Source organism: Lactuca virosa, chromosome 9, assembly GCF_052849685.1.
Source record: "Lactuca virosa cultivar CGN04683 chromosome 9, Lactuca_virosa_CGN04683_v6, whole genome shotgun sequence".
In the NCBI taxonomy this organism is placed as follows: Eukaryota; Viridiplantae; Streptophyta; class Magnoliopsida; order Asterales; family Asteraceae; genus Lactuca; species Lactuca virosa.
Genome location: NC_136434.1, coordinates 212,841,696 through 212,912,932, shown reverse-complemented (window position 1 = coordinate 212,912,932; position 71,237 = coordinate 212,841,696). Strand labels below are relative to the sequence as shown.

The window sequence follows — 71,237 nt, the reverse complement described above, 5'->3', positions numbered from 1 at the left end:
ATTTCGGACACGTGGCACGCATGCAGCGAAGGTGACGTGGCCGAAGTATGACTATGCGAATTTTCTCGATTTTTGTGCAAAAACTTCTAAAATCCATAACTTTCGCATACGAGCTCCGTTTTTTACGTTCTTTATATGCACGCGTAGGTAAAATTACGCTCTACAACTTTCGTTTAGACTTCGTCGGCTAATTTTGACTTTAATTTTTATATTATTATTTTTAACAGACCGGGACAGGAAATCCGTTAAAAATTCATAACTTCTTCATCCGACGTCCGTTTTCGTCTGTCTTTTTACCGTTGTACTACTATTGACGAGACCTTCGATTCTCGTTTAGGTTGTATCGGCTAAAAATCGCTCGATCTAAAATTCGAGTTTTTAGCTATCTACTGCTAAGCTGAAACTTAGAAAAAATCATAACTTCCTCATACGAAGTCAGATTTGGGCATTCTTTTTATACATACTCTCGGTTTAACGAACACTATGACTTTCGTTTAGATCACTAAGGCTAAAAAGTAGTTTATCAAAAACTCACTTTTTACGTCATTCGGCACCGTGTCGGTTTTGTCGCGAAACTTCGACAGATCATAACTTCTTCGTTATAACTCGGATTTTGGTATTCTTTATATATCAGTAATCCTTGTCACGACCACTACAACTTTCTTAATAGATATCGGCTTTATCTAATATTTATTTTTGACGCTCATTTTTATTCTTAATTAATTAAATCCTAGTAATTAAGCATAAAACACATAATTCCTTTTCATTTCTTCAAAATGAGTTACAAAGGTTAACCTAGACTATTATGTCAATATTAATGCCTAGCCTTGAAACACGGGCGTTACATTAACCTTTTGTCTCGGTGGTGAATACCGGGAATGTAGCATGGCGGAGTTAGGATAAAGAATAGGTATATGTAATGCCTGGTTCCTGGTACGCACTTAACCTTCTTATTCGTTTAATTTTGAAGGGCTACTCGACGAGTTGGTATCCCTAACTCATCGAGTAGAAGGCATATTAGACGCGAGTTTTTAATGAGCTACTCGACGAGTCGATGCCCTGACTCGACGAGTCGGCCAGGCTGGATGAAACCCTAATCTTTAGGGTTTGCACCTAATTTAAGCAACATAACAGACCTCCACCCCAGCCTCCATCACCTCCACATTCCACTCTCGAAACCCTAAGCAGCCATTGAGTGTTATTAAGCTTTTATTGCCTTTTTATGTGATTTGAAGTTAGAAGGAGGAAGGAAAGGCTAGAAGATACAAGGAGAAGGCAGAAGATCTGGTGTTTGTGTTGCATTACAGAACTTTTGGAGGTATAAAGCTTGTACCTTGGTTTCTTTCCACTTAGATCCTTATTTAAGTTGTTTATTGTCATTTTGGACCATTTCTAAGGCCATTTCCGAGTTGAGAGCTTTTGGGGACGTCAGGACTTTAGATCTAGGCACTCTTGAGTTCCTGAAGCTCAAAGTTGCCACCTTTATTCAACCATGTCCCCATTCTATGCATTAGGTCTTCATTTTTAGCTTGGTTTTGGTGTTTTAGCTCCATAACATCATGCATGCACGTAAAGTTAGCAACTTTACGTGCAAGGCTAGCCTAAGGTGTCCAGATCTATGAGTTGGAAGCACTGGAATGGATTAGAATCAACTGAATGGATATGTCACAAGGAGAACTTGACAAGTTGTTCTTGGACTCGGCGAGTCGGGTCGTGAACCCTAACTCCTTTTATGGTTATGAGTGAAACCACTGAGTTCAGGAGATGAATCAGTGAGTTGGACAAGATAAGGACTCGAAAGTTAAAGAACTCGACGAGTCCAAGGAGGGACTCGACGAGTTGGAGTCGATATGTCCCGATGTTATGACAGGAAGAACTCGACGATTCTGTGAAGGGACTCGACGAGTTGACTTAGTTGACCACGGGTCTGAATTGTTCATGAACTCGTCGAGTTGGGTTAACTGGGAGTTGACTTTGACTTTAACCAGGGGTAAAATGGTCATTTTACCCTAAGAGAGGATTAGCAGATTCTGATTAAGTGTTATATTGGAATTGATAGTCGGGGAGTCGCCGGAGCAGCAGACAGGTATTTCGCACTTGAGTTTTCAGCAGTCAGTCTTGCGAGGTGAGTTTTCTCCAGTAGGAACGAGTCTAAGGCACCAAGACCGGCCCGTTTAGATAGTAGTAGTTCCGGACCACGGTCCGATGTCGGGCGGGGCCCGAAGTAGGGATATATGTTTTCCGGATCTCGATCCGATGTCGGGGCGGTCCTAAGGAATGCTTGTATGCTTGTATGCTTGATGTCTTTTGTGATTCTTGCATGTGTTATGTGTTCCGGGCTTAGGTCCGATGTCGGGGCGGTTCCAGAGGAATGTTGGTATGTTCCGGATCTCGGTCCGATGTCGGGCGGGACCCGAGGAATGTTTTCATGCTAGAGTTATATGTTTATGTTATATGATGTTGATATGTATATGTATGCTGAGATCTGCTTGATGTCGGGCGGGGCCCGATGCCGAATAGGGTTCGATGTCGGACGGGGCCCGATGGCGGGATAGCCGATACCGAGCTTGACTCGATGTAGCAGGGGCGGGACCCAGGATATGTTATGTGATATGTGTATGGTATGTGGTAGTTGGGGAGACTCACTAAGCTTCGTGCTTACAGTTTTCAGTTTTGGTTTCAGGTACTTTCACTAGCAAGGGGAAGAGCTCGGGATGATCACATGGCACACACCACAGTTTTAGCCTGGGATTGTTTAGACTCTGATATTTTCTCATATGATTTCATATAGTTTTTTACATGATGTTTGAGATACATGATTCATGATTTTCTTCTTATGATGATGAATGATTTGTGGTTTTATTAATGAATTTAAAAATAAATATTTGGCCTATATTTTTGGGATGTTACAAGTTGGTATCAGAGCCTTGGTTTGAGGGATTTGGGCACACTCTTGAGTGTTTCTGAACTCAAAATAAGGAATTGGTATGAAAATCTTCAAAAGAAAATCATTTTATAAAAGAATTTTGAAAAGAATTTCGAAAAAGAGAAAAAGAACTTTGAAAAAGAAAAAAAAGGGTGTGGTGCATGCAATCAGCCGAGCTCAAGTAAGTACTCCCAAATTACCCATACAAGTTTATGCTATGTTATGATTATTAGCTTTATGAGAACAGCATGCTAGATTAGGACTAAGGATCTAGGAAGGATGCCTTATGTGCCTAGTATATGTGTACCAGCTTTATGAGAATTGCATGCTAGTTTAGGACTAAGGATCTAGGAAGGATGCATTATGTGCCTGTTATATATATCTCAGCTTTATGAACTGCATGCTAGTACAGATTAGTCAGGGATAGCCTGAAAGAGATATGTTTGATTATGTTAACTCGATGCTCGAATTCTGCTTGCTTTGTGCTTTTAGGAGTCTTAGTTATCTTTTACTAACTAGTAAATGAATATGTTACGTTACATATTGCGAGGATTAAATAATTTCAGAAGGTTAGGTCTAGCTCTATTGCACAGCTCTTGTTTGAGTCTGTCACAACTAGGAATTCTAATGCTTTTGTAAACATTAACAATGATAACATTTGTGACTAAAATTTGAAAGTATGCATGATGTTTATTCAATAACACCAAAGTTCCATCAATCACCCTATGAAAACACTTCAAATAGTCAACAAAAGATTGGAAACCCTAAAAACCCCGGTTTAAGCTTATTGGGCCTAATGGACCAATAAGCCTCCAATTTGACTATTTTGGGCTTAGGACCCTTAAATGGGCTCTAATTAGACCACTTGCATGAAACTTAACATTTTGGGCTATAATGGGCCTAAAATGAATTAGTTTACCTTTAATGGGCCTTGTTGGGCCATAACAAATCTAATAAGCCCTAATGGGCCATAAAATTCATTATTTTATGCAAATTGGGCCGTGAACCACCCTAAGGGCCCAATGGGCCGAAAACTCCTTTATGGACCTCATGATTTCAAGTAAGGATCAAGAATTGGGCCAAAATGAATCCTTTTCCCTTCTTAATGCAATTCTCGGCCCATTTAAAAAGAAAGAAAAGATTAGAAGAAGAATTAAGAGAAAATGGATTAAGGAGAAAAATTGTGAGCATGCCACCTCCTTATTGCATGGTGGACATCCATGCAATGTCACCTCACCCTCTCTCCCCTCTTCTCCTTCTTATACTCTCGGCCGAGAGCATCAACACACACACACACTTAATTCACTTCCAAATACTTCCAAATCCTCTCAAGAACACCTTCATTCTTCCATAAAAATTTCGAGATTTGCAAGCATTCCAAGAAGGTTCTTCACTCATATCACAAATCCTTGGTAAGTTTTTACTTAGATCCATGGATTAACTTCTATATCTTATCAAAAAATTTCTCTTAATTCATTCAAATTCATGATCATGCTTCTTAGAACCCATCTAAGCCCAAATATTTCTCAAGAAGCTTGCTAGGGCCGAGAATCACCTCAACCCCTTCCATTTCTTCTTCAAAACCATGAGCAACAAAGCAAGGTGAGTTCATACCCCCTTGTTTTCGATTTTTACTTGTTTTTGTGGGAGAATACAAGTACTATGTGTTGATCTATGTGTGTATGCTTGTTATATGTGATTTCTTTGGTTTATGTTGTGAAAATATGATATTATTTGCTAAATCTTGAAATCTATGGCTAAAGTGTGAAGAATACATAAGCAATGTACATAATAAACAACTTACTTCAAAGATCTAAGGATCTTTAGGCTTAAGAAGTGAAAACAAAGTCAAAATCCTTATAAGTGTCATTTTTGCAAAAATAATCAAAGTTTGGGTAAAATATGATATTTTCGGTTTTATAAGGACAAAATAGTATTATTTACATAGAAATCTAACTTTTATGAAAATAACACTTGTCTAGGGGTCAAAAACATAAATTTTAGCTTAATGGGCTTTAAATTTGGGCCTTACGAGTTTTGGGGCCAAAGTTGCGAAAAATGAAGTATTTGAGGGGCTGAAATGGAAAAGTTAACAAACTATGAGTTTAAAATGTGAATAAAACTGTTTTAAGGGCTGAAAATGACTTTGATGCAAAAATTGGACTAAAAATGCAAAGTTTTTAACTTTGGGGTCAAAATTGTAAAACTTACAGAAATTGAGCCAAAAATGTAAACTTCTTTTCAACTAAGGGCTGGAAATGATAAATACAATAGTTTTGGGCTGAAATTATTATTTAAATAAAGTTTGGGTCTAAAATGTCGAGAAAAACGGTTTAAGGACCAAAAATGTCAATTTTCATAAAAGGGGACTAAAAGTGCCATTTTTATAGATAAAGGGGCTGAAATGGTCAAACTAAATGTTTTTGGGCCAACTAGACAAATACTAAATTATTGGGTTAAAAACATTAAGTTTATAATGCATGGTTTTAAATATATATATATATATATATATATATATATATATATATATATATATATATATATATATATATATATATAACCAAAGCTTCGTTATAAATTAAACGTCAAAGTATTTTAACACTTCGAATAAACATCGAACTTACAACAAATATCTACATTACGAACTTAAGATCAATAAATTATAAATGATTCAACGGTTGGGCTCAAATATCTTCTATTCGTGCTATTGGGCCTTTGTGGCCCAATGTCATGATTATTGGGCCCAATATATTCAAACATCTTTATTGGGCTTCTGGTGACCCAATTAAATACCCAACGGGACTTTATCAGCTTTAACATGCTATTGGGCCTTAATGGTCCATTTGCATTGCTAATAAGACCCTAAACATTCATAATATGCTTAATGGGCTATAACGAGTCTGTAGCATACTCGACAGCTTATAATAACATACATAGTTAGTGGATCACCGTTGTCTTCTTTCGTGTCTGTTAGGCTTACTTCATATTCACGTAAACATCATTTGGGTCGTAAAACAATGTTAATCAATTTCATTTGGATTTAGTGAGAAATAACGGGTGACACCAATAAGTGTCTGTCGTAGTCTGTAGTTATAATCAAAGTCTCCTGGAGGGAGTTATAATCAAAGTCTCCTGGAGGGAGAGCGAGAGTTTGTGTATAGATCTATACGGGGGTGACTCCCCCACACCTGAGCTGTTCGATACAGTTAGACTCGGCCAGTCTAGGGTGACAAAATCTTGATCAAAACCGGCGTTTGAAAAAATGCCAAGACAGACGAATTAGTCATTATTATGCATGGTTATAACGACTCACATAGAGATCCAATACCATTTTAGTATTCATGGGAAATTATATTCATACACGGTAACGATGCAAAGTGATTTATACAATAATACAAAACTATCATACCATTTAAATTGGAAAACATCGGGTTTTTCGGGGGAACAACATTATTCACTTTTACTTACAACAACTATAATACAAGAAACTATTATGAAAGGCATTTTCACTTATACATGTTTTGAAATCATTCACACGTATACTTATGGATCATCACACCTTTTTTTGTAAACAATTTCTGTTACAGAAAATATCGGATTTTCTGGGTTTTACAAACAATACAAAACATTTTCATATCAAACCTGCTTATGAACTCACCAACATTATATATGTTGACCATTTTCAAAATAACTTGTGTTCTCAAGTAACCGTTAGAATGAAGAATTATCAAGCTTGTGTCTGAATGTCTTTTGTGTGATGTCATTTGATAAACAATGTATGTTTGGGATTATGTAATGTAAACAATGTACTTGATGTGAATAATGACAGTTGTAATGTATTAATGCATGGTGACGTTTATGTTATGTTTCATGTATATTCATTGTGATGATATTTCAATTTAAGTCACACGAGCCCTCGGACGTTTCCGCCGTCTGGTTCGGGGGTGTGACAGAGTCCAACCGTTGTAGGATAGGATCTCTCATTTGAAGAATTATCTAGTCTTATTAATATGTAATAATATTCACGAGCTAGTTAGGGGGAAGTAGCAGGGACTTCTTATGCAGCTGATAACGAAGAGTGGGTTGGTGATTACCCTAGGGCAAGCCTAGGAAGAGTTTAGTATGAGATCAACAGTAGCAGTAGTAGAAGGGACTTGGTGGAGTCGAGGCAGTTCTTGAGGAAAGTACGGATAGATGTGGAAAGTAGTATGGGCCCGTACTACTGAAAGCAGAGGATTCGTACTCGAATCAGGAAAGGCTGAGATGAAGCCAGGGAACTTGTAGTATGTTAGATCCCTCCAGATTTTATGAGTATGCTGATGTTTTTATGGTGTATTTTCAGTATGGTGGTTCTACGTCCTAGGCGGACGGGCACTTCAGGTAAGGGATCAGGCTCGGGCTCTGGGTCCGAGCAGATGGATGAGCAGACGAGGGAGTTTCTTGCATCGGAGGTTACACGCAGCATTCTAGAGCAGACTCATGTGATCTTTGGATCGGTCAAGGAGGGTATTTTAGAGCTTCTGGATGAGAAGCTGAGCACTTATCGTACTAAGATAGTGGCCATGATGGGGTCGCGCACACTGACCTTCCGTGAGTTCAGGGCGTGCGGAGCTCCGGACTACCATGGGGCATGGGACCCCATTTCTAGAAGCAGGTGGTTGGCTGATGTCGCTAACGCGTTCCGCACCAGCAGATGTCCCGAGGGGGACAAGGTTAGACTAGTGTCCTGTCTTCTGAAGGACAGGGCACGTGACTGGTGGAGGAGGTTGGGAGAGCCATTAGGGATGATACAGTGTTGGATGCTATGACATGGGGTGATTTCTCGGCCAGGTTCGGGTCTAATTTTTCACCCGTGATCGAGGTGCAACAGTTAGCGAGGGAGTTCCAGGATCTTGAGCAGACTACTAAGACTGTGGCGGAAATCACCGCCAAGTTCAGGGAGAGGCCCTTCTTGTTCTACAGTACGTGGTGGACGAGGAGTTGAAAAAGGCCCGATATCACGAGATGTTGAGGAGCGACATACGGCAGTTTGTGAGCCGTTCCAGCTGCAAGACGGTGGAAGATATGATTGCGAGAGCTCGGGAGAGGGAGCTAGACTTGGAGATGGAGAGGAAGAGGAAACCCGAGGGGGTGCAGACATCGAGTGCGGGCAAAAAGCCCAAGGTGTCAGATCACAGATCGAGGAGCCAGCAAGGCCGCAACCGGTGTGGCAAGTGCGGCAAGATGCATGAGGGGGCGTGCAGGGCGGGGAGTTCAGGCTACATCAAGTGCAGCCGAACATGTCATATGAGTAGGGATTGTACAACTACCACCGCCACTACAGCAGTTTCAGATCTGATTTGCTTCCATTATAATCAGAGGGGCCACAAGAAGGCCAGGTGTCCGAGTTTAGCAGCAGCGGGACAGGTGGTGGCACCAGCTCCTGCCACGATGAGGATTACAGATGGCCGTCAGGGCCGGGCTGAGGCGCCCACAACGAGGAGCAGGGCTTTTCAGCTGACTGCAGAGGAGGCACATGCAGCTCCCTATGTTGTGACTGGTATGTATTCTCTCCTTATTTCTTTATTTATCTTGATTGTTGCTCATGTTTTATGTGTTTATGTATAGGATTGTTCCTAGTGAACGGTATATCAGCTTCGGTACTATTTGACTCGGGGGCTACTCGATCTTTTGTGTCGCTCGCACTTATCAAGCGATTTAGTAGAGCTCCGGGGGAGCTGGATTGACCACTTGATGTAAAGATAGCCGATGATAGGACCGTCAGGGTTGCGAGGGTTCATAAAGGATGTACGCTATGGTTATTCGATCAGTCATTTTCAGTGGATCTTGTCCCTATGCCCCTGCATGGGAATAAGGTCATAGTGGGTATCGATTGGTTGAGCTCCAATGGGTCAGTGATTGATTCTGAGCAGCAGTTAGTGAGGGTTCGTACTACTAGTGGGGGAGAGCTAGTGATTCAGGGCGAGAGGCCACAACGCGGGCCGATCTTATGTTCAGCAGCGAGGGTGAGGCGCCACCTCCAGCAGGGTTGCGCAGGATACATCACATATGTCATGGATACCCGGGATAAGGGTAAGGCGACCGTTGATGATGTACCGGTAGTGTGAGAGTACCCGGACGTATTCCCAGAGGATTTACCTGGGGTACCTCCGGAGAGACAGGTTGAGTTTAGGATTGACCTAGTTCTTGGTGCGACTCCGATAGCCATGGCACCATATCGGTTGGCTCCTCCCGAGATGCAGGAGTTGTCTTCGCAGCTGCAGGAGCTGCTAGACAAGGGTTTCATCAGGCCGAACAGTTAACCATGGGGAGCCCCGATCCTGTTTGTGAAGAAGAAGGATGGGTCACATCGCATGTGTATAAACTACCGGGAGTTGAACAAAGTAACGATGAAGAACCGTTACCCACTTCCGAGGATAGATGATTTATTTGACTAACTTCAGGGAGCATCTTGGTTCTCCAAGATTGATCTACGGTCAGGATATCACCATATGCGAATCATGGATGATGATGTGCAGAAGACAGCTTTTAGGACTCGCTATGGTCATTATGAGTTTGTGGTGATGCCGTTTGGGCCCACCAATGCTCCAGTCGCGTTCACGGACCTCATGAACCGCGTGTATAGGTCGATGTTGGATCGGTCTGTAATAGTTTTCATTGATGACATCTTGGTTTACTCCAAGACCCAGGAGCAACATGAGGAGCACCTGAGGGAGGTGCTAGAGACACTGATGAGGGAGAGACTGTATGCGAAGTTCTCCAAGTGTGAGTCCTGGTTGCGCGAGGTGCAGTTCCTTGGGCATCTTGTCAACCAGAAGGGCATTCTGGTCGATCCGGCCAAGATAGAGACCGTGATGCAGTGGGAGATTCTAAGGTCTCCAACTGAGATTCGGAGTTTCCTGGGTCTGGCAGGGTATTACATGAGATTTATCCAGGACTTCTCCAATATTGCAATTTCGTTGACCTGACTGACCAAGAAGTCAGTAGTTTTTCGTTGGGGTCCTGAGCAACAGACAACCTTTGAGACGCTCAGGCAGCGATTGTGTGAGGCGCCGATTCTCACCCTGCCGGAGGGTGTAGACGATTTCGTAGTCTACTGTGATGCTTCAATCACAGGCATGGTAGTAGTGTTGATGCAGCGGGGTCATGTGATAGCTTATGCTTCGAGACAGTTGAAGCCTCACGAGGCTAACTATCCGACGCACGATCTAGAGCTGGGGGCAGTGGTGTTCGCCCTCAAGAGTTGGCGGCATTACCTTTATGGGGTCCGATGTACCATTTACATGGATCACAAGAGTTTGAGGTACCTCATGGATCAGCCTAATCTGAACATGAGGCAGCGTCGGTGTTTAGATGTGGTGAAGGACTATGATTGTGAGATCCTTTACCACCCAGGCAAGGCCAACGTAGTGGCCGATGCCCTGAGCCGCAAGGCGGTAACGACCCTGATCTGAGACATATGTCTGAGGATGCCAGTGATTACTCCACTGTTGGAGCAGATTAGAGAAGCGCAGGTTGAGGGTCTGAAGGAAGAGCGCCAGAAGTGTGAGAGGATTGTAGGCCGGGTGGCCTCGTTTGGTTATGACAGTCGAGGGTTGCGGACCCTGCATGGGAGGGTCTGGGTTCCGTACTGGGGCGGAGTACGGCAGGTTCTGATGGATGAGGCCCATAAGTCGAGGTTCTCCATCCATCCTGAGGCGACGAAGATGTACCAAGATCTTCGCCCTGACTACTGGTGGCCCTTCATGAAGCAGGACGTAGTGTGCTATGTGGAGAGGTGCTTGACCTGCAGGAAGGTCAAGGCTGAGCACTAGATACCACACGGAAAGATGCAGCCACTACACATTCTCGTGTGGAAATGGGAGGATATCACCATGGATTTCATTACCAAGCTCCCCGGGACCGCATGTGGAGTGGATTCGATATGGGTCATCGTGGACCGGTTGACCAAGAGCGCTCATTTTATTCTGATTCAGGAGAGCATATCGGACGAGAAGTTAGATGAGATTTATGTGCGTGAGATAGTAGCACGGCATGAGGTGCCTGTCTCGGTGGTGTCATACCAAGACGTCCGTTTCACTTCCAGAATTTGGAAGCGGTTTCACGAGGAGATGGGTACTCGTCTCCATTTCAGCACCGCTTTCCACCCTCAGACCGACAGACAGAGCAAGAGGACGATACAGACTCTCGAGGACATGCTACGCGCATGTGTTTTGGATTTCGGTGGCAGTTGGGATACGTATCTTCCGTTAGCGGAATTTTCGTATAACAACAATTACCACGCCAGCATAGACCGGCCTCCCTTCGAGATGCTTTATGGGAGGAAGTGTAGGACCCCAATACTTTGGGGTGAGGTCGGTCAGAGAGTCATGGGAAATACTGAGGTCGTACTCAAGACTACAGAGCGGATCCAGTAGGTTCGGAGCAGGCTCCAGACTACTCAGAGTCGGCAGAAGAGTTATGCCGACAAGAGGCGTTCGGATTTAGAGTTCCAGGTGGGTGACATGGTACTCCTGAAGGTGTCACCTTGGAAAGGTGTCATTCGGTTCCGGAAGCGGGAAAAGTTGGGCCCCAGGTACATTGGTCCGTTTAGGGTTTTGGCCTGCGTGGGTCGGGTTGCTTACCGGTTAGACTTTCCAGCAGAGCTCAGCCAGATCCACAACACTTTCCATGTTTCTCAGTTGCGGAAATGCTTAGTGGATGATTCAGCAGTGGTACCCTATGAGGATATTCAGGTTGATGACAGCTTGAACTACATCGAGCGACCCGTAGCTATCCTTGACAGGAAGTCGAAGGATTTGAGGAACAAGAGAGTGGTGTTGGTGAAGGTGCAATGGCAGCACCGCAAGGGTTCGTAGTGGGCTTGGGAGCCCGAGGAGGAAATGAGGGAGCACTACCCAGAGTTGTTTTCAGATTCGGCAAACTTCGAGGACGAAGTCTAAGACAAGTGGGGGAGAATTGTAACGTCTGGTTCCTGGTACCCAATTAACCTTCTTATTCATTTAATTTTGAAGGGCTAATCGACGAGTTGGTAGCCCTAACTTGTCGAGTAGAAGGCAGATTAGACGCGAGTTTTTAATGAGCTACTCGATGAGTCGATGTCTTGACTCGATGAGTCGATGTCTTGACTCGACGAGTAGGCCAGGCTGGATGAAACCCTAATCTTTGAGGTTTACACCCTATTTAAGAAACATAACAGGCCTCCACCCCAGCCTCCATCACCTCCACATCCCACTCTCGAAACCCTAAGCAGCTATTGAGTGTTATTAAGCTTTTCTTGCCTTTTTGTGTGATTTGAAGTTAGAAGGAGGAAGGAAAGGCTAGATGATCCAAGGAGAAGGCAGAAGATCTGGTGTTTGTGTTGCATTATAGAACTTTTGGAGGTATAAAGCTTGTACCTTGGTTTCTTTCCACTTAGATCCTCATTTAAGTTGTTTATTGTTATTTTGGACCATTTCTAAGGCCAGTTCCGAGTTGAGAGCTTTTGGGGATGTCAGGACTTTAGATCTAGGCACTCTTGAGTTCCAGAAGCTCAAAGTTGCCACCTTTATTCAACCATGTCCCCATTCTATGCATTAGGTCTTCATTTTTAGCTTGGTTTTGGTGTTTTAGCTCCATAACATCATGCATACACGTAAAGTTAGCAACTTTACGTGTAAGGATAGCCTAAGGTGTCCAGATCTACGAGTTGGAAGCACTGGAATGGATTAGAATCGACTGAATGGATATGTCACAAGGAGGACTCAACGAGTTGTTCTTGGACTCGGCGAGTCGGGTCGTGAACCCTAACTCCTTTTATGGTTATGAGTGAAACCACTGAGTTTAGGAGATGACTCAGTGAGTTGGACAAGATAAGGACTCGGAAGTTGAAGAACTCGACGAGTCCAAGGAGGGACTCGACGAGTTGGAGTCGATATGTCCCGATGTTATGACAGGAAGAACTCGACGAGTCTGTGAAGGGACTCGACGAGTTGACTTAGTTGACCACGGGTCTGAATTGTTCATGAACTCGCCGGGTTGGGAGAAGACTCGACGAGTTGGGTTGACTGGGAGTCGAATTTGGCTTTGACTCTGACCAGGGGTAAAATGGTCATTTTACCCTAAGAGAGGATTAGCATATTCTGATTAAGTGTTATATTGGAATTGATAGCCGGGGAGTCGCCGGAGCAGCAGACATGTATTTCTCACTCGAGTTTTCAGCATTCAGTCTTGCGAGGTGAGTTTTCTCCAGTAGGAACGGGTCTAAGGCACCAAGGCCGACCCGTTTAGATAGTAGTAGTTCCGGACCACGGTCCGATGCCAGGCGGGGCCCGAAATAGGGATATATGTTTTCCGGAACTCGATCCGATGTCGGGGCGGTCCCGAGGAATGCTTGTATGCTTGTTTGATTGATGTCTTTGTGATTCTTTCATGTATTTGTTATGTGTTATGTGTTCCGGGCTTAGGTCCGATGTCAGGACGGTTCCAGAGGAATGTTAGTATGTTCTGGATCTCGGTCTGATGTCGGGCGGGACCCGAGGAATGTTTTCATGCTAGAGCTATAGGTTTATGTTATATGATGTTGATATGTATATGTATGCCGAGATCTGCTCGATGTCGGGCAGGGCCCGATGCCGGGATAACCGATGCCGAGCTTGACTCGATGTAGCAGGGGCGGGGCCCAAGATATGTTATGTGATATGTGTACGGTATGTGGTAGTTGGGGAGACTCACTAAGTTTCGTGCTTATAGTTTTTAGTTTTGGTTTCAGGTACTTCCACTTGCAAGGGGAAGGGCTCGGGATGATCACATGGCACACACCACAGTTTCAGCCTGGGATTGTTTACACTCTGATATTTTCTTATATGATTTCATACAATTTTTGACATGATGTTTGAGATACATGATTCATGATTTTCTTCTTATGATGATGAATGATTTGTGGTTTTATTAATTAATTTAAAAAGAAATTTTTGGCCTATATTTTTGGGATGTTACAGTATATATGACCAATCTTAGGTCATGACGGAGGCATTTGGTATATTTTTGGATAGTTGCCATAGAGTTTTTCCGGAAGGGACAAGTTTGGGAAATTGGTGGAACACTATAGCAAACAACGTCTACATACCTTCCGCGACACAAGAAGGAAGCATCCGGTCCCCAATTCACCGCCTTATTGCAAGCATAATTAACATGAGGAAAGATGAAGACAAGGTGCCCAGCTTTGATGTTTTCTATTTATGGTGCATAATTATGCCAAACACTCTCTGCAATATTCCCTACCCTACTGTTTGGCGAGATATTTGGGTGAAGGGGCGGTGAAGGAGAGAAAAACTTCTAAAATTAATGGGGGAATGTTTTTAATAAGGTTAGCAAGGTCATATGATGTTCTTGAAAGGGGAGTCGCAAGTGTTCTAACCATGATTCCCACACCTCCATTCAATCATATTCTTTTTAGGAGGGCGAAAATAGTGGAGGATTATGGTGGGGGTAGCTTTGCCATTCCAGAAGATGATGAAGTGGTGGAACCCGAACAACCGGGTAGGAGGGTGAGGCCGAGGCACGATCATGCACATAAAGACCCACCAGTAATCCCGGTGGATGAAGAGCTTCCAATGTACTGGTATAATGTAGAATCGAGGGCATACCAAGATGATCTTGGGCGGAGTATGAACTACAACAACATGGCACTTACGCATATGATGAGCCATTTGCACATACCAAGGATGGATGGGCCCGAATATCCATATGTTAGGAGTTGGGATGAGAGGTTGAGTTCAAGGAGAAGTGGAGCCGGAGGGAGCGGACTTGGAGGAGATGATGAAGAGGATGAAGAATGATTATCCTTTTTGTTTCATTTTTAATTTGTGTGGTTGTTTGAGACAATTTTTTATTTTTGTTTTGTGTGTTTTGTTTATTTTTGTTTGCTTGGTTAATGTTTAAAACTTGTAGTTAATTAGGGTTTCAGTAAGATTTTTATTTTGTTTTCCTTGTTTATTACGTATTGTTTGCTTTTGATCTTTTTCAGTTTAGGGGTGAGGACATAAGTGCAAGAATAGAGCGTAAGGGAATAATGAGAGAAGTCGAGTCTAGACAAGAAGATAGGAGAACGGAGTCTGGTATCGAGTCCAACAATTATAGCGGTTAAAGAGTGTATTTTACTGAAGAAAAACAAGGGAGAATATTGCTTTAATACTCTCCTTAAACACCAGAAACGGACCTGAAGCAGAAATAATTTTTTACCATACATCGATGACTCGCCGAGTCCAGTCGACCTGACTCGATGAGTCCAAGTGAAAAATCACGATATTCTGCCAGCATCACGCTTCAACTCGGCGAGTCACCATATGGACTCGACGAGTTGCCATTTCTCTTACCTTCAAGTTAACGATTTGATTACATTTGATGCGAGCAACTGGCTGTATTTTTGAAGATTATTTACCAAGCATTTCCGAGAGCTTTTTCCAAAATATTTGAAGTTGTACCACACAAGATTTGACACCCAAGGCATGGATGAGTTGTTCCCATGCCTAAAATTCAATTGAAGATGGAGCTATAAATGAAGAATATCAACCTCGAAACTACTATCCCAGGGGAGTTTGTTCCAATTCCCTCTTTACTTTTATGTTTTCTTTATCATTCATAACATGCAATGGGGACATTGCATGAATTAAGTGTGGGGTAGGGGGTTGGTTATATTAGTGAAATTATAATCATAATTTTAGTTCATTTTAAAAATTTATGCATAAAATTGCTAGGACTTAATTCGGAAAAATTCGGTAAAGCAATTAGGATTCATGCTTAGTATTGTATTTGATGATCTTATGAGGACTCAAATGTTTAGATTGAGCCTACATACGTTATAATGCATTTGTGGCCCCCTTTATCCTAGTGAAATCATGGGACAAAAACATAACCTCGCTTAGTTTGAGGGATGCAATATGTTTAGCATCGTGTACCAGAAATGTATCCAGGAAAACTTAAGTAGTCATTGCACATATAGACTAATACGTTAACCAATAAAGGATGAAGTTAAGCTCCTTGCTTAAGCATGTAGGGTTTGAGTGAAAAAAAAAAGAGTGGGGTACATGTAAAAAAAGAAAAAAAAAAGAAAAGAGAGAAATTACCAAAAAGTTAAAGAATTTTGGAGGAAGTAAAGTATAAAATACGAAGATCAAAATTCGAAAGAAATTTAAAAGTTGAAGATACCAAAAACCAAACAAAGAAGGTGGTGAATTCAAAGAGATCAAAGATCAAATGAGTGAAGAATTCAAGAAGCTCCATTGTGGTATCAAAGATGTAATTTTTATAGAATTTATGTATGCTTGGTTGTTTAACGAAAAATGACTTGAGGTTAAGAAAGTTTTCTGCGGATGGATTCGGAGGGATGCATAAAATGAGCATTGTTCAAAAGAAGCGGGCGAGTGTTTATGAGGATTGTAAGTATTTAGGATTAGGGGGGTCCTTAGGAAAAGAAATTTAGACACAAATGCATGCATTGCGGTCTTGGCATAATGGTTGGGTTTGATTGAGATTGTTTTATGTGATGCTAGTATGCTAAAATTAAGCTTTGCTTGGGGGCAAGCAAAAGTCAAGTGTGGGGTATTTTGATATGTGCATATTTAGTCATATATTTTGTCTTATATCTTAATACTTTTTGGCTATTTTGTCTCAAATATTGAACAAAAGGTACTTAATTGTGTTAAAATTATATTTTCAGCCTAAAAGACGTGCTCGAGTTAAAAAGGAAGCGGGACTAGCGATCAAAAGTTCGGGAATTAAAGTTAGAAGAATTCAAGCTAAAAATATGAAGAACTCGGCGAGTTGGTCCTCAACTCGACGAGTTGATGAGAAGATTCGCGATCCATCAGGTGCCTTACCGTGCACGGATTTTAAGCGATGGACTCGTCGAGTCGGTCTATGGACTTGACGAGTTGCCCCTGCTTTCAAAAAACTATATAAAGGGCATTATTGCCCGAGACCCCAAGTTTTTCTGGATCTTTTTGGCTACTAATTGGCGAATATAAGGATTTCTAGAGCTCTGGAATTCGAAGATCAACCCTAGAGATCAATTTGTAAGAGATCAAAGGCAAAACACATTCTCTTTTCGTAATCTTTTGCATACAATTATGTTTCTATTATTGGATTTCGTTTTTGAGATGTTAGTTGCTATAGATATGAGCTAAAAACTCATCACTTCTGTTTAGGGTAGATTAACTTGTGATTATGGTTTGATTTATGTTTGGGATTAATTTTGATTTGGTGAATTGCTTGCTAAGCTTGTTAAAAACCCTTATGTGTTGATAATGATTGTTTTCTTTTAAAAATCAAGTTGTTGAGATTGTATGTACATCTTCTTAATTACTTGAATCATATGAATTTATGAACACAATTTTGTATGCCTAGTATTAGTGAGCATGAACCTAAGATTAACTAGAAAATAAGCACATCAATGTGTAAGCATGTATGATGAACAACCATACATGAGTTGATTAATTTAACCAAATTAGTTAACCAACATTACAAGTCTTACTTGATCCGAATCAAAATACTAGGAAACTTATTAGTTTAACCAATCGGCCACTGTTTGAATTAGTTTGTTTACTAAGGATTAGTAATAGTGAACATGAATCTAATCACATTAATCGATATCCAATGACAAAATAATCCATTGCACTTGACATAAAATCAACCACAGGAACAAGTGAGTCGAACCTGAACAGAAGTCTCTTTTATTATTGAATCTAGTTACCTCTTATTTGCTTTAGTTGTTAATTGTCTTAATTTGAGTGTTAGTTAATTGCTTAAGTTTCTAGTCTTGCAAAACTAGAGAAAACTAGAGAAAACCCCCTTTCTATTACTTGTTTTAATATTAGCATTTATTTTAATTGTTTACCGTTCCCTGTGTTCGATACCCTACTTACCTAAACTAAACTGCTAATCGATAGGTACACTGCCTTTTGTGTGTTTGTCTTTGTGTTTAAGTTAGTAGGGTTAAAACTAGTACATTCCATATGTATCAAGTTTTTTGCGCCGTTGTCGGGGAATGGTTCTAATAGTTACTTTAATTGCTAGTATTATCGACCCTTTGTGTGGAATTTATTTCATACAAAGTTTCTAGTTTTTCTGTTATTAGATTTAGAATTTTAGTTTTTTTTTCAACTTTAGTGGTTCTTGGTGGATCTTTTGGTTTTGGGCCTCAGTTTTGGTTCATGTTGGGTCAGGGGTAAAATGGTTATTTTACCCCAAGTATGGATGGTGGGCCTTAGAATGGAACCCAATTGCTAATTAGGTGTTATTTTGATCTGATAGCTCGGAGGTGTCGTCAGGGCAGCAACTAGGGATTTCTTTCAACAAGCTTCTGCATTCGAGGTTAGTCTCCTCACTGTTCTATGAGTCGAAGGCACCAATGCCGGATCATTTGGTTTATGTATTATAGGAAGACCAGGAGGCAGCTCCTGGCAATCTGTATGCAAGACCAGAGTCTGAACTCTGGCAGTTATTAGTTAAGTAGTTGTAGATTGTATGTTAGTTGTCTTTGTGATGCTTGCTTGGAAGACCAAGAGGTGGCTCCTGGCACTTGTCTGTAAGACCCAGGGTTTCGGCCCCGGCCTGGCAATACGAGGCGGCTCGTGGCATAATGTCAAGACTATGGTTGACACATAACACTTTTATTGATTAATTGTATATGTATGACATGCATGGCTCGTTTGATATGTTTGGTATGTGGTATTTGGGGAACTCACTAAGATTTGTGCTTACAGTTTGTGGTTTATGGTTTCATGTATTTCCGGTTTGTAAGGGAAGGGCTCAGCTTGATTACATCGCATACACCCGTGTGTTCCGCAACATGTGATTTTGGGATTGAACTCTGATAATTTTTTTATTTTGAAATGCTTTTAAATGTTTGGATCGAGTTACACCTGTGTTTTGATTATAATAAGAATGAAAATTTTACCCTATGATTTTCGGGATGTTACATATACATGGTGAGGAAACTCACCTCAAATGCTGAATCTCATTGAAGATCACAAGTTGTTGTCCAGACGACTCCCCGAGCTATCAGTACAAAATAACACCCAATTAACACTTGGGTTCTAAAATATATCCAATAATCCATATTTGGGGTAAAATGACCATTTTACCCCAGACCCAACTTAATCCAAGACCAAGATCCAAATCTACAAACCAAAAGACCCAAAACCAATTGTTCCTCCAAGGCCCACTTATGGCCCAATTTCCAAATTGGGCCCAAACCTCCCATATGGGCCTTACCCTAAAGCCCAATAATTTTCCTTAGTACAAATCTTGATTTCAGATGGCCCAATAAGGCCTAAAGAAACAAGGTCCAAAGAAGTGGCCCAACCGAGGCTCAAAAGATGTGAAGCCCAAACAGACCAAGTACGCGAGGCGTACTCGCTGTATGGATTGTACGCTGCGCGTACTGACTTGTATGCCCAACTTACTCCTTCATTAAGCCAAATTTTCCATTAAGCTCTTAATGATTAAGTTCAATGGTCCAAAACACAGATCTGAGTCCCAAAGAGCATCTAGAACCATAAAGTCATTGACTTTGTGACTTTGCATGCCCAAATGAACCCAAACTCGAAATATAACATTCTACTTCCATGAAATGAACACTCATGCATGGGTGAGATCCAACCCAAAAGATGTTGACTTTAAGACTTAGAAACCTCAAAAACGTCAAGAGGGACAACTCATAACTTCTGGTATTGCATCAAGCCACCAACACTCACTCATTGGACCAAAAGTTAACCAAAACTAAGCTAGAACTAGATCTAAGCTATAACTTAACAAGTTCAAAGCTTTATACCTCTAATAAGTGCCAAATGATGATAAGCTTCCAATGAAGCTTCAAGATGATCTTCTCCCTTCAAAAGCACAAAAATACACCCAAAATGACCTTCTAATCTCAAGAACACTCGATAATGGAGTTAGGGTTTTGTGGAGGATTATTAGGGACTAAAAGGAGGCTGGTAGAAATGATCCTTGGGATATAATGTTCTTTAAATATTGATCAAACCCTAAATATTAGGGTTTTGGGGGTCTGGAAACGTACGTCACGCGTACCCACTCGTACGTTGCGCGTACGTGCATGGCATCCGCGTTCATTTTACTCTAGTACGCCATGTGTACATGGGGCGGTACGCCCCGCGTACGGCACACCCTAAGCCCAAAATGAAAAAGTCCAGTGACTTCAAGGCCAAAAAAATCAAATATTTAATAACCAAATTTAAATAAATACCTTAGAAATATCGGGCGTTACAACCCGCTCTACAGACTCCATCATGTTCCCTGTCGTACTTGCCACAACGGATCCAGCCCTTCTAGCCCTTCGATCTAGAATCAAAGCCCTTGGGTTTCTTCACCGAAAATACAGTTGTCTGCCCATGATCTACCTTCCTCTTTCCTATGTTGATCTAAATCAAAATCCTATTCCCAGGCCCTAGATATCATGTCGTCCAGAGTCGGGCAGACAGAAAAACTAATAAACTCACTTGTATCAAGTCTCACCATGTCATGGTACTGAGTCTTCCGCATCTCCTCGTCCACGGCATACTGGGGTACTAATAGGGATCTCTCTCTGAACTTGGCGGTGATCTCCTCCACGGTCTCAGTCGTCTGTCTCATATCCAAAAACTCCCTAACTGGTCATTGCACCTCAACAGCTGGTGCAAACTCCGCTCATAACCGGGTCACGAAATTCGGCCAGGTCATGGCCTCAACAGTCGGGGATCCCAAAGTATAACTAACCTCCTCCCACCAATCCCGATCTTGCTCCCTCAGACATCTTTCAGCGAACCTCACCTTCGACCCCACGGGGCAGAAGCTCGTCATCTGGGCACACTCAATGTCTGCTAGCCAAAGCCTGGCGGCAATGGGGTCCTTAGCCCTAAAGAATTATGGTGCCCCACATCCATTGAAGTCCTTGAAGGAGGGAGTGTGGGCCCCAAACTGGCTAACAGCCATATCGACCCTGAAAATCCAAAGGCGGTCCTCCATCAACTCAATGATACCCTCCTTGATCGACCCAAACATCATTGGGGTCGCATCAAGGATGCCTCTAGTAACCTATGATGCAATGACATCGCATAATCCCTTATTAATTGGTTCGGTGCTTGTTCCCGAACCAGATCTAGATCTAGATCCTGAACCCCCCACTCCATTGCGTGTCACCACCATACTGAAACATAACCATATAACAATTAGTAAACACACAAGAAGGTTCACACTCTTGAGCTTCCTAGATTCATCGTGGTCTTCCTGGCCTCGGGTATAAATATTGTGGTTCCAGTAGTACGGGCCCAATACTACCTTCCACACTTATTTATACCCTCCTCAAGGACTACCCCGACTCCTCCAAGTCACTCATCCCCATATAATACTCTCCTTATACTATAAGACGTCCTACGCGCCAATACATATCCCAGGGAATTCATGGGGTTCCTTTCCTTACCACTCTCTGTTATCAGCTGCAGGAGGAACTCCCACTAATACCATCTAACTACCACATGAATCCAATTACATACTATCGGTACTAGATAATTCTTCGAATGAAAGGTCCCACGCTACATCGATTGGACTCAAACAAGAGTTGCACAATAGATTTAAACCTATCCTTTTGAAATTATCCTATCTCAATAATATGTAACCCAACGCATTCATCCACTAGTTAGTTGGTACTAATAAAATTTCCTAAAAGCACAAAGCACGCAACATTCGAGCATCAAGCAATTCAAGTCAGAACATAACCTATACAGGTCATCCAATCAAATAACTGATCTCATACTAGCATGTGAATCTATAAGCTCATACAATAGGCACATAAAGGCATCTCTCCTAGCATTCTATCACACAATCTTGATTAGATTCTTAGACCTAATCTAGGATGCAATTCTCGTATCATAGCGTAAAACATATAACATGTATGGGTATTTTGGTAAGGCTTACTTGAGCTCGGCTGATTGAACGCATTGCACCCCTTTTCTTTTTTAAAATTTTCCTTAGTTAAAATGTTTATTGTCATGGAAAATCTATCAAATCCTCGATTTGAGTTCAAGCACACTCGAGAGTATGCCCGAATCCCTCAAACTAAGGCTCTGATACCAACTTGTAACGTCCCAAAAATTCAGATAAAATTTTCATTTTAAAATTTATTTAAAATTATATGATAATCATATCAAAATAGTCTAGAGTATATCATAGTAACATATTATCATAGTACAAAATCCCAAAATCAAGTGATGCGGAAAATCATAGGTGGATGCAGTGCGATCAGGTCGGGCCCTTCCCTTTCGAACTGGAAGTACCTAAAACATAAACTGAAAATCGTACGCACAAAGCTTAGTGATTTCCCCCAAAATACCCCATACCATACATATAAACAGTTAAAAACATACTGGGTCTATTTCACCCCCTTCAGTATCTTTCAACCGGTATTGGGTATATGTCACCCCCTTTGGTATCTTTCAATCGGTACCGAGTCTATTTCACCCCCTTCGGTATCTTTCAACCGGTACTGGGTCTATTTCACCCCCTTCGGTATCGTTCAATCGATATCGGGTCTATTTTACCCCTATCACTAACACATATAATCATAACAATAAGTGTCACAAAGACATCAAGCAGATACATGCATAACAAGTAATTTTCACAAAGACAATCATCATACTACAAACATAATCTAGTGGGACGACATTGGTGCATTTGACCCACGACTACAACAAAGGAAACTCACCTCATACTGAAGGTATCAAATCACACTCGAGATGCTGACACGTAAAATCCTATCAATCTAAATCACAAGTAATAAAACCCTAATTAGAAATTAGGTCAATAATCCATCTCGAGAGTCCAAACCTTAAATCCTGGCTTAAGGGAAAACGACTACTTAATTCATGTCTTTTTGGGCCTAATCCACCAAGGCCCAAAAGACATACCATATCCAAGATGGGCCCAAGTATAAAGGCCCAACATAGAAAAAACTCACGGCCCAACAAGGGCCCAAGGTTCCTAAGTCCAAAAATGGTCTGAAATAAAGCACTGGTCCTCTCTAGTGAGTACGCTCAATGTAACGTCCCGAAAATCCAAGGTAATTTTTTTTCATTTTTTAATACAATAAATCATACAAACGAGTTGTTCCAAAATCGATCAAAGTGAATATATCATTTAAACATCAGAGTAATATCATTAATTGCCAAAGCAGAAAACTTTAGGGGATGTTGTGCCATCACATCGGGCCCTTATCCTTAGTATCGGATATACCTGAAACATAAACTGAAAACCGTAAGCACAAAGCTTAGTGAATTCCCCAAAACACCACATACCATACATACATTTTCCATAGGCTACCCCCATGGTCTTTCCTTGAAATTCCATGGACTACCCCCATGGTCTGACATCCAAGTGCCATGGGCCACCCCCATGGTCTTTCATACAAATTCCACGGGCTACCCCCGGGGTCTTCCAGGCAAGTACCACATAGACAACTAGCATTCCACATAACAAGTAATGGGCCACCATTGGTGCCTTTGACCCATGGTTATAGTGAGAAAACTCACATCACAGTTTGAAAGAACAGTTGCATCGATCATTGCTCTAAAAGCTATCTCTACCAGTCACCTCTAGAAGATAGATCAAGGTGAACAAAGTCCATATCTACAAGCTCTAATGCAACCAACACTTCTCCAAGAAGTTCCTTCTTCTCCAAGGTGCACCATGCATACTCCAGAGCACTCAAAAACACCTTACTTTAGTTTAAAAGGCTCAACTAGGGTTAGGGTTTCTTGGAAAGGGTGTTGGAGGGGTGGAGGCTGAGAATGGAGTGGGTTTGAGGGAGTTAAGGAGCTTAAATGGGGCTCAAACCACGAAAATAGGGTTTAGGCACTGATCGCGTATGCCCCGCGTACTAGGGATGCCCTAGTACGCCCCATCGTACACTTTGAGTACGCCCAACGTACTCAGGGTGCCTCAGTACGTCCAACGTACTCCCCTCTGTACGCCCAACATACTCAACTTCACCCAAAATCGACCAAACTTCAAACGGGCATAACTTCTTTGTTCTAACTCTGATTTTGACGTTCTTTATATCCACAGAGAGGTATTAAGGAGCTATACAATATTATCTAAATATCTTGGACTAAAAACTTCTCGAACAAAAATCCTTATTTCATGCAAGAACCCGTCATATGACTTTTCCCGTTTTACCCTTTGACTCCAAAACACAATTCAAAGGTTTAGATCTCATAACCATCATTACCTCATTCTAAAAGGTATAGAAATTGCCTCTTTAAGGCCCAAAGCCTTCACACAATCGACTTTATGGCCCACGTGTAACACCCCATTTATTAAATAAATAAATAAATAAAATTAATAGATGAATAGTAGCCCTAAAATCCATAATATTTATCGGGGTGTTGGTTTCGGGGAGTCGAATGTCATGATTTAGAGTTTTGGGGGCTAAAGTGTAATTTCGGGATTTAATTTGTAAAGATTTTGAGAAGACAGGGGGTGTTTGGTAAGTATTGGAATTATTATGAAAGGATTTTTAGATCTGGGGGCTGTTGGGTAAATTTCGGACTTGATTTGAAAGGGAATTCAGAAGGCAGGGTTTAAATGGTAAATTATGGATTGAGTTTGAAAGAAAAAAGGGAAGGGAGGGACGAAAGGTGACATTATGGCGAAAAGGTGGGAAGACGTCGGGTATAAAGCATTCCCGTAACCCTAACCCTAACCTAAGGATGCAGCCGCCACCGTCGGAAGTTCTCCAGCCGCCACCCTTCTTCGTAGTTCCGATCAGATGAGTCCGGCGAGCATGCCGTTTCCCAGCTGACGCCATCAGCCGCCGTTTGTATCGTCGATCCCGACAGCTATCGTCTCCGCTGCTACACCGCATCTATGAAGAAGACGAAGTCACCGCCATCCGCCGCTGCTGTCGTTGTGGCTCGTTGTCGTTGTCTCCGTCGCCACCTTGCGTTTGGTTCATTGTGTCAAGGTTTTTCCGACGTAGCCACTGAAGCTAGTTCCTCCGTCTCCGTCCTCCTCCTCCATGTCGGAGGTGTTGCTGCATGGTGGGTTCTCGTTTTTTGCGTGTGTGTGTGAATCGCTGTTGCATCGTGTTTGTGTGTGCATTTTGTTGGCTGGTCGGATGTTGAAGAGAGCCACCATGGCAGCCAACCATGGTGGTTGCCGCCATTTTGTTTTTCTTCCACCTTTGACCACCGTGTGTGGTGGTTGTGGGTACATATTGGTGTTTGCGTGTTTATTCCGATGGAGTGTAGTATGAGGTGTTCATTGGCTGAAAAAAAAACCAAGAAAGCCACCGCCACCATCTACCACCGTCGACCACCACAAGGGTGGTTGTGTGTGTGTGTTTTTCTATTGGGGTTTGTGTTTATTTATTTAGGTTAAAGCATTGTAAAATGTAATTAGAGATTAGAATAATGAAAAGAAACTCATAACCACCACCGTGAGGTGGTGGCTGTCGCATCCTACCGCCACCAGCCGCCATGTTGGGTGGCGGTGTGCTTGTTTATGTTTGGATTTCGTTTGGGATGCTTGGACAAATGGACTAGAACCATAACCACCACCGTGAGCCGCCGTTGACCACCACTACCCGAGGTGGTAGTGGGTGGTGCCCGACTAGCGAAACCCTAATGGGCCTAGTGAAACCCCAATGGGCCTAATGAAACCCTAATAGATCTAAGGACTTAGCTTTTGGGCCTATTGGGTTGAGATTGGGTTGGAAACCCTAATTAGGGTTTAGAAAACCCTAATTTTGGAATCATTGGCTTGGACTTATCGGGACCCGCTTTTTGGGCCATTGGAATTGGATTATGTATTAAGCCCGACCACACCATATGATTTGTCGAGTAGAGTGATGGACTTAATGGATTAAGTCCTTAAGGGGTTAAGTGAGAAACACTTAACCCTAATCGTCATTTTATGTGAAAACCCTAATTTCACTTGGGCCTTAAGTTGGGCCTTCCTATTGGGATTTGGTGATTGAGCTAATAATGGGCCATCCAAGAATAAGCAAATGGACTAGAATAATCTAATAGGCTTTGGGTAAGGCCCATGTGAGGGGTTTGGGCCCAATTTGGAAAATTGGGCCATAGATGGGCCATAATTTGGCCTTTATTATTATGATATATCGGGCCATTAGAAATGCCAATTGTTTGGAGTGGAATAAATGGTTGGGCCTTAGGGTAGGACCATGTAAAGGTGTGGGCCCAATTTGGAAAATTGGGCCATATGTTGGGCTTTGACTCATAGTTGACTTTTGGGCCTTTGGTTTGGGCCTTGAGTTTGAATCAAGCTAAGATGTGGGTAAAGTTGTCTTTTACCCCAAGCATGGACCTATGGATATGTATTGGAACCTAATTATTAATTGGGTGTTATTTTGATGTTGACAGTTCGGGAATCTGTTATCCATCAGTCCGGGTTTTCGTCTGCGGGACTTCAGTAGTGCGAGGTGAGTTACCTTACAGTAGAAGTGGTTCTACGGCCACAATGTCGGCCCACTAGTAGGAGTTGTTTGTTAGATGATTGTATTTGTGATAATTATATGGTATGTCATTATTTGTTATGTTTGTGTGCTAGGATGCTGTGTGATACATGTTAGTAGTAGTAGGGGTGAAATAGTCCCCGGATACCGGTTGAAAGATACCGAAGGGGTCGTCAGAACCCATGCATGCCTAGCAGTATTGCAACACCCCGATTTCCTGGATGCATAACTTGAGAATTTTATTCACATTATAGGACCTACTGGATGAGTTGGTTGGTCCCAACTCGTCGTGTAGGAGTTGATCTGGACGCGCGAGTTATGAAGCCTACTCGTCGAGTTGGAGAGCTGGACTCAACGAGTTGAGGCTGTTTAGAGAAAAACCCTAATTATTCGGGTTTGCACCCTATGTAAAGGACTTTAACTCCTTTACCCAGCCTCCTTCATCACCCTATCACGTCCAGAGAGAAACCCTAGTAAGCTAGCCCATATTTTGAGTGTGTGAAGCCAAAAGTGTGCATTCTTGGAGGAAGCTTGAAGAGTGAAGAACTTGGAACAAGAAGGAGTCTTTAGATCCATCATTCATACATTGTAGCATCTTTTTGGAGGTAAAAAGTCCTTACCTTGGCTTGCCATTTCTTATATATCTTCTTGTGTGAGTTTATGGGTATTTTGGTGCAAAATGAGGACCATTTTCGGGTTGAGCTTGTTTAGGGGGAGTAGTTGCAGATCTGGACTCCTCTAAGCCCTCATGTACATAAAGTCTCAAGCTTTATGAAGCTTTGACCCGTCTTCATGTCCTAAACCCTTATTGAGCTTAGTTTTGGGTGTTTCAGCCTTGTGAGGCCTTGCATGATCGTAAATTTAGCAACTTTACGTGGTAACTTCATCCTAGGAGGTTGGATTTGGAGTTTGGAGCATTGGAATCGACTGGAATGATTTTATTGTGTAATAGTTGAAGAACTCGACGAGTTGGGCATCCAACTCGACGAGTTGAGTCGAGTTTTCCCGTTTTGGACTTAGAGTAAACTCGATGAGTTGGTGGAGCAACTGGACGAGTGGCTAGGGTTTTCCCCGATCTTCTGGACTCTACATGGACTCGACGAGTTGACTCGGGTTTTCGTGATTTACTGAGCACTGATAAACTCGACGAATAGATGAGTTGCACTCGATGAGTTGGGTCAGCTTTGACTGTTGACTTCCGTTGACTTTAGGGTTTTGGTCAAGCTATGGATTTTGGAGGCTATGGAGGGCGGTGTCTTGACCAACAGTTCGAGTGTGGGATATATTTCTTTACTCTGCAAGGTGAGTCTTCTCACTATACTTACCTGAGCGGTAATACTGTGTGACCGGAGGGTCTTATTTGAATTATCGACTAGAGGGTCCTATGTGCTTATATTGAGTTATGTGATATTATGCATTTTGTCTTTGTGGTATATGTTATATTATTCTGTGCCTTACCGAGTTAGGACCGGAGGGTCCAAACCGAGTTGTGAGACCGGAGGGTCTTCACGGAGTTACAGAAGTGGAGGGTCCGACCCGAGCTGTGGGACCGGAGGGTCTTCACTAAGACATATGACCGGAGGGTCCACACCGAGCCGTGAGACCGGAGGGTCCTCACCGAGACGCATGACCGGAGGGTCCATGCCGAGCCATAGCCATGAGAGGCTTATTATTTGTGTATGTGGTATTTTGGGAAATTCACTAAGCTTCGTGCTTACAGTGTTGTGTGATATGTGTTTCAGGTACTTCTCAGGATTGCGGGAAGGCACCGGCTTGATTGTACACACGAGTTGGAGTTTATATTTTTGAGGATTTTGGGATATTATCAAACAATTGTTGACTTGTGTTTTGATAACTTATACATTGTGGTTTTGAGAAACGTTATTTAGGGTTTTATGTGATTTTAAAAATGAAAAATTTGTTTGATAATTTAGAGCGTTACAAGTATGTTTATGTTATGTTATTATGTGGTAGTGGTAGGGGATGAAATAGTCCCCGGTTACCGGTTGAAAGATACCGAATGGGAGGTTAACTCCCGATTACCGGTTGAAAGATACCGAAGGGGAGGTTAGCTCCTGGTTACTGGTTGAAATATACCGAATGAGAGGTTAGTTCCCGGTTAACGGTTGAAAGAGACCGAAGGGGTAGGTCGGGCATCCAAATATGCCTGACAATATGATGTTGTATGGTATGTGGTATGATGGGGGAACTCACTAAGTTTCGTGCTTACTGTTTTCAGTTTTGGTTTCAGGTACTTCGTTTCAAATGAAAGGAGCCGGCTCGATCGCAACGCATCACACTATGATTTTCCGCACATGAGATCTTTGGGATTACACTCTGATATTATTTTATGATAACATGTTTTGATTACTGACACTTTGGTCTTGACATGTGATGTTATTATGAATGTTTTTATACCGTTGGTTTTATTATAACTTAATTAAAAATGAAATTTTTGGTCTTGAATTTTGGGATGTTACACCACGACCTTGAATTACAAAATAATCCCGAACATGGTGTTACACTCAACGTACCACTAGTACGCCCGCCGTACTCACAACCCTCGCATCATCGGGACTTCATGAGTGTACGCGCAACATATGTCTAGGTACCCCCAGTGTACGCTGCAGCTGGCCAAAATCTCCTTCTAATATCTTAATCAGTTAAGACCTAACGTCCAATTTTAGATCTAAGCTTATTAGAGCGTCTTAAGCCATAGAGTTGCAAACTTTATGCTTTTGCATGTCTTAAAAGTGTCAAATCTTGGACTTCATTACACTGACTTCGTTGAACCACCTTCAACCCTTGCATGGTTGAACTTAACCCATCAAGACTCCATTTTTATGCTCAAGGGACATCAGAGACATTAGGATCTAACATTATTTTCTTTTGGAGTAGCTTATACTCTCAAGAACCACCTTAAGGACAATAATATGAAGAACATAAGCCCCAAGCTAAAACTAACACACGGAGGCATCAAGGTAGGAGATTTTTACCTCCAATAAGCTAGAAATAATGAGAAACCTCTGGATCTACAAGCTCTTACTGGTCCAATGCTTATTCACAAATCTTCTTCTTTTTTACTAAGCACCACACACACACACAAAACACACCCACAAGCTCAAACTTCAAGGAAAATGGATTAGGGTTTTGATATATGACTCATGAGGTAGAGGAGGCTGATAAGGTGAAAGAGGTTAAGGATTAATATGTTTAAATAGGGTGCAAACCCTAAAATTTAGGGTTTGCACCTGGCTCGCGTACGCCCCACGTACGCATGGGTACGCCCAGTGTACGCAGGGGATTCCCCGCCTCAAACAATCACTATAGTACGCCTGACGTACCAATGTGTACGCCCAACGTACTCGCGCCCAAGGGTCCAAATGTAAGAAATTAATAGCCAAGGGCTTTACCTGACAACTCGGGTGTTACATTTTTTTCCTGAAAAAATTGTCACATTTAACATATTTTTTTCAGGAAAAAAAATTGTTACAGTAAAATCGAAAAACTAAAAATAGAAGGGTTTTTTTTATTATTTTATTTTATTTATTTTTTATTTTAGGAGAAAAATAAAAATTGAGGTTGAATCTCAAAAAACCCCAATATATAAAGCATTTTATGATATTAACCCTAAATTGTATTCACATCCTTTTAATATTTATTTAAGAGTTAATGAATTAACCTGCTTACCGAAATATACGAGTGTTGCAATTTATATGAGTCGTAGGTCTAAAACAATCAAAGGTTTTTGAAACGCACATAGTAGGGGATAAGGAGGTATCAAATACATGATGTTTTTTTTTCTCTCATACTTGGAGTTGTTAAATCGAAATACATCATTGACTATCTTCTCATTATTATTAGTTTCAACCGTTAGTTTTAAGTATGGGAGTTGGAAAGAAGATATGGTGGTGATGGGGGGCGACTATATTCTCATGGTATTGAAGGACAATGTGTTAGTGACACACATCAGTGAAAGTGAAAGATGAATTTTAGTGATAACAATGACGACTCATGTTGATTAGAAATTGGAATGAACAAAATAAAAATTGGTTTATCTATTTAACATTATTATAAATTTAAAACATACAAGCAAATCAATACAAAAAGGGGTCAAATTAGGGGTAAAAAGTATTTTAGATCAAATATAAAACTAAATTAAACTATAACAACCAACCAAATAAGAAAGTGAGACCACGAAAACTACATATGTAACGAAGTTGAATGTTGGACTAAAGTTATAATAGTTTGTAAACTATAAGGACCATTTTAGTCTGTCTTTAGTTAATCTGGTCATATAGTTTTATCGAGGCGGACTCCAATTTTTTGAAAACATGCTAATAATGGCGCCATGGAAATGATTTCAAGAAAAGAGCGCCACATTGTTGAGCATATCAAAAATCTTGCAGAATACGAATCCGATGATACTCTCTTCCCCTTTAATTGAAACCCTTGCTCTGTATTTGTGTTGATGGCGGATTTTGGAGCACCCTCATTCTCTTTAGGGTTTGATTTTGATTTTTCCGAACCCCAGCTTACCACTGCAAATGAGAGTAAAAATCCAACGGCGCCGAATCGGTTTTCCGTAGCTGCGACGGGACTCGAAGACGATGATGCTAATGATTTTGAAACCGTAACAGTCGTTGATTCGGACACAGACAATCAGAATTCACCTCCGAAACTGAAGCGCCTCCGGCGAGGGAGGACGGTGGAGGATACAGTATCATCGGCTTCGGTTAAGAGCAAGGCGGATTTGTTTTCTGCTGTGGCTGTCGATGACGATGACATTGAGGACTTCTCTTCGCCCGAGGATAACCATACAGGTTTAAGATCTTATTTAATTTGCTATTTACATAAGTTTAAATGCATTGATTTTCTGTTCTTCGCATCATATTTGCTTGAATCTGGTAGTCAAGTACATTTCTATAAACCCTAACGAAATCACATGTCTGGAATCGAATTTGAAATCCAACTAGACACAATCTTAGATCGTTTTACTTCATTATTATATTCAAATCTTGTGTTCGATTTCCGCAAAATACCTCAATGAGAAACTTCATTATGCTATCTATATTGCTAACTGCAGATGAACGTCATTCAACACAACACCATTCAGTCTATACAAGTTCAAAAATCCCACTCAATGGACATCGGATTTTAACAAAGCAACCAGGAAAGAGAAAACAGAACGTCTCAGATGATCCAGAGTCTGTAATCACAACCTGCAACAAGCCACCAAAGATAACCATCAGCCCTCTGAGAAAGTTCCAGTTGATAGATTCCGACTCTGATTCTGATTTTGATGATCATTTTATCAAAGAAGCTGCAAACAGGAAGACATTCAATGAATCAAACTCCTATTTGAATTCAGGTCAACCAAAAAAACCAACCGAATCAACCAGGAAAGATCTTTGGGAGGATTTCAGACCAGAGAAGAGCTTCCATATCTCAACACCTGTGTTAGACGAAGTCTGTGATGAATACTTCAACTCCATCAAAGATAAAAAAACACCTCAAAGCAATAAACCCCCAAAAAACCATGTCAAAAACAATATAATAGATCTTAGTGACCCTATCTCTCCTATCCCCCCTGCTCATAACTACTTTTTCCATGATGATATGAGGATCCAAGAGCTAGTTAGATCTCGTTTGCCCAATTTCTTTCCTTTGAATGCAACAAACAGAGATTGTGAACAACCTGGAACTTCAAACATTGATTACATGTAAGCTTGCCTCTAAGTTTTCTTTATATTATATAGCTAACATGTTTTTATATGATATTTTATGTTTCTTTTGTTTTCAGGGGTCAATTTAGTCGTGGTGAAAGCTCTAAACAAGCTTCTGGAACTAATAAAGCTGAAACAAGTTCTAGAAAAAAACCAAGAAAATCAAAACCTCAAGAAAGATCAATGAATCCAAATGTAAATGTCCCAAAAGATGCTGGCCAAAGAAGGGTTCAAGCAGATGGTAAAGCTACTGGCCATTGGTTCACAAATGGAGATGGGAAGAGAGTAAGTTATATTATTATTATTATTATTATTATTATTATTATTATTATTATTTTTTAATAAATTTGTTGTAAAGTTATAATAGTTGTTTAAAATGTTTTTGAATTGTGATAGGAAATAAGTTCTTACGTCTTTTTTTTTAGGTTTATGTGAGTAAAAATGGGGAAGAGCTGATTGGGAGAGCTGCTTACATTCTTTATTCAAAGGTATTAATATTGACAAACTTTATGTTAAAAATCTTATATTTTTTTGTGAATATTAGGTCAGTTAAATAATGTTATGAATTTGGTTGTTACAAATCAATATTTTATTTATAAAATTTTGTGGTTTTTTTTTACAGGAGAAAGGAGGATATAAAAAAAATGCAAAGCCCAAAAAGAAAAGTTTTGCCAAGAATAAATAGAGTGCTGATATTGGTATGTCATCATGTTGAATATAATAGATACTTTTAAGAACCTATTTTAGATTTTGCTATTCCGTAAACATCAAATTTATTTTCTTCTGTGGTTTTGCTATTTTGTTACTAATAATGCATTTTAATATTCTAAAGTTTGTAGTTTTGATTAATTATTTACCAATTCACACATTTTAATTCATGCTTCACTATTAAATGTTAATATAAGCATATAACCAAAAATGAATGAAAACCTTGAGACAATCGTACTTTATAACCATAAATAGAAACAATTTGTGGATTTTGGTGGAATCTGACAGAAATGGAATTGTAGATTTCATTTCGTGGGGTGTTTGGTTGTCAAATGGACATAAGGCAATCCCTTTCATTGAAATTTATTGCTTGATGAATTTCATGATCCTTAGGCTGGCCGCGGTTTATGCCATCTCAGCCGCGAACACCGCCTCCTCACTGCGGTCTCCTGTGGTTTTGGCCGCACCGCGGCCCTCTATAGCCGTGCAATGTGATTGGTTGGGAGGAATCAGGTCAAAATACTACCGTTTAGTTTTTTTTTTCTTCCTTTTTACTTTCTTTCCTATAAAATACTACATACACTTCATTTTTTTTTAAACAAAAAACACTCTTCTCTCTATTTTATTTAAAAAAATTCACCAATCTCAAAAATGTGTTTTTTTTTTTTTTTTGGAATGCAATGTAATGTTTTTTGAATTTTCAATGTAATGGGTTTTTTAATTTTCAAGTAATGAAAAAATATGTTGTTTTATTAAAAAAAGTTTATTAAATTAAAATAGTTAAAAAAAAAATAAAATAAATAAAAGTGTGCCATCACTCCCTTGGTGTGGCAAGAAACCACACTTGTGTGGTAAAAACTGACGTGACGCACATGTGGCGGTGAAGGGAGTGCAGTTTCGGTGGCACCACTCCCTCCAGCCTTAGGATGAGTGAATTTCAAACAATAAATTTCAATATTTAGCATCAGTGAATGCATGTGAATTTGGCTCTCAAAAGACTTATATTCAATTCCATGAATATGAACCAACATTTAGGTTTTGTTTGTATTTTGTCAGCAGATTTTTTGGCCTCTTCTGTCTGCTTTGTGCCACACGCAGACATTAGTCTTCGCAGACTGTTTGTTTTTTTGAAGACTGCATATTTAAACATTTCTGTGTGCCCCCTTTTTGGCGTAAATGTCGATCAGAGTCTTTTAACATCTTTAGATATCTTCTTCTAGCCTAGAAAACACATATATTTTTATTTTTTTTAATTTATATTTATTCTAATTTTATTAATGATAAACAATTTGAGAAAGAAAAGTTACAATATTTAAAAAAAAGGGTTCAATGATACAAATATGATTTTTTTGACAAATTTATTAATAAAGATTTATTACAATAATGGTTGTAGAAGTTGTTTATATAAATATAAAAAAAACCATAATATATTTTTATATTTTTTGTGTAAAATTTTATAAAACATTTAATACAGTATCTTCAATTTCATGAGAAAATATTTATGGTACGTTTTTAATTGATTTAATTGAAAAAATTAAAGTTTATTTCTATCTATTTATGTATCAAATTCTTTGATTCATAATTACAATATTTAGGTATAATTTTACGACCAAAATTGTTGGTTTTTATCAAATATATATATTAATTGTACCATTTTTATTTTCACTTTTTATATAATAATACATAAAAGTAGGTCTAGATTATTAATTATTTATAACAAGGTCATAAAATATTAAAATATCACATTGAAGTTTAAAAAAATCATTTTATTTAAATTTTAGTAGCTTACAGATGTTAAAAAAATAATTTTTTTTTTTTCAGGCTGCAGACATTTGGTTCATCTCTTCTATAGAGATCTACAGATATGATATGCAGACTGCACACATTTTGCCTCAGAAAAAACAAACAACACCTTACATTGATCCTAATTCATAGTTATTCGTATAACATGATCGACTATAGATGTTTTAGAATATACTATAGCTAATCATGGATTAAACTAGAACACAATGGTATTGATGAAAACAATCATACAGGATATTAATATCAGTTCATAGTAAAATAAAATTGGTTAATGCTCCATATCCAAATGCTAAATAAAAAAAGCTACTACCATAACAAAGTCCAATGCTAATGATCATCATGTTTAGCATAAAACATGTTCTTTGTAAACAAATATGCCTCGTTCTGATCCGTATTAAGTCTAATAAAAATCCTTTTATTCGTTTCAAACTATGAAAACCATTATCTCCATCTTTTGCAACACTTCGCTTGAATTTCCATCACATTCAGAATTTCAGATGGGCCTTCTTCTGCTTCAAACCTTTCCTCTTCGGATTCTGAAACTCAAAAACAACATTCTTGAAGAGTGGATAGAAATAATCGTTCCAAAACCTACCAATCACATGCTTCAAATTGCGCGATTCCTAACACCAACACTTTCGGCCATTAATTCCTAAAAACCTCGAAAAGGTGAAATTAATTAAACTCTTCTTTTATTACATTACAAAATACAAACCCTTTTTGTTTGTTTTTTCAAATATATTTTGGACTTTCGAATCTTGAAGTTGATTCCGAATTTTGGTCTGGTAACTTTCATGTTTGTAGTTGTTTATGTATATTATATTATGTGTAATAAAAACAAATATGTGATTATATATGACAATCTTTATTTACCTATATGCCATTTTCGAATTATTCTCTATATCTATAGCCACAAATAAGAACAGCAACCAATTTTGACCACGTTTAGCGTGGTCAAACTTTATCACATAGACTTCAAGAATACAAAAGAAAATCGAACATAACTTTGTACATCGATCACCAACCATTAGATAATTACTTATACCAGACATCAAAATCAATCAAGTCCAAAAAGTCAAAAAACTACAAAATCAAACTTGAATTTTATATATTTCTTTCATGTAAACAACTCCACTTCTTCCATTCTTTCAGTTACAGATCCTTTCAACTCCATGGCAGATGGAGTTCAAGAACTGGAACTTCAACCCGGAGGTACGAATGGCGTCATTAATGGAGTCCCCACCCAAAAATTCAAGCACTACAGATGGTGGTTCCGGGTGGCGGTGTATATCATCTTTCTAATCTCCGGTCAGGCCACCGCCACCCTCTTGGGCAGACTTTACTACGACAAAGGCGGCAACAGTAAATGGATATCCACCTTCGTCCAATCCGCCGGATTCCCAATCTTGATTCCCCTCCTACTCTTCTTCCAACCAACCACCACTACCTCCGCCGCATCACCGCCACCCACCACCACCACCCTTCTACTTCTTTACCTATTTTTCGGCTTAATCTTAACAGGTGACAACTTAATGTATTCATATGGTCTTCAATACCTTCCTGTTTCCACTTACTCTTTACTCTGTGCAACACAATTAGGATTCAACGCTGTTTTTTCATTTCTTTTCAACTCACAAAAGTTCACTTCTTTAATCATCAACTCACTTTTTCTCCTCACAATCTCCGCCACCCTCCTCGCTGTTCATTCGGATTCAGATAACCCATCAAAAATCTCAAAAGCAAAATACATAATCGGGTTTTTATGCACTCTAGGAGCATCCGCCACATACTCTTTATACCTCTCCTTTTTACAACTATCATTTCAAAAGGTAATCAAGAGTGAAAACTTTAGGGTTGTGCTAGAATTACAAATATACCCTTCCTTTGTTGCTACGTGTGGTTGTGTGGTGGGGCTTTTTGCCAGTGGTGAATGGGACATGTTAAAGCAAGAGGCGAGTGATTATGAAAAGGGTTCGGTGTCTTACATAATGACGCTGACGTGGATAGCTATTGCATGGCAGATTTGTTCTATAGGGATTTTGGGATTAATATTTGAAGTTTCATCTTTGTTTTCGAATGTGATTAGTACGTTAGGGTTACCGGTTGTTCCGGTTCTTGCAGTTGTGTTTTTTGGAGATAAGATGGATGGAGTGAAAGCGATCTCATTGATTCTTGCGATATGGGGGTCGGGGTCGTATGTTTATCAACATTATCTTGATGATTTGAAATTGAAGAATGATATGAAAACGAGGATACTTGTAAGTGCCAATGAGGCTTCCCATAATGTTTAAAAAGGGTTATAGGATATGTGGAGGAATTAATTTTATATGTAAAATGGTTTATTTTGTGGATCGAATGAATTGTAATATGAGTAATTGATGATTTTATCATTTTGTCTAATGTTGAATAGAAAATGACCATTTAAGGCTCTGTGTCATATATATGTATGATGTACCATCATTGGCCCGATGGCTTGAAAGCTTAAGGATTGATGAATAATATGATAGTTTTGATATTAAACTAGCTGTGAAACCCCACTCCGCGGGGTTCAGTTAAGACCAGAGTTTTACACTTTTTGTTATCGGTTATGTATGTGGTGTAGTGATAGATAGTGAACAGTATGATGGGGCATTTTCGACAAAAAAATGTTAAAATCACGATTTTTTTACGAAAAGAACAGTATGTAGTGACATTTTGGTCAAAACTGTTAAAATTATTAGTTTTTTTATCAAAAAAACAATATGTATGGGCATTTTGGGCAAAAACTTTAACAAAATAAAACTACTTATGTTCCCCAGATCGAACACTTCCAAGATCACCTTCTAAAAATTACGCTTTTGGTGCCCGGATCCTTTCGTGGGCACGCACATTTAATTTTATTACAACCAATTAAGACGTGCCTTTTGAAAAAGCTAAAAGCGGATCACCGATACCTGCTCAAAAAATACAAATAAGAAAAGCTAGTCTGAAAGACATAACTTTATGATCCTTGACAGTTAGTAGAACTAATCTGCATGAAATCCTACTGAAATTAGAAGTAAATTAGATTATTTGTGTATTTGGAGATTTTAGTAGAATGTTATGTTAAAAAAATTATGCTATATTCGGCTAGATTAATTATAATATATTGCTATAGCAATGTTGTTTAAATAAAATCAAAGTACAATGCTATATTGTGCTAGATTAAAAAAAAATTATGATACAATGGTATGTAAACGTGGTATTTAGAAAAATGAAAGCAAAACCTTAGCATGAATGCTATAAAAAAATGGGATATAGCAAAAATTGACTGAAATATAACATTAAATTTCAATAATTGAAAGTAGCAAACAACATTAAATTTAAAAAATTGACTGGGATATAACAAAAAAATGGATTGATTATAAAATTATGCAGCCAAACCTCCAATCTATAGGTTTCTTCGTGAACATGGTGACCTGTGACATAGAAAAAGGAAGAGCATATTTAACCAAAGTTTATGTTAACTTCATTCGCAATAATGACCGGTGTGTATTTGTTATCAAGAATCCAAGATTAACCACTTACTAGAGTAGTGATAACGCTATGTGTAGCATAAACTGAAGAAAACAAAACTCAAATCTTGAAATTTTTATAATGATCAAGTACCTGTTTTTCTTCTTGTGAAGAATTGTTATCGTCCTTCAATTCTCTTAGGTTATTAGGAGTGCCTTTTGGACATTCTTACTTCCTACCAAAAATTAAACTTCTCATGAAATATATATCGCATTCACCAAATTTGTCATAAAATTTCAACACAGAATAGCTTTACTTTCAGGTTTCACAAACCCCGAATTCATACATTTAACTGTCCCTACAGGAACCCATTACGAAACCCTCGTCTCTTGACAACATTGGTGGGATTAATAAGACGAATATACTGAATTTCAGTTTTGTAAAAGGTAAAATCATGAAAATAATTTAGGGTAAAATGGAACCTGTATGGCGATAACATCAGGATCCATGGAGTTGTTGAAGTTGGTGAACTCAGGCCAGTTGTTTTTAACGCAAAGTCAAGAATTTGTGGGTTGTTTCTTTTGGGTTTCTTCAACTGGTGTTGCTGTTGCGTATGGGTGATTTCCATTCTTCTTCGTCACACCAACCGCAAAAATAACCTGTCACAAAAATAAAAACCCAGTGAAAAGTTGGGTTTCATGGTGCCGAGGACCAGATATAGAAAATCGACAAATGGTAGTAAGGGGTTCGAACTTTCGATCCTACTTTTCTTCCTGCAGTTATGTCGCATCTTTTCTGAAATACCTTCCGTTCAAATAGAAACAGTGAATCATGAAAAACCAAAACTGTTAAATGTTTCAATTTTTTGACAAAAGCATAATAGAACCATGAAATTGGGACCAAAATTGAAAAGAAAATACATTATTTGAAAGAAAGTAAAAAAAAAAAAACGCAAACTACAAGGACCAGAGATTTATAAAACTGAAAAATGCATAATACTTTTCCATCCATATCCTGAAGAGCAGAGTTAGCTGCATCAGCTGATGTATAACTAACAAATCCAAACCCTCGAGATCTACCAAAATCACAATCAGTGATAACTCTAACTGCAAAAATCAAAACCCTAATGATATCAGTAAAATCAATTTATAGTTTTATAGCATTCAAATTCTGATCTTGATAGATGTTAGAATTTATACCATCTATCACTTCTCCATATTACTGAAAAGCTTCTTTTAATCGCATTTAATCACTGCATAGGATATTATCCAAATCTGTTATTCTGGATACTGATTTGGGAAACATGTATAGATGAGATGAAAAAGAACATGATGTTAAACCTCCTACGAAGGGTTTAGCAGATGACATGCTTCTGATTGACTGGAAAAGTGGTGAATTTGAAGAAGATAATCCCATATTGACATGATTGCTTCCTGATTGTTTAAGCGGATTGCCGAATCTACTAAGAAAAGCCATTTTCAGAGGGACCTGATAACAATGGAGGAATATGAACTCAATATCAAAATGGTACAATAAAATTAATGAATAAATAGATAACGATTTTAAGCCTCTACATCTTCCTTGAAGAACAGGATCATAGAACAGAAGCAATAAATACAAAGTACGACTGAAACCCTATAACTTCTGCAACTAAATCACATCACGGATGCTCTTTTATTAAACCCTAGATTCCTAAATTCATGCAACAACACATCGGGTGACAGATTTGATTCGCTAATCATATATAGGTGTTTGGTATTACCGCCAAATAACATGAAAGGGTATGTAAGTCTTCAAAAAAGCTTGATGCTGCCTCCAACCAATCCAACCCTTCGAAAGGAAACCTCAGAAGACAAAAGATCGAGGAAGTGTAAATGAATGGCAGTCTGGAGTAAGCGATGAAGGAAATCGAGGATAGAAAGAGTTCCAAAAAGTTCAGCTAAAAGCTAAGGTGTAGATACACAAACCTGGGGCCGATTCCACCATTTCTAGTGTAGATACAAAAACCTGGGCCGATTCCACCATTTTCTGCTATTGAATAGTTGAAAATAGTCGTCCATTTCGCTATTAAGGTCTGTGAGATCGTATTCAACCATGCCATGATATTATTCAACTATCGGATCAAAATCAGAGTGTAATCGACATGGGTCTCGTACCTGAAGTGAAAACACACGATTGGTAACCCATTTGAATTTCCCTCAAGTCATGAACTTTGATTCCACAAACCCACAGCCCAAAATTGAAGAGAAATAAAAGAAACTCCGAAATATAGATTAAAGAATCTTGATGAATATAATGGAATTTGATTAAAGAAAAATCACTAAGGAATTCAAAGTAAGTTATTGATACAGCTGATTGGAAGAGAGATACCAAGTGTGAACAGGTCGATGAATGGGATATGTTTACCTGAAAGCCAAAACCAGATATCAAAGGCAAACCACAATATCGTCGGCTGGAAAATTTCACTGTAGACAAACCCCTTTTATGTATAATTTGAACGGGGCGAACGATTCGTAGTAGTGATGCGGTAAAGGTTTTGAATGACAGTGTGTGATGATGGTGCAAGGCTGATGAAAACCTTGGTGTGTGGTTGTGGCTGATGGCGATGATGGAGTCCGAAAGGAAAATTCGATCCCGGTGTCTGGAAGCCGACATCGATACGGTGGGAAAGCATCTATAGTCAAAGTTAGGAATCGACTACGCATCTGAAATAGAAGATACAGGAGAAAGATGAACATGCAATTGAAGAACATAGTAGTAGACGGAGCAATATCGATCGGTGGGTGGTTTTAGGGCTTCTAGAGGATTCTGATGGGAGAACAAAAGGTCGGATAAGAACGAAGAAACTGGAATGACCGATTAACCTACGGGTGTGGGATAAAATGACTGGGAAACCGGAACTGTTCGCAACACGTCTACACAAAGAATATAGATATTGACATAAACTGACCCTAGAGAAAACCTATCCAACACTAAAACAACAAACAACGACAACAATAATACAAGGATCATTTCTGTCAAAAACTCGCCAGTTCACTATTCATGTTGCTGCACAACTTTAATATATAGATAATAATTATATAAGTATCACATGAATCTTTTGAGGTAGATGCATGGTTATTTCTTATTAACGGCTGTCTAGGTTTTCAATCCAAAACAAAATATGAGTTTTCTTGTGTATCGTTTGAAAGCATTATCTCTGCGACAGCTACATCTAATATCTCAATTGGTATTTTTTCCTCCTATTTTATTGCATTTTATATTTAATTTTTTAATTTTACATAATTTTGACATATTGTATTATCATTTTGTAGATGTTATAGGTGAAGTTGTTTCGTTAGACAAGCTTGATTCCCGTGATGTTAGCAGATCAAAACATAAGCTAACTTTACAAATCAGAAACTTAGAGTAACTATAACTTTTCTTATATTATTATTATTATTATTATTATTCTTATAATAATATGTTATATTCATTAGGTTACAACTAGTCTATGTTATTTTATTATTATATAAACATTTAACCATTACTATTTTTGCAGAGGTTTGCAGGTTAACGTCACATTGTTTGCAGATTTTGCATACCAAATGATTTCTTATCTTGAAGCTCATAAACAAGTTGGTCGTGTTGTTATTATTTTGCAGTTTGCAAGACTTAATGTCTATAACGGTACATTTCTTATAAAAGGCAACCTTCCTTATTTTAGGCTTTTTTTATTACTCATTATTTTGACTAATTTATTTTCTTTCAACAGGAATACCTTCTGTTAACAGTTATTTTGATCACACATGTATGTTCATAAATGTTGATCTTCCCGATATTGTGGCCTTCACAAATAGGTAACAAACTATTTTAATTATTCATTGTTATTTTGTTTCTTTTTAATAATTTTACTAATTTCATAATTATTTTCCTAAATAAAAAAACAGCTTGGTTGGATTACGAGGAATTCAAAACCCTTCTTCTTCTTTGACTGTTGATAGCTCTCAATCATACAATGAATATGAAGACTTTTTGAATAATCACAAAGTTAAAAATGTTGTCGATTTGCTAGAACCACAAGAGGTATGTGAATAATTTGGTTTCTTTAATGTGATTTTGTTTTATATTATTCATTTATTGTAATTGCATTGTTTTTTGATGAATCTTTTTGTATTTTATATTTTTTTAGGTCGGGAAATTTATCATTGTTGGTACCATTTATGGTATACGACAAGATATTGATTGGTATTATGATGCGTGTTCAAACTATAGAAAGAAAGTTGATCCAAGAGATGTTTTTAGCGGTCCAGATAGTGGTGATGCAAGTGTGGTTGTTGAATGCATTAAGGAAATTTCTTCAGCTCCAAGGTTTTTTACATTTAACAAAACCTCACCGGACAAATTAAATACATTATTAATCATTAATAATTAAACTTAAACATATTTAATATAAATTTATGTGGGATATTTTTGTAGGTATAAAATACATATTCGTGTCCAAGATGATTCTGGCACAGTCACACTAACTCTGTTTGATAGAGATGCTTATAAACTTGTCAAAAAACGTGCAAGTGATCTCATAGAGAAAATCAAACGGGTATAATTTAAGTATAATATTTGTTTTATTAGATTATATTATTTGTTTCATTTTTTTTATATTAATGTGCTTTTAACCATAACAATATTACATAACACATTTTTTCCAGGCTGGGGATAATCCGAGAATGTATCCTTATGACCTCAAATGTCTGGTGCATAAAAAGATGGCATTCAAGTTAGATGTTAATAGTTTCAACGTATCCAATAACTACAATCGGTTTGGGATACTTGGCTATACGCTTGATAGTAACGTTATCAATGCTTTGGAAAAAAAAAGTTAGTTGTTGAGGTATTTATATATATAGTTTTTTGGAAATTATGATGCACACGTTTATTTAATGATTTTTACTAATTAATTGTAAATCTTGATGGAATAAAAACTTAATCCCACAAATGATAATACATATTTATTTTTCTAAAGCAGGCAGGTAATTCTGGAAATCCTGATGATACAGAAATCGCATCTCACGAAGCATCTCACGAAACAAAGTCGTTGAAGGTTAGCCTATAAAACTACATTATTTATTTTTATATAATTTTCTTTTATGAAATATTTTTTGTTATTATTTTCATACTAAATCTATTTCCTGATTTTGCTTTAAGGACGCGATCTCACAGACCGGTGATAATTTGACGCCTTCCATGCCTGACAAATCAGAAGCTACAAGTCCCTTCAAGTTTAATTCGCCCCCAATGGTAAAAAAACGAAACGTTGGAGATACCATTGATGTTGATGAGTATGATAATGTGAATTCGTCTACAAAAGTACCTCGCTTGAATTCCAAGGTCGATGGCAACACAGGTCTTTTAATACCAAAACTTGAAAAGTGATTTCAGAGTGTCCTTTTTGAATCAACAATATTCTTGATTTTTTTTTTTTTTTGGGATTCTGTTTGGTAGTTTTGCTCTTCGTGGTGTTCACTATTCAAACATTGATAGTTCTTGGTTTCTTTTCGCTTCTAATCTCTATCTTAAGTAAAAACTCTTTTTTGGGTTATGACTGTAATTAGACTAATCTTCTTTTAATATATTCTTCTTTTAATATATGTGTGTCATATGTGTGTCTATTGATGAAAGTATGAATACTGAACAATTATGTTTATAAAGATTTTAATTAGCTCTATATATCAAAAAAAAATTCGACAAAATTAGCAAATATAGCATTGTACTTTTCTTTTTCGTGTTATGAGTATATTAGCTCTATGAAAAAACATGTATCAAATATGAATAAATTAAAAAAAAATGGTATATTAAATGCACGTGAAATCGGTGCATGCATTCTTGGGAATATGTTTTTCAATAATTTTATGTAATGTATGAAATGAACATTGTAATGAAGTTGTGACATGAGATATGTCTGTGTATTGAATGTGTAACAGTAGGAAACAATGCATCAGATGTCAAATTTGGCCTTTGTCAATCCTTTTGTTCAGCTTTACAATTTCCAGTCTTTACATTCCAATAAAATTGTTTATTGATTGTATCCTCTGGTAGAACTGAATAACATGTCAATTTTTATTTTAGATTGCTTGTGTTTCTCTTTAACATCTATTCAAATCTGTATATTTTTTTACAAATATATATTAATATTAATTTTAAATAATAAATATAAAAATGTGAAACAAAAATAATTCTTATTAATAATATAATTTTTTTACAAATTTTTTACCCGTGGATTCCACGGGTTGTAACCTAGTAGTGAAATATACCATCCTTTGTTAAAGTAGAATAACAAAAAATTAAGATTGCGTTTAATTACGGAAAAATAATTTTTATTTTCCGTTTTTCGTTTTCCCCTTTTAGTTTTGGGTTAATGTCATAAAAACCCTCAAGTTTTCAGGGTTTTGTCGGTTTTGCCCAAAGTTGAATTTTATGTCTGTTTTTACCCTAACATTTTCGAAAAAATGTTCGATTTTACCCCTTTACCGGTGATAACAGGTTTTCCAGGTTAACATTATATTAAATTCGCAAAAAACCCTCAGGTTTACCGTTTTTTGCATTTTTACCCTTAAGTTTATAATTTTTTTACACTTTTACCCTAAGTAATTTTTTTCATAATATACGTATTCATGCAGAAAAATCGTATTTATATACGAAAAAATATTTAATAAATATTGTATTTATATTTTTTTTAATGTTATATATATATATATATATATATATATATATATATATTTGTTTTTGCAAGGTTATACCCTTTAAAAATATAAATAATATTTTTAGAATTATAAATACATGTTTTATCGATATAGTTTTTAGAAGTATAAATACATATTTTTACATTTTTATATATTAATATGTATCTATACTTCTAAAAATATATTTATACTTTAAAAAAAACATATATCAAAATACATATTTACACTTCTAAAAATATATGTATATAGAATTGAGTTTTCATTTTTAGTTTGCAATAAAAATTTTAGAAAACGCGTTTGGTTGAAGCGATGGAGTTTTCATTTTCCACCTTAGAAATTTAGAAAACTTTGAAAAACTGTAAAACTTGCTTTTCTAACTTACATACAATTTGGAAAACTGAAAATTTTCATTTTCTTAAAAAACTTTGGAAAACTGAACGAACCAAACGCATTTTCAAAATTTCCATTTTTCTTGGAAATTTTTTCTAGAAAACTGGAAAATTTTTCACAACCAAACGCACCATAAGGGTGCGTTTGGTTGTGGAAAACTGTTTTCATTTTCTAAGAAAATGTTTTCAGAAAATAGAGTTGAGTTTTCGCTTTTAGTTTTCAATAAATTTTTTAGAAAAAGCGTTTGGTTGAAACTGAAGGAGTTTTCATTTTCCATCTTAGAAATTTCGAAAACTTTGGAAAACTGTAAAAATCACTTTTCTAATTTACATACAATTTGGAAAACTAAAAATTTTCATTTTCTTGGAAAATTTTGAAAAACTGAACGAACCAAACGCGTTTTCAAATTTTCCATTTTTCTTGGAAAATTTTCCTAGAAAACTGGAAAATTTTCCACAACCAAACGCACCCTAAGGGTCTCGTTTTCAGTTTCCTAAATTGCCACAAGGTCCAAAAGAAAGTAAGGATACACACATCTAGACAAAACTTGGTGTAAAGAAGTCACATAAAATTGCCAAAGTATGATAATCAATTAAGTGGCGCAAAGAAGTCGCATACAATTGCCTCGAATGGTTGATTCTTAAAAGTACTTATCAGTTGTAGCTGGTAGTGGAAAACTGAAAATAGTAAAGCCGTCGAGAAAGTTAGTGAAAGTAGCCATTTTCGTTTCATATCTTCCAACACGTAAAGACCTAAATTGTTCCTAAAATCAGTTTCTAAAATATAACAATTTGAAAATTTGCACCCATTTGCGAGTTACGAGCATAAAGTTTATAAAACAACAACAAAAATGGTCTATCACCAATCCACTAGTCCTCCTACAATCATGTACTAGAACAACAACCCACCACTCTACTCATAAAAGAAGATACATTCACCTTCTTTTCTTGGAGTTTCAACATATGTTAAATCAAACAACCCTATATGATTTTAATACCCTAAATATCGACATCAAAACCACCATATTTGGCATAAACCGATATGAGGATTTAAACATAAACTAGGGTCCAAATGAACCTCCATTGTCATTTAGAAAAAAAAAACACAATTTCAGGCAAACAAACTAGTAATACCAACCCCTCCTTTGTCTTTGGAGGCTAAAAAAATGTGATCTTTAATACAAGCCAACTTAGATCATCCATATTTCTACCCAAAATAAATTACAAAGGAGAGTTTCAAATAACTTCAAAATCAACATATGCACCCAAAAAGTGAATGTTACTAGACCAAGGATTCCAAGAATCGAATTAAGAAGAGTTGGTGGACATGTAAAAGACAAAGCATCAACATCAACATTCCATTTTAAAATTTTATAACTTTAGAGAAACATATAGTCAAAACCATCCGACTTATTGAAATGATGTTGTTAATGCAAGACGTGAGTCACCTTAACACTGAAGATCAAACAACGACTTTGGCGGTCAAAACAACAATTAGGTTTAAATTTAATTTGTGGTTTTTAATCTACACATTTATTTCTTTTTTAAGTTTTTATTTATGTTATTTTCTATTTTAGTTTTTCTAATGTAATTTTCAATATTATGATTAATGAAATTTAAGTTTTATTTTAATTAATATTAATGGTTTTTATTGAATGTTAATAGTTTTTTAATTTTAGAAAAAAAAGTTAGTAGGTAAAAATGACACACACCATGCTCATACCAAATTTTAGCAACAAAAATAACAATTATTTATTTATTTATTTATCAAATGAGTGTAAAAGTGTATTGATATTTTTGTCTTTTGCGTAACAATTTGTATGCAATGGACTAATGGAGGGAGCAAACAATTTGAAAGAAAGAAGAAAAAGAATGTTTTTGTTTGCTACAAGTTTCTTCTAAGCCCTTCCTTCTCCACTTCCCCAAAAAATCAAAACCCAAAAAAGATATAAATCAGTCTCGTCGTCTTCACCCATTCACTTTCTTCCAATACAAACCGCCATGGCTGTTTTCGACACACTTCTCACAAAACCCTCGACAGTTACTCGATAAAGATTCATGCTTTCTTCGATTCAGTGAATGTTTTGCAGCACTTTACCCTTTTCCAATCAATCAACCGTCAGTAAGTGCGACAAATCTCTAATCTGTAATCACCAGTTAGCCCTCTTTCTCTGTTTTTCTATACATAAATCATCAGTATATGTTCGTTTATGTGTGTGCTTGTGTATTTGAAGTTTCGATCATCAAGATAAGTAAAATGGAAGATTACCCTTGTTTGCTTCTTGATATCGCTTCACAGTCTAATTCTGCAACTGCATCGTGGTTTTGGAAATGAAAATTATCCGTCTTCTTGAATGATTTATGTTAGGGTTTTAGTGTTTCTGCAAATCTCGAGTTGGTTTAAGATGATTGAATAGAAGCATTGATCACACTGTTTATAGTAGTATTTTCGATGAACTCAACTCGTGTTACCATTTCTAGGGTTACATAATCTATCGAACATCCTCATTTCGATTTTCAGGGTTTCTATATCAAGATTAGATTATGAATTCTGTTATAGTATCGTAATCTGTACGCCTACCTTTAATTTTTACATTTTTATTGATTGATCTTAATCTTAATCTAGGTGGGACGATGAGCAATTCTGATGACATCAGTCAACTCCCGGATTGCATTCTTCATCATATCCTATCATTTATTCCCACAAAAGATGATGTCAAGACCTCAATACTTTCAAAAAGATGGAAAAATCTTTGGACTTCAGTTTCAAATCTAGACTTTGATGACGCATTGTTGTATAAAGAAATAGAAGGCGAAGATCCACCCGATGAGATATGTTTCATGAACTTTGTAGATCGAGTTCTTTTATTTCGCGACACATCAACCATACATAAATTTCGTTTATCATGTCGTGTTTGCTTTAATCCCTCTCGTATACATTCATGGATTTCATCTGCTATCATTCACAATGTCCATGAACTCGATCTCTGCCTCTTTGTTGAAGATCCATTTCTACTCCCTCAATCTATCTTTTCCAGCATATCTTTAACCACTTTGAAGATAGAAATGAATTGCGTTCTCCAACTCCCATCTTTCATAAACTACCCACATTTAAAAACATTACATTTGTCTTTAATTACATTCCCGGATGATGAATTGACACAAAAGCTTTTCGCGGGTTGTTTGGTTCTTGAAGAATTAGTTTTGCTTGATTGTGAATGGACGAATTTGAAGAATGTTATGATTTCGAGTTCCACTTTGAAGAGATTAACAATCGATGATTTGCCATATTTTGGGCCTCCAGATGATTCTAGAGGATGTAAGATCATAATCGATGCAATGAATCTTGTGTTCTTGAAGTATACTGGTTATTTATCGAATGAGATTTTGTTGTGTGGTGTATTGGAATTGATGAAAGCGGATATTAGTGTTTCGATTTTACATGAGAGGCAAAAGGAAGTCGCATTTCATGTTGTTGATTTGTTTAATGGAATTCAGAATGTTGGGTATTTGAGAGTATCCAAGCGCACAATTGAGGTAATGAAGTGTTTTTATTAAAAAAAATAAAGTAAAGTACTATTTTTATTATAACTTATTTGGATTTTAATGTGCTTTTTTTTAATCTCTAATTATTTTTTGGTGAAGTCTTTTGTATTTGCAGATAACAAAGTGGTTCATTTTCCAGTTTTCGAAAACTTGACTCATTTAGAATTGAGCATGAAAATCGGGAACTCCACCATTGAAGCACTTATGAAATTTCTCAACAGCTGTCCAAATCTACAATCTCTTAATTTCACCGAGGTATATTAATTAAATAATTACATATTTAATCCACATCATGATAATAATTCTAGATACTTATATTTACTTTCGTTTAATACAATGTCACAGGGATTTCAGCATGACATGTGCCTTAAAGAGAACGATTTGACTTGGTCAACACTACCTAAATGCCTCAAAACACTAAAATTCAAGAATTTTCATGGGAATGATTCAGAAATATGTTTTCTGAAATGTATTTTGCAGCATGGACTTGTTTCAGACATGATGAATATATGTTGGTGTGATTATCTTTTAAGAGATCAAAAATGGCAAAAAGAGGTAAAAAAGAAGTTGAAATCGATTGCATGTGGCTCTAAGTCTTGTGTCATCACATGTATGTATTTATTTTATTTAAACTCTATTTATTCATTACTTTTATAAGATTGTTTTTCTGATATATATATATATATATATATATATATATATATATATATATATATATATATATATATATATATATGTTGATCTATCTATCTTTCAGGGGGCTAAATTGTTGGACGTGGACCCTTTTTTGTTAGTCTTGGACAGGTGGCTCTACTTTTTGAAGGATCTTGATGAAGCTATATATAGATTTTTGGGAAGTTTTGAGTTTTGTTAAGTTTGTTGATATATATAATGTATATATACATCATATTGGCTACTCCTGTTTTTTTGTATGCTGTAGCCATCATACATATTACATAGAAGATAACATTTTGTAAGATGTTATTGGTTATCTTGTAAGATGTTATTGGTGTTTGTAAGTGATGTATGGGTTCAAATTCAAAAGGACCTTTTTTTTTTTTGTCTTTTAGTGAAATTGATAATGTTTTGAAATATATTTTAAGGAAAAACCCGTTAATGCTTTTCTTGATTAAACCCAAATAAAGGTCTGATTAAGGCTGTGTTTGGCGCGCCACAGCTAGCTTATTTTTCGAGCTTTTTTATGTTGTCGTGTTTGGCAAGCCAAAAAGTAGCTTATAAGCTAGCTTATATACTAGTTTTTTGAAAAGCTACTTAGACTAGTTTTTTAGGAGCTTTTTTAAAAATTTTCAAATACACCCCTTAATTAATTATAGAAACACATACTCTTACATGTCCTTTTATGTAATTTCAGCTAGCTTTTGAGCTAGTTTTACCAAACGTTATTTTTTATCAGCTAGTTTTTCAGCTATCAGCTAGCTTTTTATTTAACAGCTAGCTTTTCAGCTATCAGCTAGCTTTTCAGCTAGTACGCCAAACATAGACTAAACTTGAAGTTGCATGTATTAGGGTGATGTCACAAACCTAAAGGGGTGTCTAAGAAAGCTTCACAACCCCAAATAAAGATTGATTAAGCTTAAAAAGACATCCCATTTTATTTTTTAGACATCCTATATAGTTTTTAAGTTATTTTTATTGGTTGAAAAAACATTGTTTTCTGAAAAAGATGATTAAAAGTAGTTACCTATAGGTTGACTTTTAATAAAAATGTTTATGGGGTGTCTAAAGAGTGTCTTAATAGCAACACTCTTTTTTTAAGGGTTTTCTATTTTTGTTAAAATTTAAAAGTAAACCCCATGCGTTAGTTTGCATACACAAACACAAACTGTGCTAGGCCTGTACACACACGAGCCAATGAAAATTTCAACTTAAGCCCAATGTATCGTTTTGTGGTTTTTACATAAATTCACATCTCCATGTAAAAAAGACAAAAAAAAAAAAAAAAAAACTTGATTATTTGTAGTATACCTTCTTTTAGTCTTAAGTACATATATAATTCACAAGGATATTTAAATCTTACACTAAAATTAAGCTTATACAAGGAGTCCAAGTAAGACACAATACTTAACACTTATAAACTTTCAACACTTTGATAATATTACTAATATGATATCATATTATCACAACAACATAGCTATTGTAATTTGTACATATATCCAACTTTAACTTTTCAAGCATATCTAAAGGCTGATACAAAACCACATTTCGATAGAGATGTTTGCTTGATTGACATAATATAATATAATATAATAAAAATTAAAAACAAAATACATTTTCATTAAAGTTTTAGAAAGGTAAATTTTTTTATAAAAGATAAAAGATCAAAATGTTAGGGGGACTCAATTAAATTAAAGGGACAGAGTATCAGGGTTATATTAGTCATTATTAGATAATTAAGGACTTAAATGTAATTTAACTATTAGTTAGTTACTGTGGTTAGTTGTTGTTAGACTATATAGAGGTTAGTGGCTGTTAGACTATTATAGAGTGATTACTGATTACTGATATAATTGAGACTCGATTGATTGAATACATTTTCTCTTTCAATGTTCATTTCGTTTTCTCTCGTAATATGGTATCAGAGCGATGCTCAAACTTTCAATCAATTTTGCAATTGCTTTTTCCGATCATCTTCATCACATTTCCAATTAGTCATTCGTAAACCGTTTTCATTTATTGTGTTTTGATTCAAATTCTTGTTACGATTTCATATTTGATTGATTGTTTTTGTGTTAATTGCATCTGATTGTGTTTTCACTGATTGTGTTTTAATTCAAATTCTTGTTACGATTTCACTGATCGTGTTTTGATCCAAATTCTTTTTACGATTTCTTTATCAACTAATAATCAATTATCAAATTTAAATTCTTCTGGATTCAATATTTATCCGATTGATGATATAATGCATCCATACTACTTACTTCATTCTGATAGCCTTCATTTTGTGCTTGTTTCTCGATTGCTAACTAGAGACAACTACAAATTCATGGATTCATGCAATGCAGATTGCTTTATCAGTGAAAAACAAGACTGGATTCATCGATGGTACTCTTCCTAAACCTAGTTTATCTGATCAATCCAATTATAATGCTTGGATGCGTAACAACAAATTAGTTATCTCTTGGATCTTGAAATTTGTATCAAAAGAGATTTCGGCTAGCATCATGTTTACCGAGAGTGCTCATGAGATATAGAATGATCTGAAAGATTGTTTCCAACTAGACCTGAAAATGGGGCGGGTTTGGAGCGAATCGACCTTGATCCAAACCCGTTTAACACATTTCAAGTTCCGATCCAAACCCGCTCCGTAACCCGCAGAGTTTTGAATAATCAAACCCATACCCTTATTCGTCGAATCAACAGATATCTAAACCCGCCCCGTAACCCGTATGTTTTTTGAATAATCAAACACATTTTACTTAAACCTCAAAATAACATTTATTAATTAAAACAAATTTTGATTTAAATAAGACATTACGAAGGACTTTCGATTGGAATTAAAATCATTTTCGTAGTAACTTCTAATTGGTTTTTGACCGTCGGTTGCAGTGATAGAGAATAACAATTGCAAACTTTCTTCCGATTGATAAATGACTGTTTGGTTGATGAAATATAAACGAAATGACATCTTTTTTTTGCTAGAATACTGAAATTCTAGAAGTCGAGTCTTCGATTTCTATGTAAAAACAGTTTAGTCTTTGGTCTTTTCTCTTTGGACTTTCGATTAGAATTAAAAGTAAACTTTAGGTTGTATAAAATATAAATTTATAATTCTAAAATTTATACGGGGCGGGTTATAAACGGAGCGGATCAGTGATGATCCATACCCGACCCTTTTAATAAAAGGGTTAGCGGGTATGGGTCGTTAACGGGTAAATGGATCAAAAACTATGTTCCAAACCCATATAATTATTAAGGGTTTGGATCGGATCAGGGTCAAAACCCGCTCCATTGCCAGGCCTATTTCCAACAAAGTAAAGGTCCTCAATTTTTTTAGATTCGCAGAGATCTTGTTAACCTAAAACAAAATCAAGACTTCGTTGGTGTGTATTTCACCAAGCTCAAATCTTTATTTGAAGAACTCATTAATTTCCATCCTCACTGTACCTGTAATAAATGTGACTGCAATGGTGTATAAGAAATTGAGAAGTATTTTCAATCGAACATATCATGAATTTTATCATGAGGCTAAATGATTCTTTCTCTCAATCTAGAGGTCAAATTCTCCTCATGGATCCATTGTCATCTATAAATCTAGTTTTCTATTTAATTGCTCAAGTAGAGAAACAAAAATCCTTTACTGGTGATGTTCAACATTCCACGACTTTCATGACAAAAGCTTCAAATCAAATGCGTAAACTTCCAACAAATCACAAATCCATAAATAGAGACATGCCTTACTGTACACACTACAGTTTACAGGGTTACACTGTGGACAAATTCTATAAGCTCCATGAGTATCTACATGGTTATAAGTCCAAGAGCAGATAGAATTGTGTTTATGCTGTGAATATTGTACGTTCACACTTAGAAATAAATCAACTAAACTAAAAGGGAATCAAATAAGAACACATTGGTATTAATCTGGAATGGTTTTCATAGAAAGAAAGGGGATAGATCTCACTTTCGAGAGGTGAGTGCTCTCCAAGTTTGCATAAGTTATCAATATTCCACATAACAAGAAGAATATTAAATTCTACTACTTATACTAGCACCCAAGACAAAGACTGTCATGAGAACGTTACACATTCCATCCCACTACCAGAGATACCCAATCAGCAGCTACAAGACATCAAAAAGACAAAGTTACCCTTGGTCTGTCCCCTGAGGGCAATTGGGCTGATCCTTCTCTCCTGGGCTCTCATTCCTGGGATGGTTCTTCTTCTTATGTTTGTAGACATGAAGGAGTGGGGGCCTATCAACACCGGCTGCCCAAACTTTCATCTTGTCCTCAAGGTGGAAACTCAGAAACTGCTCCTCCACTTTGGTGTAATACTCCCACGTGGCTTCCAAATACGTTAGACCTTCCCATGGGATTAAAGCCTCCTTCTCCGTTGATGCTCCATTTTTCTTGAAGCACACCCTCGCACATTTTCTGGTTGAACCTCCAATTCCAAGTCCTCATTTAGTTGAGGTGGGAGGTCTCGCTTCTATGTGGGAGTTCCAATAGCCGGTTTGAGTTGTGACACATGAAATGTTGGGTGGATATTTGTGGTATAGGGCAGATCAAGCTTGTAAGCGGCATTCCCAACCCTCTGAATGATTCCAAAGGGCCCATAGTATCGAGGAGCAAGTTTCTTCGATTTTCTCAAGGCTAAAGTTTTATGTCCGTATGGTTGCAGTTTCAAGTACACCCAATCGTCCACCTGGTACTCCACATCCTTGCGTAGCCTGTTAGCTTGAGTTTGCATTCTTTGTTGGGCCCGGATTAAGTTCATCTTCAAATCATCTAGAATGTCATCCCGATCCTCAAGAAGTTGATCAATGGTATCCGTTGGTGTTTGCTTCCTTTCATACCTAACCAGGGGAGGGGGTCTCGCCCATAAAGGGCTTTAAAGGGAGTGGTGCCAGTGGACGAATGATACAAGCTATTGTACCAATATTCAGCCCAAGCAATCCATTTGGACCATTTCTTGGGATTTCCAGAACAGAAACAACGCAAATATGTCTCGAGACATCGGTTCACCACCTCCGATTGGTCGTTGGATTGGGGGTGGTAGGCGGTGCTTCGTTTCAGATCAACCCCTTGCAGTTTGAAAAGTTCTCTCCAGAACCGACTTAGAAAAATATTATCCCTGTCACTGATAACTGAAAAAGGGAACCCGTGCAACTTGACCACTTCTGTTATGAACTTGTTTTCCACCGTGACTGCAGAAAACAAATACTTTAAGGGTATGAAATGGCTGTATTTGTGGAGGCAATCCACCACTACCCATATCGTATCCCATCCCCCGGATCGGGGTAAACCCTCAATGAAATCCATTGTTATTTCGTCCCAGACCTTATCCGGAATCTGAAAGGGTTGGAGTAACCCAGCTGGAGAGGTGGTGAGGGTCTTATGTTGTTGACAAATAGCGCACTTCCTAACATATTCTACTATAGATTATCGCATTCCGGTCCAATACATTTCAACTGCAGCACGTTGGAATGTCTTCTTGATTCCCGAGTAACCCCCAATAGGAGAGTCATGAAAGGTGGAGATGATATCCGAGATTAGTGGGGAGTTAGCCGGAACTACCAATCTCCCCTTATACAGTAAATTTCCAAAAAATACGGCAAAGCCCTTATGGGCTTGAGGGTTGGCTTCGACTTCCAATTTCATTCTTTTCACGAACCCATCTTGATCTAACTCTTGATTCGGTTTATCCCAACCTCCCCAAAGGGTCATACTAATCGTGTTACAGTCAATTGGAGTAACCCATCTTGACAATGCTTCTACCACTCGATTGCTAGCCCCCGTCCGATACTGGATTTCAAAGTCGTATCCCATCAGTTTGGTGATCCAACGTTGGTAGTCATTCCCAATTACCTGCTGTTCTTGGATATACTTTAAACTTTTTTGGTCTGTCCTCACCACAAATTTTCGTCCTAGAAGATACGGTCTCCATTTGGTCACTGACTTAACTATGGCCATCAACTACTTCTCGTATATAGACTTATCCCATGCCCTGTTCATGGGGAGTACTGAGGTAGTACTCAAGACCACTGAGAGGATCCAACAGGTCCGGAGCAGGCTCCAGACTACTCAAAGTCGGCAGAAGAGCTACGCCGACAAGCGGCGTTCAGATTTGGAGTTTCAGGAGGGCGACATGGTCCTCCTGAAGGTGTCACCTTGGAAAGGTGTCATCCAGTTTAGGAAGCGGGGCAAGCTGGGCCCCATATACATCGGCCCTTTCAGGGTTATGACCAGGGTTGGCAAAGTAGCGTATCGGTTGGATCTGCTAGTAGAGCTCAATCATATCCACAACACTTTTCATATTTCCCAGTTGCGGAAGTGCTTAGTGGATGACTCAGCGGTTGTGCCTCTAGAGGACATTCTGGTTGATGACAACCTGAATTACATCGAGAAACCAGTAGCTATTCTCGATAAGAAGACAAAAGAGCTAAGGAACTAGAGGGTTGATCTGGTAAAGGTGCAATGACAGCACCGCAAGGGTTCAGAGTGGACTTGGGAGTCCGAGGAGGAGATGAGGGAGCACTACCCGGAGTTGTTCCAGACGCAGCAGACTTCGAGGCCGAATTCTAAGTCAAGTGGGGGAGAATTGTAACGCATGATACCTGCTTGTAGAAGAAGAAGAAGAAGCTAGAGGACTCCAAGAGAAGATTGTAGATCCAGAAGCAACATCTCGTTTCCTTCACTTTCTGGTAATCAAGTCTCTAACTTGCCTATTAGTTTATTAGATCTCCTTATTTCCACTTTTTGAGGGTTTTGGTTCAAGAAGCTTGACCCTTGGGATTTAGACGTCCCAAGCAAGGATCCTTTCAGATCTGGGATTATTAAGGGTTGTGAAGGCATAAAGGTGCAAACTTTATGCCATTGAAGCCCCCATGCAAGATCTAAGGTGTTATTATGGCCTTTTGTGCCCCAAAAGGCCATACATGGAAGGAAAGTCTGAGGCTTTACGTGTTCTTTTGGTGTCTAGGACCTAGAGCTAGGTTTTCATGCTTTGTTTTGGAGGGATAATGCTTTTGGACAAAGATCTATGTCCTAAAGATCTAGGGTTTGAGCTAAACCCGTTAAGAAGGATTAATAACGGGTAAAGTTGGAAACTTTACCCTTAAAAGGGCATTTCCAGTATGTAGATAAAGTATGGAGTTTGGATCTGAAGAGTAGGGGTTTAATTCTTTAAGATGACCCAAACATACTGAGGAACTCGGCGAGTCCAGAGAGGGACTCGACGAGTTGATGACGTTCTGTCTCGATTTTTGTACAAGGTAGAACTCGGCGAGTCCGCGAAGGGACTCGACGAGTTGGATCGCGATTTTAGGATTTCTGGATTTATAGAACTCGACGAGTCAGGGGGATGACTCGACGAGTTGAGTCAACTCGGACGGTTGACTTTGACTTTGACCAAAACGTTGCCTTTGACCAGGGGTAAAATGGTCATTTTACCCTGTGACATCCCCAAATTCACGGCCAGAAAAGACCAGTTTAATTTATGCTTTTAAAATAATTTCAGAGTAATCCTCTGATTAAAAGAGTTGCGGAATTTGTTCCCAAAATGAAATATGCTAAAATAAGATTTACCAATGCATTTCTTAAAGAAATATATTTTCATTATATAACAAAACTCAGGATGTCATGTTCCGATACAAACCAAAAGCATAAACGACACATTATAATCCTTACAACAGTTATATACACTAGAGGCCTATAATCAAAATATCTTGATAAGTTGTTCAACTTATGCTCTTGCGCCACTACCTGTAATACAAAGAAAACTGAGTGGGTCGGGCTTGGGAGCCTGGTGAGCATATACGGTTTTCAACCCACAATAAATAAATTTATTAATTTCATCAAACAACAATAACCCGATTACCCATTCCCGTTATCCTCACTTTACGTCCCTAAAACAACTATCACAAGGGACCTAGTCTAAGGATTTTCATCAGGGCGAAAACACTGCTTTGGGGGTTTCCCAGCAATTTATGTCAAATAAGGCAACTATGTGGGGGATGGAGTACAACAAATGAACACCCAAGCTCATTAACACCTACAGGTTGCGAGCCTGCCAGCGTTCCACATGACTATCTAGAAAAGTCTGTGGTCGTCATCCATACTCCACTAGATGATTGGATCACAATAACATCGAGGCCTCTCATCGTTTTATTTCATCACACATCAACTATCTACCCATGTTATACCCAACATATTTGTAGATAAAAATACATATACAGTTTAAAAACCTGTATAAATCATTCATTCATTATCCATGTCAAATAACTAAGCAATATATATTCATATAGCACGTATTTTAAATAAAATACTTCATATCTATGTGTAAGATGAAAGTGACTATACACTCACTTGATTTAACGATAATCGGACAACACTTCGTTTACTAAAACGATCGTTTTCGATGAAACTGAGAGTTTTATTCAGAAACTGGGCTCTGTGAGGGTTGGGCTTCAAAACCGAAAAGATAAATTTTTCCGGGTCTTCGGGCACTTCGGGACGTATTTTGGGTGTTTGGTATAATACCGGGGTTTTGGGGGAAATTGGAATGGAAGAAATATGGGTTTAGGGGTGTAAAATGGCACTTTTCCAAAATATACCCGGGAGGTCTCACACCCTTCTATTTATAGGAGGAGGCTTCGGATCCGAGGGCTGAGAAGCAAACAGATGCCAGCAGATGCGAGGGGCAGGTGGCGTGAACATGCGAGGCTCATGGTGGTGGTTTCTGATTGGACCGAGGCCTAAGGTGCGAAGGTTGCGACACAGATCCAAGGGCGAGGCATGTGGCTCGCTTCGGATCTGCCACCGGTGCGAGGCGTGTCGAGTCCTTACTGGGCCACACCTTCGGTCAAATCAGCAACGATCACGTGGCGGACACGAGGCGGCCTGCGAGCGAGGGTGACGTGGCCGAAGCATGACCATGCGAAATTTCTCGGATTTTGGGATTTTCTCGATTTTTGTGTCCCGAACTTCTAAAATCCATAACTTTTGCATAAATGCTCCGTTTTTGATGTTCTTTATATGCACGCGTAGGTAAAATTATGCTCTACAACTTTCATTTAGACTTCGCCGGCTAATTTTGACTTTAATTTTAATATTATTATTTTTAACAGACCTGGACAGGAAATCCGTTGAAAATTCATAACATCTTCATCCGACGTCCGTTTTCGTCTGTCTTTTTACCGTTGTACTACTATTGACGAGACCTTCGATTCTCGTTTAGGTTGTGTCGGCTAAAAATCACTCGATCTAAAATTCGAGTTTTTAGCTGTCTACTACTAAGCTGAAACTTAGAAAAATCATAACTTCCTCATACGAAGTCAGATTTGGGCGTTCTTTTTATGCATACTCTCGGTTACAAAGGTTGACCTAGTCTATTACATTATCATTAATGCCTATCTTAGAAACACGGGCCTTACATACCCTAAGGAGGATTCTTAGGTTTTGACTAAGTGTTATTGTGATAATAATAGCCTAGGAGTCGTTGGAGCGACCATCAGAGATTCCTCACTTGAAATTTCAGCAGTCAGCTTTGCGAGGTGAGTTTCCTTCATTAGGAACAGGTCTACCGCACTAAGGCCGGACCGTATATGTGATACGTTCAGTAGCCGAGTGTGTGTGGGGCCCGTATCTCATCGATAGCACAATATTGTACATATTTATATGCTTAGTTATAGTTGTTGTCTGTGTGATACTTGTATGTTATTTGCATGACTAGCCGAGTGTGGGCATGGCCCGTATCTCGTAGTAGCTGAGTGTGGGCGGGGCCCATATCTCATAGTAGCTGAGTGTGGGCGGGGCCCGTATCTCATTGAGTGTGGGCGGGGCCCGTATCTCCTAGTTGCATGTTATGTGGTATGTGGTAGTTTGGGGAGACTCACTAAGCTTCGTGCTTACAGTTTACAATTTTGGTTTCAGGTACTTCCGGTAGCAAGGGGAAGAGCTCGGGATGATTGCGGTGCACACACACACCATCTGTTTAGCCTGGGATGTTTTTACTCTGATATGTTAGACAGATTTTTATGATATTTGAGATACATGATCTATGGTTTTATATGATGTTTGGATAATTATGGTTTTATCAATGATTCAAAAATGAAATTTTTGGACTGTATTTTTGGGATGTTTCACCACGCTGTTAGGTTTATAATAGCACCGTATTATAACCTAATAGTCCAACACATGGTCCTAACCCTCCTTTTACGATTACGATATTGTAAATATCAAATGAATAACTAAATAAAGAGACAAATGATTATACCTTTCGTCCATATCGGCCATCGTTAATACGCACTCTCAAACTCCACACATCACTTACCGACTGAACAATATCTCCGCCGACACCACGTCGTGTAATTCCCTTCGCCACATCGTGGCAAATGCCACGTGTTGATTCGATGTTGACATACGTCTAATCCCATCATCACATTGCCACGCCATGGCGATATCTTCACCACGTCGTGGTGAATATAGACACCACGTGTCACTCTGGTGTTGACACTTGTCTAACCTCATCATCCTCTTGCCCTGTCTTAGCCATAATTTCACCATGTCGTGGAGCGCCGAAATTATCCTTTCTCTTAAGTAGCAACATACTTTTAAAATGGTCGTAACTTCCTCATACGAAATCCGTTTTTGATATCCATACGGCCGTATCGGAGAGTATTGCAACTTCCTTTCATTAGTTTACCACTAATAACTTTACATTTTTAATTTTATTTCTCATTAATAAGGTAAATATTTTCCGGTCGTTACATTTTGTCTCCCAAAGAAATTATACACTTTAATTAATTGAAGATTTGGGTTTATTGGGAGCTAAACCAACCACAACTCCAATGGATCCAATATGAAATCTACAAAATGATGTTGGTGATATGTTTGATGATCCATCACAATATAGACGATTAGTTGGCAGATTGTTATACTTAAACATCACACGGCCTTACATATCTTTCTCAGTTCAAAAGTTGTCCCAATATATGTCTAGTCCATGTGTTCCTCATTATCAAACAACATGTCATTTGGTTAGATATCTCAAGCAGAATCCTAGATAAGGGTATATTTTTATCAGCGCAATCCTCAATGACATTAAAGGATTTTTGTGATGTAGAATGGGGAAAATGTCTAGATTCTTGTCGATTTGTTACAGGATTTTGCATCTTCTTAGGTGACTCTTTAGTTTCTTGGAGATCACAGAAACAACCAACAATTTGAAGATCTTCTGCTGAAGCTGAGTATCGGGCTATAACTTCTACTACATGTGAACTGATTTGGTTAAAACAACTTATGGAGGATTTTGGTATTAATCACAAAGAAGCTGCTTTATTATATTGTGATGATGATACTCCAATCAAAATAGCTTCAAATCCAAACTTTCCTGAGCGTACAAAGCATGTAGAAATCAAATCGCATTTCGTGAGGGATAAATTTGTTGATAAGATGGTTCAATTAATGCTAATTAGAATTCATTTTCAATTGGCAGATCTTTTCACTAAGCCCCTTCCGTATACAAAGTTGCAACTATTTATGTCCAAGATGGCATAAAAACATTTATTCTCCACTGCCATCTTGAGGAGGAATATCATAATTATATTAGTCATTATTAGATAGTTAAGGACTTAAATGTAATTTAACTATTAGTTAGTTAGTGTGGTTTGTGGTTGTTAGACTATATAGAGTGATTACTAATGATGTAAGAGACTCGATTGGTTGGATACAGTTTCTCTTTCAATCTTCATTTCGTTTCTCTCGTAATATATAGGGTGAACAAAAACCAAATCAAAAAACCAGAAAATCAAAACCGAACAAATAAATTATAGTTTGATTTTTTATTTTGTAAAAATCGAGCATATGCAATGCAGTGCAGTTTTGCATTATATATCGCAGAAAAAGAACTACACCACACCACAAAGCCACACCATATGATCTTATAAATATTTAAATATGTATATAACTTATTAACATCCTAATCCTAATAAAAGAATCCTCTTAATGACACGTGTAATATGCTCAATGCCTTCTCCACTCCAAATTAATTGACTATTTTACCCTTAGCCTTATAATCGATAAACATCTTTCCATAACAACTCTTTTATCCTTCATTTCTTTTTCCTTCGCTATCCCGGTAACTTAGCAAATTCATTTATCTCCCCATCAAATCAAAATTAAAATTCCAATCAAACCAAATTCAAGGCTTAGTTTATGTTAACGATCAGTAAATCAAAATTTAGGTTATTGGAGCATGATGTGATGATCGAACAAATTTTGGAGTCCAAGTAATAGAAAACTTATGAAAAGGTTTTTAGTTTTCTTTTGATGTCGATTTTGATGAATTTTTTGCTTGTTATTGGAGTTGACTAGACAAGCAGGAAACAAGGATTGTTCCAAGACGCATACAACTAGCAATGATGAATGATGAAGAATTGAGTAACTTGATAATGACTATGTGATAATATACATACCGATCGTCATCTCTATCAATGTTACAGGTTCTAGCCTCTTCTTACTCTCAATTTCACCATCTGAGATATAGTTTATAAAAACGTCTAATGCCTTTGCACACATGCATCTAATTTTGTAGTCATATATGGTTTGATTATTGTTGTTCCTGTTCTTAAAGGCTTGCAGTTACATCCTTTGGCTTCCATCCCCATTGATCGATATGATTGTAAACTTTGATATTGGGAGCAACGATTTCGGGTAAGTTCTGTTCCTCAAATCTATCAGTAATTCAACATTCTCCCATCACATCCACCGCCTCTAATCAAAATGCTTTCACATCAATCGCATTAGTGTTAATTCTTTCGTTGTTACGATCATATATATACTCGATTATTATCTTACATTTTAATAGCACAAAAATGCATGGTGGGCGATTTGCAAACTAGATTATTCTGACTTGCACACCATATGCTCGACGAAATGCCATATTAAAGAATATTATGTTTGCTTTGCCTCTTTGTGGTGGAAAACTGTAAAATAGTTGCTCTCTTTTTCATTTTTAGTGATCTTCTCTTACATTTTAGCATTGTACTTTAATGGTTATGCATAAGGACCATCTCTATTACTCTATTTGTGTTATTTTCTCTATGTGTTTTAAATGCAAGTAAGATCCTGTCAATTATAGCAATGTAGTTTCAAAGTACTTTTTTTTACAATTATAGATATTTACTCTCATTGATTTGTTTATTCTGTTAAAAAATTGCTATAGTTTGAAAGTATGATGAATTGCATGATATAGAACAGTATGATGCTACCAAAACTGAATGTTTATCTATTGATGCTTCTGGGAACAAGAAATGACAACATGAACAAGAATGTATAAATCTATTTGTTTACTTTTAATATAATGATGATGAAAAGCTATATAATAATTCAAAATTTTCACATTTAGTTATATATTTAACTTTCCAAAATCTTATTTAGGACTAACGGGAGGTGTCAAGTCCTCAACAAGAGGCGATACTAGAACTTCAAATGTAATATGCAGACAGAACAGAACAACAAATAAGGTTACATACACAACCTTTTTTTTTCTTGAATGAATATTTTTATCCTTAGTGTTTTAGTTAATCAATGTTGATTTATATGTGGTAACTGAATTTGTATCGAGGTATATGAATTTATTTTCCAAGGCTACACCATGTCCGTACTACAATAACACTCGACTCATGTTCAGCACTTCCCATTATGGTTGACTACAAGATAGATGAGATGGGCACATATGTTTGTACTTGGTTCCTAATATAAAAGAAGATAATGAAGGAAAAAATATTGAATTCATGTTTATCTCTGTCTAGACAAAAGATACAATTAGAAGCACATTGTGTAACAAGCATGTGAAGTTGTAGTGTTATGTTTGTGGAATTATGTTGTAGGGTTTAATTGTTTTCTTGAACTTTAATGGTGATATGAAGTTATATTATAAACTTAACATATATTTATATACATTATTATTATTATTGTAGTGAATGTTTTTTTTTTTTGAGTTTTATTTGATGTTAATTAATTTAATACTAAATTTCTTTATCATTACTCACAATTAAAAAGTTAGACAAAAAATGGTATTTGTTTTTAGTACTTTGAAAATACTAAGGTAACTAATTAGAGAAAAAAGGTCGTATTTTTTACGAAATAGCTTTTTATGTATCATATATATATATATATATATATATATATATATATATATATATATATTAATTTTAAATAAATGTAAACAATACTTATATTTTATTAATTTATTAAAATTTTAGAAATATGTTGATTTTGTATTACCATTTTTAATTATTAGTATTACTTTTTTTTCTTACTCGTGGTTTCCACGGGTTGTAACCTAGTTTATATAATAGATTACTACTCCAATAGTTGAACCTTCGGTTGAAACTCACAAAAATATCATTCCTACATCAGAGCCTTTGGTTCAAAATCAAGATAATGTTTTTGGGGAATATGCAAATCTTGCTGATGATTAATTTATTTTGGGTGATAACAATGATACTTTTGAAGTTGTTCTTTTTATGTTTTTCTAAATTACGTTGACCAAAAAAACGAGATTTTTATTTTCAACCCTAAGTCCCTAAATCTTCAGAAAACCGCTTTACACTTGTTTTGGGCACAAGTAGTCTCAAATATGTTTTGGTGATAGTTTTGATATTTTCTAGCATTTTAGTCACTAATTCGTCAAAAAGTCATTTTACATTTGTGTTCGACTTATTATAAGCCCAAAGAATATGTTTATAGTCCATCGGTTTTGCACTTTTAAAACTATCACATATGAAAACAACACATACTTATTGTGGTTTATAAATCAAATCGAACACCATAAAAACCGAACCACAACTATAACCATAGACCGCACTAACATAAAATCCGAAATGTGCGATTTTAACAAGCTAAAACCGACCAATGTGGTTTTTAGTACGGTTTTAAACAAAACTGCAATAAACCTCCCCAAACTCATCCCAACCGGACATTATTTTTATAATTAGTTTTTAATTTTATTTTTCAAATTGGCACGGGTATTTTTTACTAACGGGGGGGGGGGGGGGGGGCATCTTTATACCCAAAATTTTAATTTTGTATACAACCAATGCAAGTATCCAAAAACTTATAGAGTTAACTTTTCAGATGTTACAGTCAACATCATTTTCACCCTAATTTGACGTTCTATATTTTTAACCCTAATTTGACGTTCTATTCAACAAAGGTCTAGTGTATATCTATCTTAACATTATTCTTTCCAAATCTCTTATGTTCCTCTCGTATTAATTCTTCATTTGCAAAATTCAAATATATTCAGCAGTTTAACAGCTATCAGATTGCAAAGAACTTGCCACTTAAATTAAAAATAAATATAGATCTTTAAACCATAAAAAATGATATTGACAAAAACGAACACATTGTTATCGAAGATGTCGGTAAATGACTCAACTTTTACCTTTTTTTTTTTTTTTTTGAAACGGCAAATCTAACATACTCCTAAACTACACCTCAAATCCACATATGTCCACGACAAGACTTGAACCCTCAACCTCAAGAAGGGAGGGCAACACCGGATACCGCTGGACTAGAAGCCCTTTGGTACTCAACTTTTACCTACTTATCAAAGTGACCAGCAAATCTAAAATGGGTATTTCAGATGGATGATATATAATGTGAATATTAATTTCAAATAATTTTCAAAATTATCTTCTGTGAAATCTAAAATGTATTATTTCTTCATTTTTTTTCAACTAAATGACACATTGATGTCTTTGTATTGTAACCTACTTTGTTTTTGTTATTTTTTTAACTTTGTGTAAAAATTCAATAAAAATTTGAAACATTTTTCAAAATTTCGTACTGTTCTTAATACCCAAAATTTTAATTTTGTATACAACCAATGCAAGTATCCAAAAACTTATAGAGTTAACTTTTCAGATGTTACAGTCAACATCATTTTCACCCTAATTTGACGTTCTATATTTTTAACCCTAATTTGACGTTCTATTCAACAAAGGTCTAGTGTATATCTATCTTAACATTATTCTTTCCAAATCTCTTATGTTCCTCTCGTATTAATTCTTCATTTGCAAAATTCAAATATATTCAGCAGTTTAACAGCTATCAGATTGCAAAGAACTTGCCACTTAAATTAAAAATAAATATAGATCTTTAAACCATAAAAAATGATATTGACAAAAACGAACACATTGTTATCGAAGATGTCGGTAAATGACTCAACTTTTACCTTTTTTTTTTTTTTTTTTGAAACGGCAAATCTAACATACTCCTAAACTACACCTCAAATCCACATATGTCCACGACAAGACTTGAACCCTCAACCTCAAGAAGGGAGGGCAACACCGGATACCGCTGGACTAGAAGCCCTTTGGTACTCAACTTTTACCTACTTATCAAAGTGACCAGCAAATCTAAAATGGGTATTTCAGATGGATGATATATAATGTGAATATTAATTTCAAATAATTTTCAAAATTATCTTCTGTGAAATCTAAAATGTATTATTTCTTCATTTTTTTTCAACTAAATGACACATTGATGTCTTTGTATTGTAACCTACTTTGTTTTTGTTATTTTTTTAACTTTGTGTAAAAATTCAATAAAAATTTGAAACATTTTTCAAAATTTCGTACTGTTCTTAATTATGAATATGTTTTTGAAATTTCAGTACCTCGGAAATATGATTCCAAGATCTGAAATATGACTCCGAAATATATTTTTCTCAAAATATATATTTTGATATAATTCCCGAATAAATCCCATTTTAGATATTATGATTTATGAATTTTTTTCTTTTTGAAACGGCAAATACAAATATATTGATAAACTACTTATTCTCAAATAAATTATGATTTATGATTAGTTATACAAAGATCAATAATTTGAAAATATATGCTATAGCATATACTTTTGGTAAGAAAAAGAGTGTACACGTGGCGGATGCTGATAGGGTATGGTTTAATTAAGAAAAGCATAAGCTTTGAGAATCAGCAACCCTTCGAAGACCGCCCTTTTCATTCCACCACCCTAGTAATAAATTACACAAATATTTTATTCGATCAAAAGTCGTCACAGATCCTGATACAATGAACACATGAATTGTTTGGTGGCTCTAGTTTCCAATTCATATCTTCCTTCTTCCCACCCTACATTGCAAAAATCAAATATTCCATAAACAAAGTTTCGATTTGTCAATTTTCCAGTCAAAACCCACTGTTAATCACTTGATCCAACAAGGGTTTATACAATTTTCAATTCCTGATCGTACACGATGATGTGTTCTTTGAAGCAGTCTCAGCTATTGGGCTGTGGCTCCAATGTTATCAGTCACCGGAGAAATCCCCTTGTGCAATTCTCCGCTTCACCATCGATTTCTATGCCCAAACTTCCCAATTTTTCCGTTTCCTCCCTTTCAAAACCTCTACATATTTCTTCAATTCATACTCTTGGATCATCGGAAATACAACCCAAAAGGAAATCGTTGCCCCCTTGCAACGCATACGAGGCTGATCAATCCGATGGAGGAGGAGTTGTCGAAAAGGTTGAAGCAGCAAGAAAAGCGAAAATCGGTTTTTATTTCGCAACTTGGTGGTTTTTGAATGTGATTTTCAATATTTATAATAAGAAGGTTTTGAATGCTTTTCCATTCCCATGGTTGACATCAACTTTATCTCTCGCTGCTGGATCTCTCATCATGTTAATCTCTTGGGCAACGAAAGTAGCCGAAGCACCAAAAACCGATCTCGACTTCTGGAAATCCTTATTCCCTGTAAGCAATTTAGGGCTTTTTTAGGTTTAATTTCATCTTATATCTAATACAAACACGGCTCTTAAGTTCTAAGCAACTACATGATCTGGGTATTGTGTAATTCATCGTTTCATACCTGGGTTCATCGAATCTTTAATGAATCTTCAAAAAATTAATGTTTTTTAGGTTGCATTAGCACATACAATTGGCCATGTAGCAGCAACTGTTAGTATGTCAAAAGTAGCTGTTTCTTTCACTCACATAATCAAGAGTGGTGAACCGGCTTTCAGTGTATTAGTTTCCCGGTTCATTTTAGGAGAAACTTTCCCTATGCCGGTTTACTTATCCCTCATCCCCATCATCGGTGGTTGTGGTCTTGCTGCTCTTACAGAACTCAACTTCAACATGATTGGTAATCAAATCATCAAATTTTCTTTGATTCATGAATCGTTATCAATCTTTGAGATTTTTAATTTGGTTTTTTGACTTTTGATTTTCAGGGTTTATGGGAGCAATGATTTCTAATTTGGCCTTTGTGTTTAGGAACATATTTTCAAAAAGAGGCATGAAGGGGAAATCTGTTAGTGGGATGAATTATTACGCTTGTTTATCTTTGCTTTCTCTCTTAATTCTCACTCCATTTGCAATTGCTGTTGAGGGCCCACAAATTTGGGCAGTTGGATGGCAGAATGCCATTACTGAAATTGGACCCCATTTCATTTGGTAATCACATGACATCTCTACCTACTCTTTTGTTTTTTTTTTTAATCAAATTTCAAAAATTGTTTTCTCAATTGTATATTTATATTAGTCTATTTTGTATCACGACAACAAGTTTTATTACTTTGACTCTTCAACTTATATGGTGCCCTTTTTGTGTGTCATATGACTAAAGGGTTTTCGAAACTATAAAGAAAGTTAATGCTACAAGGGTAGGTATGTCATTTACTCATTTTACATTTATCTTAACAATTTTTTTTTTTTTTTTTGGATAGGTGGGTGGCAGCTCAAAGTATCTTCTACCACTTATACAATCAAGTTTCATACATGTCACTTGATGAAATCTCTCCTTTAACTTTTAGTATTGGAAACACAATGAAACGAATATCTGTCATAGTCTCCTCCATCATCATCTTCCGTACACCTGTCCAACCAGTCAACGCCCTTGGAGCTGCAATCGCTGTCTTTGGAACTTTCTTGTATTCTCAGGTAAACTTGTTGCTCTTTCATGTCCAAATTCGTCTTTTCAACTGCTCACCACATCAAAAAAATTGTCGTCTAGTTCAATGGATTGTCCTATTTTGGACCACATTTGGCAGAAATTTGTCTTTTTGATGCTAAAAACACAAGAGTTTTTGTAAATTTTCGTGATTTGTATTTTTTTTTTCAGGCGAAGCAATAAAGTTGGATGAAGGATTAAAAGATTCGTGATTGTACGATAAACAAGAGGCAAAAAAAGTGGAAGTATTGATATAGTTGTGTATGATCTCCAAATAGTGAGGATGAGGGGAAACTTTTGATTTTTGTAGATAATAATAAGATGATAATAATGAAAAATGGCAAGTATAGTTTGCATGTCATGAAACGAAGGTGTAGTGGACTTTTGATTTCTTTCTTTTTTGAATAAAACAAAGGCAAGATGAGCATAATCTTTTCACAAGATTACAGTGAAATATCACGGGTCTATATATTTTCAGAATTTTGGTGGAATATTTTCTTCTTGTGTTTTCTCATTTCAAATTTTCAATATTAGAAAACTGGACTTATTTTATTATTGTGTTTTCTTCTTGTTTTATACCACTATTTGGGTTCTATGGACTTACAGAAATGACGTGGCCTTTAAAGCAAATAAGTATAGGAAAGACACCATTTATTGATTCCATTATCTTATTCTCTTTGGATTGGTTTTGTTGTAGGAATGATAAGGGTAGCAAAAATTGGAATAGGTGGTTAACTAATTCTATAAAGCCTTAGGCTATAGGTAACTTTTTTTATTTTTTTGTAACACTATATGAAATAAAAAACATAATTTATAAGATAAATAAATATTTTGAAAACACAAAAAAAAAAAACATTTCATTAATTAAAAACATAGAAATTTAAAACCTAAAATTACTAAAACACACATAAAACCTAACAAATCAAATACTACACTACCTAATTTTTTTAAAAAAAAGTAAAACATAAAAACCGTAGAAAAATACTACTCGGCGTCATCATCCTCATCATCCTCATCATCCGCCTCGTCGTCACCGTCTGCATTCTCGTCGTAATCATCGCCCTCATCCTCTTCGTCTCCTTTGTATTGTGGTAAAATCACGTTTACCTCTGGCATCCCATCGTAATTGGAAAAACTCATAATTACGTTCCAAATCTGAAGCTATACGTAAAAATAAATTTCTACTAATACGAAAACGGTCTTCGAATTTCGAAAGGTCATAAAGACTATCAGGGGCAAAATAATCACGTACCAAAAGTTCATGTGCCGTCTCTTGATCCCGATTGATATATTTTCTATGTTTCTTCTCGCGGTGTGAAGTTTCGCCTCTCTGACGAATCACGTCTTGTGCCGCAGACAATAGTGTGTGCAAAACCAAATCATCATCAGAACCGCTATCCATTTTTTTGTTGAATTTGTATGCTTGATTTGAGAGAATTTGTATGATTGTTTTAAAAAAATTGTGTGTAAGTGGATGTATATATAGATAGAGAAAGGAAATTAAAGGAAAAAAGTTTTTTTTTTTTTTATTTACTAACCCCAACGGTCAAAAATTAAAAGGGCCAATGAATGTTCGCGTCTTCGTCCGTCCTGGGAGCCACGTCACCACCAACCCACTGAATCCAGGGGCGGTGTTCACGCATGGAGAGACCCTCCACGTAAGCATTTCACGCGTGGAGGGACCTCCACTCCTGGTAGCCTTAGCTCTCTTATATTTGTATTCTGTACATTTTCTAACCTCTGGCTAGTTTGTTAATATGATTCCCCTTTTGCTGTTAAAAAAAAAATATATTTAAGAATCCACTTCGTAATCTAATATACTTAGTTTATTAATTTAAACATTATATTAAATATAAAATCTAAAAAATGTTAAATAAACATAGAAAAATGTCAAAATTATTATTTTCTTAATAGGTAAAAATATTGATATCGTGTTAAATATCAAATCCAAATAAAATGTAAAATGAACTAAAAAATTGACAAAATATAAATTTTATAATCATGAAAATATCCAAACAAATATTTTTTTATTAGTTAACAATAATAATATTTAAAAATAATATAAATTTAGAAAATATATTATGTTATCTTGAAGCAATGATTCACATTTGAAATATAATAATAATAACAATATAGATCAAAATTAAAAAATAGCAAAATAATCTATTTTTAGAATAGTTAACCAATAGCCATAGTTTGAAATAAAACTAATTCGAAATTATATTTAATTTTACTCATATACAAACCATGATTGAGGCCGTTTAGTCGATATGAATTTTAAAAAATGTTTATCTAAATTAATTAAACATAAAAATTGTTAAAATAACTAAAATAAAAAATAAAAATTATTTTTCCATTAGCCTTACTAAGATATTACATTTCATGAGTTATGTTGCTATTACAACCGCACTGAGATTTCCTTTTCATGAGTTATGCCGCTACTATAGTTGCCGTTAGATATTCCCTTTCGAGGCTTATGTCACTGTTTCATCCACATATAGATATTCCCTTTCATGGGTTAAGATTGAGAGTCTCGACGATTGCGATATTGGACTTAATGAGATCGACTTGGAAATGAGATAGATGCATAGTGTATTACTAATAATTGTTGATTGAAATTTTCATTGGTTTTGTTGAAACTTTAAAAGTTGATTGATCTTATTGGCCAACCAATGTTAGCTTATATTGACTCGTTTGATTTATTTGATTATGATGAACCTTTGACTTTGGAATTTTTGGTTACCAAAACTTGACTTTGGCATTGAAGTTGACTTTGAT

The 71,237-nt window shown here is 37.0% G+C and overlaps 5 protein-coding genes and 1 pseudogene across 15 annotated transcripts; 5 read left to right on the top strand and 1 right to left on the bottom strand.

Moving 5' to 3' along the window:
- The first annotated feature begins 30,782 nt into the window (after positions 1–30,782).
- On the top strand, positions 30,783–34,764 carry LOC145138025 (uncharacterized). Of its 2 annotated transcripts, XM_079072167.1 has the most exons (6): positions 30,783–31,255; positions 31,519–32,155; positions 32,236–32,443; positions 32,584–32,646; positions 32,781–32,856; positions 34,688–34,764. In XM_079072167.1, exons 1-5 carry the CDS (start codon positions 30,904–30,906, stop codon positions 32,841–32,843), a joined length of 1,323 nt encoding a protein of 440 aa, XP_078928293.1. In that variant the 5' UTR covers positions 30,783–30,903; the 3' UTR covers positions 32,844–32,856; positions 34,688–34,764. The 2 variants fall into 2 exon arrangements, with proteins under 2 accessions (XP_078928293.1, XP_078928292.1); XM_079072166.1 differs by lacking the exon at positions 34,688–34,764 and having other exon boundaries at positions 32,781–32,979.
- A 927-nt stretch (positions 34,765–35,691) lies between these two features.
- LOC145140849 (putative purine permease 11 pseudogene) lies at positions 35,692–37,059 on the top strand (annotated as a pseudogene).
- Positions 37,060–37,945: 886 nt separating this feature from the next.
- On the bottom strand, positions 37,946–41,004 carry LOC145140850 (uncharacterized). 9 transcript variants are annotated; one of them, XM_079074228.1, is made up of 9 exons: positions 40,550–41,003; positions 40,111–40,217; positions 39,906–39,987; positions 39,484–39,631; positions 39,343–39,395; positions 38,897–39,249; positions 38,626–38,802; positions 38,297–38,378; positions 37,946–38,106 (listed from the first exon to the last, which is right to left on the bottom strand). In XM_079074228.1, exons 1-5 carry the CDS (start codon positions 40,796–40,798, stop codon positions 39,379–39,381), a joined length of 603 nt encoding a protein of 200 aa, XP_078930354.1. In that variant the 5' UTR covers positions 40,799–41,003; the 3' UTR covers positions 37,946–38,106; positions 38,297–38,378; positions 38,626–38,802; positions 38,897–39,249; positions 39,343–39,378. The 9 variants fall into 9 exon arrangements, 7 of the variants coding, with proteins under 7 accessions (XP_078930354.1, XP_078930355.1, XP_078930357.1 ...); XM_079074229.1 differs by having other exon boundaries at positions 38,909–39,249; XM_079074231.1 differs by having other exon boundaries at positions 39,143–39,249.
- LOC145140262 (uncharacterized) lies at positions 40,874–43,005 on the top strand. The gene is made up of 8 exons (XM_079073807.1): positions 40,874–40,922; positions 41,458–41,551; positions 41,685–41,812; positions 41,898–41,982; positions 42,073–42,208; positions 42,315–42,493; positions 42,602–42,722; positions 42,832–43,005. The coding sequence occupies exons 1-8, from the start codon at positions 40,874–40,876 to the stop codon at positions 43,003–43,005; spliced, it is 966 nt and encodes a 321-aa protein (XP_078929933.1).
- Positions 43,006–47,114: 4,109 nt separating this feature from the next.
- Positions 47,115–49,820, top strand: LOC145137637 (F-box/LRR-repeat protein At4g14103-like). 2 transcript variants are annotated; one of them, XM_079071765.1, is made up of 5 exons: positions 47,115–47,373; positions 47,878–48,788; positions 48,897–49,052; positions 49,143–49,352; positions 49,555–49,820. In XM_079071765.1, the coding sequence occupies exons 1-5, from the start codon at positions 47,331–47,333 to the stop codon at positions 49,669–49,671; spliced, it is 1,437 nt and encodes a 478-aa protein (XP_078927891.1). In that variant the 5' UTR covers positions 47,115–47,330; the 3' UTR covers positions 49,672–49,820. The 2 variants fall into 2 exon arrangements, with proteins under 2 accessions (XP_078927891.1, XP_078927892.1); XM_079071766.1 differs by having other exon boundaries at positions 49,143–49,407; positions 49,555–49,651.
- Positions 49,821–66,495: 16,675 nt separating this feature from the next.
- Positions 66,496–68,913, top strand: LOC145137184 (glucose-6-phosphate/phosphate translocator 1, chloroplastic-like). The gene is made up of 5 exons (XM_079071324.1): positions 66,496–67,261; positions 67,427–67,652; positions 67,741–67,963; positions 68,236–68,449; positions 68,631–68,913. The coding sequence occupies exons 1-5, from the start codon at positions 66,764–66,766 to the stop codon at positions 68,640–68,642; spliced, it is 1,173 nt and encodes a 390-aa protein (XP_078927450.1). The 5' UTR covers positions 66,496–66,763; the 3' UTR covers positions 68,643–68,913.
- Positions 68,914–71,237: the final 2,324 nt, after the last annotated feature.

What these genes read in the sequence shown, in the direction of transcription:
- LOC145140850 (XM_079074227.1), bottom strand. Translation starts at nt 40,798, where the DNA reads ATGTCGGCTTCCAGACACCGGGATCGAATTTTCCTTTCGGACTCCATC. An exon ending in TATCTGGTTTTGGCTTTCAG is followed by an intron (nt 40,218 to 40,549) that starts GTAAACATATCC and finishes ACGATCTCACAG; the next exon opens with ACCTTAATAGCGAAATGGAC. An exon ending in AATGGTGGAATCGGCCCCAG is followed by an intron (nt 39,988 to 40,110) that starts GTTTGTGTATCT and finishes TTGTCTTCTGAG; the next exon opens with GTTTCCTTTCGAAGGGTTGG.
- LOC145140262 (XM_079073807.1), top strand. Translation starts at nt 40,874, where the DNA reads ATGAACATGCAATTGAAGAACATAGTAGTAGACGGAGCAATATCGATC. An exon ending in TTACAAATCAGAAACTTAGA is followed by an intron (nt 41,552 to 41,684) that starts GTAACTATAACT and finishes CTATTTTTGCAG; the next exon opens with AGGTTTGCAGGTTAACGTCA. An exon ending in GAAATTTCTTCAGCTCCAAG is followed by an intron (nt 42,494 to 42,601) that starts GTTTTTTACATT and finishes ATATTTTTGTAG; the next exon opens with GTATAAAATACATATTCGTG.
- LOC145137637 (XM_079071765.1), top strand. Translation starts at nt 47,331, where the DNA reads ATGTTTTGCAGCACTTTACCCTTTTCCAATCAATCAACCGTCA. An exon ending in TTCCAATCAATCAACCGTCA is followed by an intron (nt 47,374 to 47,877) that starts GTAAGTGCGACA and finishes ATCTTAATCTAG; the next exon opens with GTGGGACGATGAGCAATTCT. An exon ending in AATCTCTTAATTTCACCGAG is followed by an intron (nt 49,053 to 49,142) that starts GTATATTAATTA and finishes ACAATGTCACAG; the next exon opens with GGATTTCAGCATGACATGTG.
- LOC145137184 (XM_079071324.1), top strand. Translation starts at nt 66,764, where the DNA reads ATGATGTGTTCTTTGAAGCAGTCTCAGCTATTGGGCTGTGGCTCCAAT. An exon ending in TCTGGAAATCCTTATTCCCT is followed by an intron (nt 67,262 to 67,426) that starts GTAAGCAATTTA and finishes AATGTTTTTTAG; the next exon opens with GTTGCATTAGCACATACAAT. An exon ending in ATTGGACCCCATTTCATTTG is followed by an intron (nt 67,964 to 68,235) that starts GTAATCACATGA and finishes TTTTTTGGATAG; the next exon opens with GTGGGTGGCAGCTCAAAGTA.
- LOC145138025 (XM_079072167.1), top strand. Translation starts at nt 30,904, where the DNA reads ATGGCGGATTTTGGAGCACCCTCATTCTCTTTAGGGTTTGATTTTGAT. An exon ending in GCCCGAGGATAACCATACAG is followed by an intron (nt 31,256 to 31,518) that starts GTTTAAGATCTT and finishes TGCTAACTGCAG; the next exon opens with ATGAACGTCATTCAACACAA. An exon ending in CAAATGGAGATGGGAAGAGA is followed by an intron (nt 32,444 to 32,583) that starts GTAAGTTATATT and finishes CTTTTTTTTTAG; the next exon opens with GTTTATGTGAGTAAAAATGG.